Source organism: Lutjanus erythropterus, chromosome 21 (assembly GCF_056507025.1).
Source record: "Lutjanus erythropterus isolate fLutEry1 chromosome 21, fLutEry1.hap2, whole genome shotgun sequence".
In the NCBI taxonomy this organism is placed as follows: domain Eukaryota; kingdom Metazoa; phylum Chordata; class Actinopteri; order Lutjaniformes; family Lutjanidae; genus Lutjanus; species Lutjanus erythropterus.
Genome location: NC_139337.1, coordinates 3349003 through 3421091, shown reverse-complemented (window position 1 = coordinate 3421091; position 72089 = coordinate 3349003). Strand labels below are relative to the sequence as shown.

Below are 72089 nucleotides of genomic sequence, written 5' to 3'. Positions count from 1 at the left end.
AATTTATTTATTGATTGATTGATTTAAAACTAGAAGTGTCAGAATTCCATAACTACTAGAACAGCCATGAATGTCATTTTAACCTTTGACTTTCAAACTCTATTATCTCTCATGATAAATACCAGACTAAGAGATTAATTCATTTATTCTGTTAGTTAATCATTTTAAAAATGAAATAACATCAAAATGTAAATTTTGTTGAATGTATTTATATATTTATCAATATGCAGCCAACCTGTGTAGTAAACCATAATGATTGTATATATTGACAGCAGTATTTTTCTCTAGGATAATAACCATCAGTAAATCAAATCTTAGGTTCATCTAGAATTACTCAGAGTGAGGAACAGTTAAATGTATTTGATAAGATTATAAACAAGTTATTTTAACTTTAATAATAACAAATTTCCTCCTACAATCATCACAAAAATAATCATAGCCTGTGGGAAAGGGTTGGAAATTAGAAGAAAAATAAAACCAAAAAAACTTGGACACAGTGTTATTTGTAATAAGTAAGGGTACTTTGTTTAAAAAAATTGAGAGCTTTATTACAAAAGTTCAGTGAGTTATAGGTGTTGAGACAAAAAGTGTTACAACCGTCCCTGGTCTCCCCTACTTTATTTTTAACTGACTCCAATTAATTAATTATTTGTATGTATTTGTGTGTGCACTGTGCAGTATATTGTTCTTTATTATAAAATTATAATTCTACAAATAATCCCCATTTTTATTAAATGTATCTGTAATCTCATTATGTCTTTTTTTTTTTTAATTTGTAACTGTAATAGAATACAGTTACCTCTTTTGTATCCAGATTACATAATTCTATTCATTCTATTCAATCCATTACTCCCCAAGCCTGCACACACTGATACAGTTAAGACGGGTTAGAAGAGGAGAAGCTAAGACTCTCGGAGGACTCGGTGCAGGAGAGTTTAGCGTGATCAAATTGAATTATGGAGGTATATTGGCTATCTCACCGTATAGCCAAGTCTCCCTTTTATCACTGTTACAAGTAATCAAATAATGAAGAAAGTGTGAAGGTAAAAGTGCGCTGACACACAGGCAGGCTGCTCGAGATGAAAACCCTCTCAAAGCAGATCATAAGCTAAAACACACAGAAAATGTCATTATCAGGCCTTTCCTGAAGCAGTCTGTCAACCCACAACTCAAACACAAGACTTACTTTCTGCGAGCGTGTGAGAGAATTAGATTAAATATTGGATTGTCAATAAGCCCACCTGATAATAAAAATCATATATGAGAGTTAGTGACATTCACCTCTAATATGCACTGAGAAAAATATTCCGCTTGATATACTTAAAGAAATTAAGGCAACTTTTGCATCAAATTATTATGTAGATCAAGTAAGACTTGTCTTTGCATGAACTACTTAATCTTTTGTATGTGAGAAATACATTTTGCAAGTAAACTCAACTTCAATTTATTTGCAAAATTAAGTTAACTTTACTTACAAAATTAGACTGATTTTACTTGAAAAATTAAGCTGACTTTTATGTTGTAGTCCTCTGACATTTTCTTCTTTGTTGAAAGTTTGCAAAGTCAACTGTGCGCGTAAGAAGTCACTATTTCTGTTGTCTAAGTTGTTTCCAGGTAGCATGTAAACACAGATGTGAAGGTATCGTGAGACCTTGTATATCTTATGTTGTGCCACTTGGGTGAGAGCTTCAGGTGTGTGCACGAGGATCAGGTCTGTGAGGCTACAGTTGACATTTAGACTAAAAACATGGTGTAAATGACGTCTTTTTGGGTCAAATTTTAATGTCGTGGCTTATGGACACTTGGATTACACCACACGAACAGTATGGAGACATTTTGTGATTTTTTTTGTGTTCTTTTTTTACATTTTAAAACTGGTCACCATTCATTTAAATTGTACTGGATTTGGCTGCAACACTGTTTTCCACTGAAGCTCCAGGAGTGTTTTGTGAACTGGAGATCTTAACTCATCCTCACATCAACACAGGGGTGAGGAGATATTGAGTGACATTTCATTTTTGGGTGAACTATCACTTTAAGAAGACTTGCTCAGATTACATAAATACATATTGTTATGGAAAAAATCACAGTATGCAGATTAAGTCCAGGACTGCAGAAATAAAAACATACATTTTTCTTGCTAACGTCATAGATTTATTAGTGTTACATTTACATCCTCCCATAATCAATTCTATCAGTGTGATGAATATGATGACATTTGCTTCATAATATTGTATAATTTATCAATTTGACCATGCTGTTATCTGCTGGAAGTGAGCTGAGAATGAGCTGATTTTTTTTTTTCTTTCTCTATTTTTTATGTATTATTGTAGCAACTCTATCTGCTGTCAGTATATATGCAAGCAAACCTGTTTTGAAATATTTGTGAAGGAGAATTCATTCTTGGAAGGTCCATTTAAAAGCTGTCCTGGAGTTTTTCATCACATCATATGAGCTTCATCAGCAGATTGAGAATCTGAGTAAAGATGTATATGATGGCTATGAAAGGGACAGTTCACCCCAAAAATCAAAAATACATATTTTTTTCCCCTGGCCTGAAGTGCTTTTTATCCATCTAGATTTTTGTTGGTGTGCGTTGCAGAGTTTTGGAGATATCAGCTGTATAGATGCCTTCTCTTTAATATATTGGAACTAAATGTCTCTTAAGTGCCAAGAAATATCTTTTTTAAAACTTCACAACCAGTGTCTCTTTCCAAAAATCACGACCTGGTTACTCAAAACAATCCACAGACCTTGTGAGCAGTTTCATGTAGGAACTACTTTCTTTCTATTAGAAACAAAGTTGATCTGGTAGATTCTACAGCAGAAAAAAAACCTGGTCAGTTCACACACACAGGTTAATATTCATGTCTTGATACCTCTTGTTACATCTTTTACATTGTTTTTTGTCATATGACTTTTTTGTTGATATATCTTTTATGTTGTTGTCCTGTTACATTTTTTAAATGATTGTTCGTCTTATGTCTTTTACATCATTTTCATCTTGGTCTTGTTAGGTCTTCTACTTTATTTTTTTTCCTTGTTATGTTGTTTTTCATCTTGTTGCATCTTGTTCATCTTGCTATGTCTGTCATGCTTGATATATACTCAAGAATATGCAGAAAAATCACCTTTTTCTATGTGATATTGTTCCATTAATCCATGCTGATCGATCTTGATGTTGGGAATGTGGAGCGCAATGATACAAAATAAAAATAATCAATAATTCCCCTAAAATGCATTGAAACCAAAGTATTGTAGAGATTGTAGGGAGTAGAAAATACAAATTTTTGTGTTGAAATGTAGGGTGTAAAAGTAAAAAGTATAGGGATGCACTGATACCCAGATCCCAGTATTGGTCCAATACTGTCCTCACGTACTCGTACTCATAAAACTACTCGGATACCCCACACCCGATACCACGTCACTAAAAGTAGCCACTCGACACAAGCAAAGATCTAAAGAACCACCATGATGCAGAGTTCAAGGCGTTTGCTGATGCTTACCCTCTTTTTTTGGTCGCGTTGTCATCATCACTGAGAGACTCGCTGCCTTAACATCTTCCATGAATGACTGCAGCGACTTTGGAAACTCTCCAGAAATGTCCATGTAAGTCCATGTAAAACTGAAATAAACACACACAGAGCAGCTGTAGGCCGCAGCCAGCCGCTGTCCAATAAGTCCCGCCGGGCGTAAACTAGTTGAATGCCCAGAGTAACTAATCCAAAGACAAAGAAAAAACACCGCTGCCACCAGTCTGTGACCATCTTTTCTTGGTAATAAGCTGCTACAACTTCTCTTTGTGTACTTATTCTTCACCAGAACGTCCTGACAGCACAGGACACACAACTTCACACACCTCACAGCAGGGTGAACAAAACTGATGCACACATGGCACCACACTCATACCTGTCCCCCCTAAACAATGACAGGTAGGAACTAATTATCTCTTAGACAAGAGGGACATAAAGAAGAAACTTAAATACTACACATGTAAATGTCTCATTAAAATACTAGTTAAAGTGCTGTAAATGATAATGAAACAATTATCATATATAACACCATTTATAACAGTAAACTTCATTCTGCAAGTCCATAATAAGGTTGTTAAATTATTATACTGAAATATATCATGTACACAGTAAACTACAGCTTAATAAGAACACAAAATCAGTGAAGTAACTTACTACAAATAACCCAAAAATATAATGTGTATAGTAACTGTGGTTACACTTGTAGCAGGAAATACCAACAATAATTTGTTACATTTAGAAAGTGAGCATCTAATAAAAATAAAACATGTTTTTAAAGTTATTGTAAGAACTTTAACGGCATTATTTAGTACTTGTATCAGTACTCTGTATCAGAAAGTAACCAAATGTAAGTACTTGTACCTGGTCTGAAAAAAGGTGGTATTGTTGTATCCCTATTAAATAGTTGTCAGAAGAATTAGCAAAGTACAGATACCTGAAAGTACATTGAAGTACATGTACTTTACTTCCCAGCTCTGGACACATGGAGGTGCCAGTACTGCATGTCCTCACTTTGATCATTTATTCAAACAGCTTATTTGTTAAAATATGGGTTGCACATGAAGTTGTAGTGGGGGATTTGTGTTGTATTCCACTGGCTCTCAGACATGAATACTGATCATTTCCATGTAAAAGAGACAGTTTTGGTGGTGTGGAATGAGCCTGGGGTCACACTGAGGACTGGTTATTTTAGTGCGGGCCTTGCTGTGATTGCAGTGTTGAGTGAAGCTTATGAAGGTCAGTGGCCCCATCTAGCCTCCGTCACTGCCTAATGGCTCCTGTGCAGGCCCCGCCGCTCTGCCTCTGGCTTGTACAGCGGCTTCACACTGCTGCGCTCTGCTTTCACTGAGCCCGACAAGCATGGTTACTGGCTGTTCAGGCCACACGGGGTCAGAGGTGGTAACACGGAGGGAAATTCAGCAGATTGCAGGAACACAATCGATACTGCTGCTGGAAACATGATGCAGGAAAACTGTGATGATGCATGTAAATTGAAAAATATCTTTCACCTTGTTTCATTTATTTATTTTGTCTGTTGTGTTTCTATTAGAGCTGCAACTGGAACATTCATGTGTCTGAGAAAGGAGATATGATACTGTAAATTTCTGTTCATATAGCCACAATAGCTCAGATAGCTCTACTTGTAAAAGTCAATGCACCTGCCTTATAGCCCTACACATAATGAAATACCCACAAACTGCCTCAGTGAACACGGGGCGTTTGAAGTCACTGATGGTCCTTAACTGGCTGACGATTTAATTGTCAATCGTAATTCTTTTAAATCAATTAAAACTGTTGAGTACACAACGATTTTATGTATATAACTCCTATAGGGCTGCACTCAACAATTATCAATTGATGGTTTGGTTAGTAAAATGTCAGAAAATGGGAAAAAATGTTGATCAACCTAAGCTGATGTCCTCAAATGTCATGTTTTGTCCAAAACAACATGATGTTCAGTTTACTGTCAGAGAGAACCAGAGACCAGAAAATATTTATTTGAATTTGGACACTTTTCATTTAAAAAAAAAAGACTCAAATAATTAATCGATTATCAAAATAGTCGCTGATTAATATTAATAATCTATTAAACATTGTAATTCTAAATTCCTACATGGAACTCCATGAGTGTGTAGTAATGTGACATATCTTTGGAAAACTATGATTCTTGTGATTCAATTGATGCAAAACATTTCAAGATACAAATACAACTGGAGGTACAATCAGAGGTGGCAAAAGTACACACACAGTACACACATACATTCTTTACTCCAGCAGAAGTGTAAAAAGTAAAAAGTGTTAAAGACTTTTCAGCCAACAAATTGAAATTTGCCTTTTTCCCGTGGCAAAGTTCCTCTGTCTGCTTTTTCTTGTTACCTATTTTACAGTATTTTAATTTAAAACAAATATTTTTTTTGTTTTAAGTCCTAGGATTTAATGTCGTTTTCATCTTATGACCGCTTTTATGTTGTTTTTATCTTTTTACATCCCATTTGTCTCTCTACATCTTTTTCGCCTTGTTACATCGTTGTTATCTTGTTGTGTATTTTACATCGTTTTTGTCTAGTTGTCTTTTTGTCTCATTTAACCTCTTTTGTCTTGTTACATTGTTTCTGTATTGTTACATCTTTTACATAATTTTTGTCTTTTCAATTTGTCTTTAGTCACGTTATTTTAATCTCATGTCTTGTTACATCTTTTTTTTTTTTTTTTCGTCCATTTAGGTTAAAATCAGTCTTGATGTTGGGAAGGCATTGTACAATGTGCAAAAATAAAAATAATCAATAATTAAACTATAGTAATGAGCCTGTAATGCCTGAAAATGTAAGGAGTAAAAAGTACAGATATATATTTTCAAATGTAGGGAGTAAAAGTAAAATGTCTGAAAAATAAATAGTAAAGTACAGATACCTGAAAACTCTTCTTCAGTACAGTAACAAAGTATTTGTACTTTGTTACTTCCAGAGTCTGGGTAAATTCAGGCAACTCACACATGAAGCCTCGTATTACACTAAACAGTAAAACCCGACCACATTACATTAGAATCTTACACTGGTGAACTCCAGTAGATGGGGGCAAAACACAGCTTCCTAACTGGAAGTAATGCAAACAAGCGAGTAAGTGAACAGCTGATTGCTTCATTTTATTCACTGAGTACGTCTGTGCATCAGTGAACAGGCCTTGGCGAATTCTGAGCCCTTCCTTCGCCTCCAACAAATTTTATCTGCTCAAAATTGATGCTGACATCCTTGAAGTTTCTGTTTCCTCTCATCGATCCAGTCAAGAGGGATGATAAGTGACTAATCAACAAGGTTGAGAAGCAGCACCTGTTATATGATCCACAGCAGCCGTTTTATGGGAATATTCCCAAAAAGGACGAGATTTGGAGGGAAAACATTACAAGTGAGTAAACTCTCCTCCAACTAAATAGACACCTACTCACAAATTAATCAAAATATTCAGGCAGAAATAAAAAGCCTTCAGTGTGTTGAAAGTTCGCACTGCCAGTAGCAGTTATGATGAAAGAGACTGTAATCTTTTAAAAGAGACCAAAACTGTACATGTACTCAAATGATTCAGAAACAACTTTCAATTTATTTTTATAAACACTGGGATATGTTTTAGGCTAATTTTACATGAAATTACAGGAAAGGAAAATCACCTTCAAAAAGCACCTGATCATCTGATTGTTTGATAAGAAAATAAAACCCAGGTTGTAATGAAGTGAAAGTGGAATTATCCCTTAAAAACGGAACAGTAGTGAAACAAACTACAAGCAACTACAAACAAGAGCTAAACCCTGCAATACCATAATAATGGAAAACTTTCCCGTGTTTCTCACAGACTGACAGCGTTGGTGCAGAATGGTCGGTCACACTCCGTCCCTGTCCCTGGATGTAATTACCTTACATAAGATCATCATTTGTAGTCAAAGTCTGTCAAACCCCAGGAAGCCGAGGACAGTTACATCACATCCTGTGCCTCGCTAAGACACGTTCAGTTGCCTCTGGCTGCTGTGGAACGGCTCCTGCAAAAGCCTGTCTGCACTCCGTCAGCGGGCTTCACCCGCTCGCTGGGGCCCGCTCGGCCCCAGAGGCTCCGCTATCACAGCAGACCCAGGGAGCCTCAGCAGGAGCCTGCAGCCTTAACGATCTGCACATCTGGAGTTCACCTGTCACATGGATCTCTGTGTGTGTGTGTGTGTGTCGCATGTGTTGCTTTAGAGATTCACTTTACTTAAGAGGCAGGATTTTACTGAATAAAACAAATGAAATATGCTTTACATAATGTCAAGATTACATAACTAACCTGTCAGATACGTTCAGTATGAACACTTTGTGAACATTTGGTAAAAGCTGGTAATATTGGTGCCTATAAAATGTATCTGCTATAGCAAACAAGATGTATATATATATGAGATGCATATGTAATGTGAGGGGTTAATTAATGATGTCCCAAGCCAATTTTAATGATCAGTATTGGGGTTGATCAGGGCATATTTTAATGAATCAGTATTGGTTAAAATAAAATCAATCCCAATCCGATCTTTCCTCTACAGTATGTCAATGACAGCCAGGCTCCACACTGCAGCATCGTGCTGATACACTTTACAATCAATGAGGAGATAACAGAGCTTTATAATCGCACAAAATGTAACATTTCCACATCAAAATGTCTAAAAACAGCTAAACCTATGACATATTAAGTTGCAATTAGAAATATTCAATCCCCCCCAAAGAAGAAAATAAAAGAAGTAAGGATTCATAACTTTAAACTTTTTTGCTGAGCTAGATTTTGCTTTTCAGTTAAATGATTAGCGGGATATTGTGTTAATACTGCCCTGTAGGGTTGGGTGATGTATTAAAATTTTCCAGTCAACCATTGTCAGCTCATTCAGCAATGACTGGCGATATCTTTGTTCACCCTCCCACCTCCTGCTGTCCACTCGAGTCTCAGCTGGGAGATGTGCACGAGCAGTGAACTCACCATGTTATGTTCACTGTGCCAATTAAACAAAATAAACTCATAAAGTGTCAAGAAACTGGATATTTTCACACCTATGTTCATTTTTAAACAGAGAAATACACCCATTCACCTTCTGAATTCAAGATTACCATACTAAGACGAGCTTAATCAGCTTGTTAACTCCTCATAAAACGCCCTTCATTCAAATGCAACAGAAAAACACGTAAAACTCACCTGAACCATCTTTGTTAGTCTGTCCACTCTTCCAACAATCACCAACTCTGGTTTGGTTGAATTAAATCTTAAATTCATTTTATGAAAAGAGTGTAAAGTGTCTGACTCTGCAGGCTCTTTTCCTCACTCCTCACACAGCTCAGAGCACACGGTCTGGCTGAGTGGGTGTGTACTGCGCCGCTGGATGAGAGCGTGTTGGGGAACAGACCATTACATTAGCAAAGTAAAATGAGAAATATCGCCCTAAAAATCAGCCCAAAAAAACTGATGATGAGTGGTGATGGATTCAGCTCATCATTGATGGGTGATATCTTCATCCAGCTGTCCAAGCCTACTGCCATGTCGCAATTATTCAACCCCTATATAATATTACTGATTTAAAAAAATTACTGCGAGTGTATGGCCAAAGGTTGGACTATCCAGCAAGACAATGATCTTAAGCACACTCTGAATTCAACCAAAGTCTGGCTAAGGAATCAGTCCTGGAATGAGCAGCCCTCTCAGGTGGGATTTAAAAACAGCAGCTGTAGCTGTCAAACCTCATCAAACTTGAAGCTTTTGCGCAAGAAAAATGGGAAAAATTCGGACTTGGTTATTGGAGATTATCAAGGCAAAAGGATACTCTACCGACTACTGACATTGGGAGTTGTATAATAATGAACATGGGTATTTGTCTAGAGAACTAGATGTTTCCAACCATGCTCAATCATAGAGAAATCCAGAATTTCTTCAAGGTAACAAACAGGGTGTTTTATTTGGTCACCTGTTGCTATCGCTTTTGGGAAAACATGACTTCCTTCCTCAGAGAGTGAGGAAGGACAGTGACTGAATGTCACGTGAATATAACTTTACCTTGTCTGTGAACATTTCTGCCTTTGTCCCATCATCATTTATTGGTGGTTGTTTAACAATAAAGACAACAAATCCCATGATCCCACGCTACTTCAATGCACAATTCAATGAAAAAAGTCAAATAAAACAAGATGTTGGACCAAAAAGTGCAGACAGGAGCAGAGCCAAAGCAGGATACAGAATGTTCCACAGACTTACGCGCAACACTGACAAGATGAATCCAAAAAAGCAAACAAATCCAAAGAGAGCAAAAGTGGAACACAAGAATCCATAAAACAAATGCTGAAAAATGCATAAATCCAAAGTGCAGGGGAATGACACAAAAGGGGGACGTTGAACTGGTGGAGAGACAGAGGTGAAACAAAAGATAACTGAAAAGGTGGGGAAAAAACCAAAGACAGGAAGTAAACTTACAGAAACAATTGAAGGAAAGAATCACAAAACAAAACAGGAATATACCAACAAAAACCTCAAACCATCCAAAGTGTACCCATGGTAGCAGAAATTATCAGTGTTCGGGTCAGTGCACAACAAAGTAAGAGTTAGAGTACTCAGATTACTTCTTGTAATGACTGATAGTGTAACTACTAGTCTTGCATTTCAAGTACTGAGTTATTTATTTATGTTTTCAAATAAGCGATCCTTTACCACTTTTTGTCATTTGAGACAGAGGACAGACACGGTCTATAGTCTCTGAAATCATGAATGAATGAATATTTGAGTATCTCAAGTCAGGAACCAAGATTGTACCGAACAAATCCCCCATGATCAAATCCTTCTTTGAGTTAATATTCCAACACCGTCCAGTGGTTCATTAGTTGCATGTTGAAACTGATGGAATATAGGCTGTACGAGGCACGTCCACTGTGAAAACCCACCTGCTTGATGCTGCCTATAGGCAGACCATTTACTGTGAGCATGGCCGAAATGAGTGAGACTGATCTGCTGACTTGTGTGGACTGCTATCAAGAGTGCCTCCGCACAGTCCACTGTGAAATATTAAGGACAATATAACCAATGTGTGCAAGGAATAGCAAAGGCGTTTTCAGAGTGAAGAGAACATTGTTTGCAGCAATCACATTGATGAAAAGGTCTCAGGTGGAAATGTCACTCTTGGATTCACAAGCCAAAAGTTTGAAAACCAGTGATGTAACAAGTGGGATTTGTTTGAATTTGCTGAAGATTCTTAAATTAATTTCATAAACCAAAGATGAACAGAAAAAGATTTGCTCTAGGAACCCAATGTGTATGAATGTTACAGACATACGTTTCAAATGAATGCTGTATTGCAATCTTTTTTAAACAAATAACATAAACATAAATATAACCACTAAAGTAAAGTGTTCAGAGTCCAAAGATCATGAATCTTCCAGGTAGGAAGTTCCAGGTTTATGTTGTGCAACAAATTCTCAACCAAATCTCATTTGAAAAAATCTGCATTTTAGCTTTGGGCAAATGCATAGATTGTTACAACTTAACAACATATGAAATAAATAATTATAACTTCTTCACACAAAACACATAAACCAAAATGCAGACAGGGCCAAAATAAAAAGCTCTTAATGATTAAATTCACAAAACACAACTACTTAGTCCAAAAGAAGGCTTAGTCTGCAGCTACCTTAAATCAGCAGTTTCTCTATCAGAGTTTTGTATTGTGAAGGTAGTGGGAATAGCGTCAGCAGTTTTAGACAACAAAAAAACAACAGAAAAGCTGCAGGAGCTGTTTGATGATAAAGTGGCTGAAAAATAAACAATACTAACTCATTGCTGCATGTAGTGGTCTGACCCGGCTATACAGTATATGTTTGGGAGCGGTCTGGAATTGGATAATAGACATAATAAAAAGTAAATATTAGAATCAATATTTAACTTTAACATTACATGTTCTACTCTTACTTGTTCTGTGCATCAAGTTTCTCTGTGATAGACAAGTTGGGTTGACTCAGACTGAAAATGACCGTCCATGCTGTCTGAACCTCTGGCCATATGGACTGGCCCTCGCATCTCTATACTGAGGGCCAGTGAAAACAACAGGGAGGTGAACTAAAAATACACCAACTGTTAGAAAAAAACCCTTGTGGTGCATCAGGTGAAACAGTTGAGAGAAACAGAGAGAGGGAGGTGATGATGGGCCCCAGGAGACAGCAGACAGCTTGCAGCTCTCTGTTTCCCCTCATCTTCATAATCATAAGGCACCCTGGGTGCTGCAGCTGTGCCAATATTGTGCGAATAGGCCCCGCATCAGTGTGTGAGGGTAACGGTCGGGCGGGGCAGGCGGGAGGTGGGCGGGCGGGTGATTATATTAGTCTATAAGCCTCGGCGCCTGTCACAGACTGGAAAGGAGAGTGGAGGGACCTTTGAAAACAGGAGGCTTGAGAATTACGGAAATTGGATCAAATTTTGAAAAATGGCTCTAAATTCGAACGGCCCAAACCCCCGGCTCCTCCCACCCCCCCACCCCCCACCCCCCCGTCTGCTCGGTATTCAGCTGCACTGGTAAACAACCTAATAAAGAATAGACAGGAGGAATATGAAATGCAGTGGCCTCTGCACAGACACTTGCAAGCACATGTTCACACACTGACGCACATACATCACCAAATACTGTACGCTCTGAAGATCAGTGATAGAACCAGAGGCTGCTGGGTAGTCTGGGTTTTCAAGTGAATTTCTGCAGGTTTCATGACGAGATAAAAGAAATCCAAGCTTCTTTTAATGACATCCATCAGTTCATGGACGAGGTAATGTATTAAAGTTTTATTCATGTTGTGTTTTGTCATGTTTGTCAACTCCCTTCTCCACTCTCTAAGGTATCCAAAGTATTCTGTGTTTTCACAGAACTAGTGGCTGATAGGAAATGCACCGTTACCTTGAGAAAAACACATATTTCTCTTGATTTGACCATTGTTGGAAATAGAGTCTTGTTAGACATTTTAATGTGGCAATGTCACAGTTTTAAAGGGACATTTCATCCCAAAATCAAAACTACATACTTCTCCCCTGGCCTGTAATGCTGTTTAAACATATTTTTGTAGTAAGCTGCATAGTTCTGGATATTGGCTGTCAGTGTAATGGGACTAAATGGCACTCAGTTTGTGGTGCTCAAAGCGCCAAAAGACAAATTTGAACAACAACAACATCAGTGTGTTTTCCAAAAATCATGACCTGTTTGTTGAAGATAATCCACAGACAGCAGTTTCAAGCAGGAACTATTTTCTTTCTGTTGAAAGAAAGTAGATCTGGTGGATTCAAAAAAGAAGGTCTGTGGATAATCTTGAGGTACAAAGTGTATTAGCAAGTCATGTAACATCACGTCATGTCTTTGTTTGGCTAAAAATGTATTTTGCTCTGAGCTACTGTGCAGTCAGCATGAGCCTAATTACCTTGAGTGCACCATGACCCCCTGTTCTAATACATAGAACATGGGGTTGTGGTGGACTCAGCCTCTAAAGGCCTGAATATACTCCCAAACAGATGTATACATGGACAACTGCAAATACCTTGGACACACGATTCTGTTTGTGCACTGCTCATGTGGAAGATGCATTTCACACATGCATGGATGGTATTCTGCAGCTTGCTGAAGTTTAGTGGCAAACAACTGGAGGTATGTAGATGTCTGCAGAGTCTATGCATAACCCTCTGATGATGAAATTCACTTTCAGAGACTTGCCAAAAGTATAATTAAAGCTTGTACTCTTGTCCACAGTGAGGCCATAACCTGTGATGTCTCAAGTAGATATTCCAGCTTTGACATGAACTAAAATCTATTTAGTAGCAAAAAAAAAAAAATTCATTTAATTCAGGTTTTAAAGGTAACAAGGTTGTCATACTCTGTACAGATTGTAAAGCCTTCTGAAGCAAATGATTTGTGAATATGGACTATAGGCCTATAATGAAAATAGCCTTGACTTTACCTGAACCACTGTACTTTCCTTGCAGCAGGACAGTGTATGTGGGATTGAGACAAAATGGTTTGGGTCTTGTTATGCAATGAGTTGACAATAAGAAAAGTAAAGAATGTCATCACTCTTGTCCTTTGTGGTATCATGTGCTAATGGACTTGCTGTTACCTAGGAACCACTGCTGGATACGCTGTTGTCCAATCACAGCCAAGAACCAACAGAATAAAAGTAGCCATTTTTTCATTATCATTCAAATTCAGATTTTTATGGCCTGACCAGCTTCTAAGAAATACAGTTTCACAATATCATGGCATACAGTATTAAAAAATTATTATAGTAACATGTAGACATTGCATGTCCAAAAATGAGTACAGCAGTCCAAATAGTGAGTTGGGGCTGCAGACTGTATATTAAGTACGTTGTAATCCTGTGTCCTCCCAAGAGACTGCAGAGACAGGTCTGGGGAGAGACAGAGACAGGGCTGCAGGAACTCTGCAGGAGTGCAGGATGCATGCAATCTTGTAAACTGACAATAACAGGAAAAAACGAGTCCTCCACTGTAAGTTGATCAGCTGTTTATAACTGTCTAAAGTTAATACTGTTATCCTGAAAAGAAAAGCCCACTGCTCTGAAATAAGACTCTGGACAAAGAGTGAAGTGGCTACCTGTCTCACTGCTGCCAAACTCCATTAACATTTTACACAATTTAACAGCTACAAACATCTACGACATCTAAAATATTGTTCATGATTTCTTACGACCCATAAACAGACACTCACTCATTCAGCAGAAATTTGGCATTAATTTGAACTCTGATTAATGTGAAATGGACACAAAACCAGTATTCTTGTCTGAAATGGGACACTGGCTGTAGTGTTTGCGCTAAGAAAAGCAAGTTATTCAGCTTAACATGTTTGATTCCTGATGACACATCATGGACAATTATCATTAATTGTCATTAATATATTACAGATTTCACCTTAAAAGGAATAAAAACAAGTTTTTGGGGGGTTGAATTTACACTAATATAGTAGAATTTAATATCGTAGATAAGCTAATGTACACAACCTGTAGTAATGTAGTGTTTTTTGAATTGAACAAAATAAAAAGTGGTTGTGAGACAAATTCGAATCAGTAACTGTTAGATGTTCTTCTGCGCAGTCAACGCTCTCTCCGGAGACGCTGCTGATGTGATACATACTAACTGACTGTCAGGTAAACACTTTTATATTCCAGTTCCATCCACTGCCTTAACAGCAACAACCATTTACAATATACGAGGCTGCGGGACAACGAGCGAGGGTTTCCTGCTCAGAGATGCTTTTATTTTATTTTTTTTGTAAAGTGGCCCGAGAAGCCGCAGTAACATTTTATTTGAAGTGCACTGTGATGTCTTAGCAGCAGATTATAAAAGCATTAGAAGCAAAGATCAACTTTCATCACACATCAGGGAGAACATCATCAGCAACATCACACAATCACATTCACTTTAATATCGTGTCATTAACTCAACAGCTTCCCCATAAAGCATTCAGCCTCTTACAGTTTCTGCACATTCTGTTTATTATATCTTATTGTACTAATTATCATTATGTGCTTATTATGCCATGTAATGCCTTATGAGCACCACTTTAAGTACAGTATTAGCAACATTTGTGTTTGATGGCTGGTCTCCAACCTAGAGGTTGTCAATTTGGTTCCACAACCAGTTGCAGTCTCAAAATACCACTTATAATAAATTCTTACTGTAGGCCTCTTTTGTTTTTTTTAAGACACTTTTGTTCAGCAAAACAAGCTGAAAACTTCTTTTTTACAAAACCAATCACATTCAGTATTCCCCCTGATGCCGTGGTATGGTGGTGATTTGGAATGCCACAGTAAAAATGCTAAATGCTCCTTTATGCTCACCAGCAAGTCTCTATCTGTGTCTGTCTGCTGTTTGGAGGTGAGCAGGTAGTGTGCAGTGGGTTTATCAGAGCTTCTTTCTGAAAACAGCTGCCTCCTGCTGCCAAGGCTGATGAGAGCACTGACTGCTGGATTCCACCAGGCACGGCTCTATGATGTCACATCTGTGATGTCGTTTTGCTCTATCCTCCACACGGCCTCCTGCCAGCCTCAGTTGGTTGACTTGCTTGGATTTTGTCTTTTGTCCTTGATGTTTGTGCTTCTATATAGATAAATAGATAGATAGATGGAGAGATAGATATATAGATGGGGGGGTCAGTTTGGTTCCACCTCTGATTGGCCAAAGGAGGCAGTGACAGAGCTGGACTGACATCCAAGTGTAAGAGCCAGCATGGCGCATCAGGATGCTGCAGAGTTACATGTTCATTTCTGTTTGTGGCTGTGTTCTTTAAATTATGAACTTATTCCACATGTTTGTCAGTTGTTTTAAAGGGATAGTTCACAGGAAAATAGTGTTGAAGAATCTCAAATGGAAAAAACAACCAAAAAAAAAAAAAAAAAAGACATAAAATGCGTTTTTAGCCTGAATCTTCACTGCAGATCCTTAACTTGGAGCCACGTTCACCTGCACATGCGTACTGTCTGAACTGTGTGTGTGTGTGTGTGCTGTGACTGGGTGTGTAAGGCATGCGAGGGCTTTAGGAGACTTGGATTAGGCCAGATGAGCAGTATGGAGGCATTTTATGGGGGGGTTTGGGGTTGTTTTTTAGATACAGAATTTGCTGTGTTCAGGGATATGCTGTTAAGTCCCACTTTGAAGGAGCGCAGTAACAAATACAACTCAAAGAAACATTTCTAAATGTAAAATATCTTATCAAAGCAAGCAAAGAAAAAAAAGCATTTTAGAAGCTATTGTGATATTTAGATGTTGATCTAGGCTATTGTCCAGTTTGTTATGTCTTTCCTCTGTGCTGCTGATGTGAGTTTTAATTTCCTACAGTACTGGAAAGCAGCAATTGTGTAACTTGGGATATAGCATGTACGGGTTGCCCTATACTAATACTAAGTGTCACAAAGTTATCAAATACTGTTGTACATTCTGGAACTTTTTGTGTTACTGATTTTATGTAGTACAAAGGACAAAATTATTGTACAAATACAATAAGTATCGTACATCTGACAACACTGAAGTCAGTTTAAAGGTGAACCCTCTTTGCAGTGATATTGTCGGATCTCTGTGTAAAAAGAGCAATGGTTTGATGACGCTGTGAAGTAGCATGGGATCATGGGAGTTGTTGACTTCATTGTTAAACAGCCACCACAGCTGATGAAAATCTGACATGACTCTGTATTAGGGTTTTATTCACATTATGTTTAGTCATTTGCTGGCATCTTTCTCCACTCTAACTCAGTGTTTCACAAACTTCTTTTTTCTGTGGATCAACTTTTTAAAAATAACAAATTGTCACAACCCAAGACACAATAGGTGTTATCAGTAAATACTGAGCAGAGTTCATTTGTGCATACACAAACATTCCTGACCATTTTTACTGCCATCTGTGTATCACCCTATATTATCTTGACGCTTTATTGAAAACATGTACACTTTAGAAATAAGAAAGAAACTAATTAAGACTGAGTTAACAGGCCATCTCATTGATTTTTATTTCCTCTTATAAGGAAAACAACATTTAGCCCACTTCAATAAGACAAAATAAGTGCATTTAGACAGAATTAACAGTCTTGTTTTTTCCTCTCATCAGTAAAAAATAGACCCATTCTAAATACTTATAAAAGGTGTTCTGCTGATATAAATCTTAAACCTGACCCACTTGTGGATCCTGAACCAGAGAATGACTGCTGATTAGTCTACATAATATGTTTTATTTTGAAATTTGTCTGGATTCACTATACTGTTCCTGTGTCTGACTTCCTGCCTGGCTCAATCTTCTCTGTGCAGCTTGACGCGGCTTTCATTAAAAATAGTTTTGGCGCGTATTCTCACTTCTGCAACATGACAGAATCACAAGCATTGTCTAGACTGGCCTCAGTTGGCTCAGTTCCAGTGGAATCAGCCAGTGAGACTTTCTTTACGAGTCTGAACAAAATAATGTTCTGATGTAATTTCGTACAGGTGTGTATTTGAACGAATCTCAGAGGAGGAAATCAATTGTCATGTGATGACAGAAGAAACTGTGAGTACAACAACACCAGAGCATGCACTACTCCTCAGTACCCGGAGGCCCTGCATGCACTCACAACACAAACGCAGTGCTGTCTCCGCAGTCCAGTGGCCAGTGGATAGACTAACGTCCCCACTGACAGCCACTCCCTGTGAAGACAACTGAAGAATGATGTCTCCAATCGAGCACCAAATTGGAAACAGAGCGGGGGAGAATATTGAAGCTATTGCCTGGATCGCGACACATTGATTCAGTACAGTGCAGAGGCAAAAGAGACAGCTCTCTCTGAGTCTCTGTCTCCATGGAGAGACATGGGGACTTCTATGCAGTCTTATTGGAAATCAATATGTGTTTATAATCACATGTGGAATGTGAGGTTGTTTTAATATCTGAGACTGGATGTGGGCTGGAGGGACACAATGTATGTAAGTGTGTTGTGATGTATGATGTTGGTAGAGTACATGATTATACTGTAATAACTGTGATGACTGTGTGAACTGATCACATGCTTCCTCATTGACCTGATCTCTCTCTGAATGAGATGAATATATCACTCATTCTTGATCATTTTAAGGGTGTTTTGATTTTTACTCTCAATTATGCTGGAAAATATATTTTAAAAGATCAAACTCTTGGCTATTAAACCTTTTAATGGGCCAACCTCCTCGTGATTACATTTTTTATTAAATGTAGATGTCAAGTGGAGTCGAGCTGACATCTTACAAAGTTGACAAAATGTTCAGTTTTGTCATTTCACAGCATAATCATAGTGAGCAGCCATTTTAAGACTCAGAGTTCTCTTAATGTTAATCAAAATACACATTCTTATTTAGCTTTGATTTAGAAGGACTACAGAGCTGGCATGTTGTGGTTGAGACACATATTTTGATTAATTTTTTGTTAAAAGTTATAAAGTTTACCTGTGCTTGAGCAGTATTCCCATCTTTTTTAAACCAGGAAGTGAGACAGGGGTCCTGAAGTTATAGCTAACCCTTTTTATACCTGATTAAATCATGTTTTTATAAAACTTTGACAGGGTACGGAAATCTAGGAAGCAACTTTAAAGGGCCAACATTTTCATAAAAAATATATTTTAAAAGAAAGATGATTGTAATAGCACATTTTTACACCTATGCTATTGTTAGTTTTAGATTTTGAAGGCTTTTAACACATTTTTAAATTGTTTGAAGTTGTGAATTCTTGTCTGGGCCAAGACGTAATAAAACATGCAATAAGTTATACACACACTTAAACACTGAATGTGTATTTTGATTAACATTAAGATGTACCTGGTAGGATATTCATCACATTTGTTGTTAATATTCGTTTGTTTCATCATTTGTTTCATTGTTTAATGGCCTAAAGCTGTTTGAGAGACTGTAAAGCTGCAACATGAATAAGACTTTGTAGGGAAAAGGTAATTTGGGAGACTTTTCAGTAGATTACCAAGAAAACCACCTATAATTCTAAAGACTAGCTTAAGTGTTACTTTTAGAATTCATTACAGATCTCTGCTTTCTATGAAGAAAATATCTTGGTAAGTAAAATATTGTAGAAAGTTTGGACGTTCAAGAGTTTTCAAGAGTTGTGAATCACAGAGGTCCTTCAGCGTACAAGTCATGACTGTGCACATTAAAAATTAGGCTGATCGGTCCAGTTGTATTCGAGATTAGCTGCGGACAAGCTGTAGGTCTAGGCATCATGCACACACACACAGAAGCAATTACATGATCCCCTCCTGGCTTGTGCCTAGGACCATTAATTAGCATGTATAGGCCTTTTTCTCAAACACAGGTAAACCTGCTGAATATAAATAACTGACTCCTTTCCCTTTGCCAGTAGGATAGGAGTGGTGTTAAGTTACTGCTGGTAAAAACATTTTCTGATTTTGCTGCTTCATAATAAAAGCATTTAAATAATGATCAGGAGAATTTTCTTGTGAAGACTTTATCATCAATGAAACCAGTTTACAGCTACTTGACTCAAGCACATCATCAGTCAGAATGGTGGTGAAAATGAGTATGTGGGTTTCCATCACGTTCGATCAGAATTGGAGCCAATAAATCAGTCCTTTGACCCTAAAATGAATGTTGACTGTACCCTGTCCCACTGTAGACAAAAAGCCTGATGTTAGTCAGTGTTAGTGGGGGTTTTGTCCAGTGTAAAAGGGGTTTAAGTTGATCTCACTCCTGACAACTATTTTCCTTTGTGATAAAACCATTGAAATGTTTAACTATGGCATGCCAAAATGTTAAGGCAGCAAAACCCCTGAGTATACTGAATTAAAGGGTGCATTTTATCCCTTACCTCAATCCTGACCACAGACCCCAAAGGTATTCTTTTTGTTACATCTCACAGGTACTTTTTTCCATAATTACAATTTTTTCCTGACTTTGTCAATCAGTTTGTTCCTAATGACTACATATCAGGGGTTTCTGCTTCTGTTTTAATTAGTGCTTTTTAAAAACATCAATGTGTTGGGGTCCCCAGGGACTCCAGTCAGCAGTGCTTGTATGTTAAATATGTTGGCAGGATAAGGGTTTTAAAGGATAGATCTGTAATTTATCTGCTGTAATAAATCATAAAAATGACCACAATGTGTCATCACATGAGGAAACATGTTAAGTTGAAATACTCGCTTCACTTGACATGAACGCTGCAGCCGTGGAGTCTTCCTTTGAAACTTTGATTCCAGACCAAAATAAGTGTTTTATATGTTTGTTTCACATTAATCAGAGTTGACATTGATGCAGAGTTTTTGCCAAATGAGCAAGTGTCTGTCTATGAGTCGTAAGAAATCATTAATAATCTTGTAGAAGGAGCAGATGTCTATAACTGTTAAATTAAGCAAAATGTGAATAGAGTTTGGCAGCAGTGAGACAGGCAGCCACTTAACTCGTGGTCTAGAGTGTGTTATTTCAGAGGTGTGGGGGTCTTGTTTTCAGGATAACAGACATTACTTTACATTGACAGACAACTGACAGTTATAAGCAGCTGATCAACTTACAGTGGAGGACTCATTGTTGCTTGTTATCGTCAGTTTACGAGGTTGTGTGCGTCCTGCACTTCTGCAGAGCTCCTGCAGCCTGCCTGTCTCTACCTGTCTATGCCTCCAACTATCTATTTGGACTGCTGTACTGATTTTGCATGCGCCACATATTTCTTCTTTAATTCAACTTTTCAACTGTAAGAGGAAGAAACTATACTTGTTTCCAAAGTTACATAGTCTTGCTTTGAATATTTGTTTGAAGGCTAATTAATAATCTGATTTTAAGACAGTCACATCAGCACAAATTATCCAGCATCAGCAGCTTTAGCCTTTAAAAAATAGCCGTGTGTGTCAGCCCTCCACACAGCGCGAATCAGTCAGAGCTGGTCTGAAAGGGTCCTCGCCTTCCCTGTCAGAATGAATGAGTCTGCTGTGACAGTAACTTACGGATTTGATCAAATAAAGTGGGGAAGTCTGCCGCCGCTCCCTCCTCTCACTCTGCAGCTTAGAGTGCAGTTTTTAGTGGCAGGCATTCAAGCAAACAGGTCAGTCCCACATCATTAGTTATTCAGCACAGTGTCAAAGCACATAAAATTCACATTCTGCAACGCACCGCAATTCATGAATGTTTGTGATATTCCACTGAATACATTTGCATAATATCACAATGACATTCTTCCTACAGCTGTTGTCAGCAAATGATGGATCGCTCAAATGCATGTAGACACGGAGAAACACGCTTTGAAAAGAGCATTTTGGAGTCGATATTTTCCCCATCTTCAAGAAGTCTCAGCCTTAAAATCTCCGCCAAGAAGCAGCGAGAGGAGAGATCAAACATCATGAGAGTGAAGTCTCCAGCAGCAGTGGGGACATGTTCTTCCAAGGATGTCTGGTGCATCTGCCAATCCCCGATGTCACCGCCGGCCATGTCTCCGTCCTGACATATCTGACATTCACTTCGTGTTGCCTTTTAGGACAGGCGGCTTTTACTACACTTAAACACACGCACACACACACACACACACACGCACAGGCATGTCACTCTGAGAGGAAACTGGAAAGGACAAAATGAGAGAAATCAAAATGTCAAGCTGGAGGGTCACTGTGAAACATGACAGGGAATACTGTCTCTTTAGCACAGAGGGGCTCCTGCGCCGTGATTTTAATAAATGGGTTCTCCGACCCTGCAGAAATATTCATTCTCAGACAAGATGACATTTTATCTCCCTGCCGGTTGCCATGACACAAATGACATTTGATGACATTACTGTTCTCTGTTTAAATGTTTCAATTTCAAATGTGCACAGCTAAATTACCAACCTGAATACCGACTGTGCATCAGCAATGACGGCTTACTCAGGAAGCTCCACTGTAGCCCACTTTCCCTCTGTGTGTGTGTGTGTGTGTGTGTTTCTGTGTCTGTGTCAGCCCGCATATCAACTCACACTCAAAACTAATGTGGCTGATTAAAGGTGAAGGAGATATTGGAGGCGACACCCGCTGACACGCACCTCGCACCTACAGCAACACATCCAGTCCCTCAGCCCCACGCCGCCACGGACAGTCCCCGCCGCATTGGACTGCCCTCGTCGTCTCGGGTCGCATCGTGATGACATCACCTCTGACTGAGCCTGTCACAGTCCTCCTCCTAGTGATGCCTTCGCTGTGACACCTCTGTCAACGAGAGATGAAACTGCGTTTGTGTGTTAGACACACAAGGAGTCTGCATTCATAGATTTCAAATAACACCCTGTTTTTAGACAGTGAGACCGTGTAAGAGAGTTTATAGTTTATGACCAAAGATTGTCCAAATATGGTTATAACATGATATTACATCATCATAACATGATAACTAATATTGGTATGATGTGAAATTATATATTTATAATGTGACATTAAATTGTTATACATGATAATTTACTGATAAAATGTTAATGTTGTCATGATAACTTATCTGTTATAATGTGACATTATATAGCTATAACACAGTTATAACATGACATGACATTGTTAGTGAAGGTTCTCAATCATCCAGGTCATGGTATTCATAGAAAAGGTTGTCATAGGCAACTGGACTTGGTAGAGTTCTTGAAGACGTTCTGCATCTCATCACGTCTTCAAGAACTTCAAGAACCAAGTCCAGCTGCCTATGACACCGTTTTCTATGGTGATGTTACATTGTTTTAATGTGTTTACTTTTACTTTATATAATTATAAAGTGATATTATGTTGTTATAACGGGATAACTAATATTGTTCTAACATTATGTTATTTAGTTAAAACGTACATTGTTATAATGTGATAACTTCAGTTGTAATACTGTGACATTATATAGTTATATCGTGATGTTGCAGTTATTATGTGATAATTTACATTGTTACAATGTGACATTACAAAGTTACAACATGGTGTTACATTGTTTTAAGGTGACAACTTTTATTGTTACAATGTCATGTTACTTTGTTACAACATGAACTTATGAACTTATTTTGTTATAACGTGATGTCACAAAGTTATAACGTGATAACTTATGTTGTCATGAAATGATGCTGTAACAATATAAGTTGATTAAAAGTGAAGGAGATATTGGAGGCGACACCTGCTGACACGCACCTCACACCTCCAGCAACACATCCAGTCCCTTGGTCCCGCACTGTCCAGACAGTCCCGCCACGTCGGACTGCCCTTGTCCTCTCAGGTCGCACCGTGATGACATCAGCTCTGACTGAGCCTGTCATGGTCGTCCTCCTAGTGATGCATTCACTGTGACACCTCTGTCAATGAGGGATGAAACTGTGCGTTTATGTGTGTTAGACACACAAGGAGTCTGTATACATTGTCTCAGGAAATAAGTCTTAACTGCCTAAAAAGAGAGTCTAAATTTTAGGAATAGGAGTAAAAGTATTTTCTTAACTTTCTTCACTCTGGAAATTACAGCAGTGAACTGCTGTCACGCCAGAAAAAGACATACAGTTCAGTATCACGTTATAATGTGAAAAGTTGATTGTTTTTTAACTAGATCTTTTTCACATTATTACAACATACAAATTCATCATGTTCTAACAAGATTTTTTAATTGTTAAACCAGTATACTCTTGTTATAATGAAATGTTTCATGTTATAACACGATACTTATATTGTTATAATGTGACATTATATAGTTAAAACATGACCGTATATTGTTATAATGTCATAACTTATGTTATTATAACCTGAAATTATATAGTTCTAACATTAGGTTACATTGTTATAGTGTGACATTATATAGTTATAACATAAAGTTACATTGTTAAAATGTGATAACAAATATTGTTATAATGTGATATTATATAGTTATAACATGAAGTTACATTGCTATCATTAATAACATTTATTTTATATGTGTCATTATACTGTTATAACGTCATAACTTACATTGTTATAACATGACATTATATGATGCTACATGGACATAACATAATAACTTATGTTGTTATAACATGATATAAGAATATAAATTATCACGTTATAACGACATTAGTTATCACATTATAAGATGAAAAATCTCTTGTTATAATGTGAAAAACATGTTATAGTGATGAACTTTTCATGTTATAACATGGTGTGTTTTTCTTTTTCTGGCGTGACATGTAAGCTTGAATGACTTCTATCTGCTTATATTTACAGAGCTCCAGTGGAGTCCTGACCTGGTAGAGACATGAAGCACAGTCAGCAGGAGAAAAGATACGAGAAAATGCAGCCTTGCAACAGTGATGATGGAGTAACTTTGTACACTTCAATCCGCAACAGCAAATATGTTTGTAGAGAAATATGAAGCTCCCTGAATCAGGTTTTAACTCAGTGTAATCAGGAAATATTTTTGAGGCACATATCGTCCAAGTTTCTGCAAAATGTTCACACACATTCTATTCATTTTTTTATCCACAACCTGTGCTCCTAGCAACTCTTGTTTGTACTCCGAGCTTGGAGTGTTTTCGGTCCTAGTTGAAAATTTTGTGTAACTTCTAGGAGTAATTCTGACACATCTGATAAACATGGGCCCTGGGTGCAGAGTCCCATGTGTTTTCAGTTGAGTAGCATTTCATTTTCCTTCACTATTTTGTTTAATTCTGTTGAGGACTCACTATTTGAGTGGCACTCATTACAAAATACAGAAATTTCAAGTCATAAAGTATGCCTTTGTCAGTGGCAAAATATGCCTGTGGTGACTTAAGAGCTCATTTCAGCAACCTATTCCCCTACTTAGCCCGACCACATTGTTTGTCTCCATATCACATTTGACAGGCTTGTTTTTTTGACCCCCCTCCTTCTTGTTAATAACAATATGACTTGTATCCGTGGTGTAGCGGGCGCCATGCAGGATGTCAGTCCACTGTTATTTCCTGAGCAGCGAGCAGGACTGATAAACGGCAGTGGTTTGCTGAGCGTTTGACAGTTTGCTTATTTCCCTTTTGCTCAGAGGGCCCCTCATCAGCTAATTTCAACATGGCAGCCTCAGAAGCGCAAGTCTTTGGGGAAATGTCATTTTTAATTAAATCCCAGGTCCTTTAAGATAAGCAGTTAGGCGTTAATTTCACCTAGGGCGTGACGTTGTCAGGAGCCCAGGAGCATGACGTATGTCTGTCAAGATTAATCATTATGCAAAAACTGCCCTGTTTTTTTTTTCCTCGTCTCCTTTCCCCTCGCATGCAGAGGGAGTCCCTAACTGCCCAGCTAACAAAAAACATCATCTGAAAGGACCAAATTAACAGTCCCTCTGTGTTATCGTGTATGGTTCCCTCGACATCCTGGAAATGTTTTTCAAAATGTCAATCAGACATTTTCAGGAAGTTCTAAATGTCTAAGAGACATCTTGCGAATTGATTGCAATGTTTCAGGTCATACACTATAAAAACAACACTTTTCAAAAATTACAGAGTAACCTTCTTGGAGTGAATGTCAGTAATTAGTTAGTATTAGTTAGTATTTTAATATTTTCAATCGAAACAATTTAATTTTCAAGCACCCGAATAATGACAAATAAGGTTCATAGCTCACTGTGACCAACATTTTAAAATACATTCCTTTGAGTTTCGAAAACTTAGAAATTCAAATTTATTTGAAATTAAGGAAAGTAATTTATCACAACTAAAGATTTTAGGTCAGCAAAACTTTTTTGTTTATTTTAAAACTTATAGAGCATATAAAGACATAAAGAGTAAATATATGATGTAGGACATCGTAGTAGTGCTGTATGGGCGCAATTACTAGCTTAGGCCTACTTATAATGACTAGCTGGTGAAGGTAGTGGAGCATTTGGCAGTTAAAGAGATAGGTATTTTGGTGGAGACCAAAACAGAGCTAAAACAGAGTGAATGTAAGACTCACATTCATCAGGTGGACACAAACTCAACTGTCTTTAGAATTTTTTTCTGACACATTCCCTTTGTAACTTTATAAATTGCTATTTGTAAGTTTTTGCATTCATTGTTTGTTCCAAAGTCAACAGCTGACCAAAGAAATCATAGAAAAAAAAATATTCTAAAGTAGTTCTGTTATTGCAAGAAAGTAACTCCTGTATGGAACTGCTCACGACAAAGTCTGTGGATTACTCTGAGTAACAGTGTCATGATTTTTGGAAAGAGACACTGGTTTTGAATTTTAAAATTTTTGAGCACTACAGGCTGAGTGCCATTTAGTCCCATTATACTGAAGAGAAGACAGATATCTCTACAGCTGATATCAACAAAACTCTGCAGCTCACACCAAAACTATTTCAATAGATAAATAGTATTACAGGCCAGGATAAAAGTATGTATTTTTGATTTTGGGTGAACTTCAATCTCCAAGACCAGTTCTAATGTCATTTTCAAGATGTTCTTAATACACCTATGAAACAACTATAAAATAACATCCAAGGAGCATGATCTGAATGTATTGCTATCAATGTGTAAAACATGTATGAAACAAATCAAATACTTTATGTCTTTCTAATGTCCTCAGCAAACAAGCTGCACACATTTGGGGCACTTGTAGCCATTCTTGCATGCAGCAGTAAATACTGTATGTATGCTGCATCGTACTTGCAAGTTTTGCTTGGCCAGGAGTTCTTCAGGTTTTTTTTTCTTGTTGTTGTTGTGCTTTTGTTAGCTGAGCAGTTGATCTGCATGTCAGTTCTTTTCCTTTTCAAAACTTTATCAAATATATTATCATACATTATAATTATAGTTATTCACATAATAATGATTTTATTTATTATTATTATTATTATTATTATTATTATTATTATTATTATTATTATTGTTGTTGTTATTATTATTGTTGTTGTTGTTATTATCAATTTTTAACATTTTGCAGAGGCCCCCAGGCACCCGGATATCTGAAAATTAATCTGAATATCTCAAAATAATTAGTTACATGTCAAAATAACAACTTAATGTCTCAAAATAATGACTTACATGTCAAAGTAATAACTTAGTATCACAAAATAAGAATTATATGTAAATAAGCCATTATATTCGTATCTCAAAATAATGAATTAGAGGCCTATCACTTTGTATTTATCATTTTTCAGGCGTTTCTCATTAAAATGACTACGAGATATTTTTCATTACAATGGCGGCCCCGTTTTTACAGTAAACTTTATTACTAATCAACACATTAGCCAAATATTTGCTGAACGACACTTACTGGTGTGTTTTTGGTTACTGGAGCGAGGCAGCGCACTCAACAGCTTCGGCACTTTCCGGCCATTTCCGCCATCATATCGCCTCGCAAGTTCACACTGCCTCCATTTTGCTCTCGTGTGTACGTGTGCGTGCACAGTCAGTGTCGGTGTAAACGGGGGAGACAACAGGACCGAAAGCGGAGGGACTGAGATATTTCTACAGAAATGGACGGGTAATATTTTAACAGCGATGCTAAGTTGCCTGCATGCAATTATCTCACACTGAGGGGGCACAAAACGCGGAGTGTATGAATGCGTCACGTTATAGAGCAGCTGAGCAGCCGTCTGCTTGTGTAAACGGGTTTCCATAGCCACGCGCTCTCTTCCATTAAGGAAGTCCCTGATGTTAGCATGCTAGCATAAGTTAGCTAACGCTTGCTGTTTTATTACATTTGCTGCGTTGTTTTTATCTTTGATAAAAAACATACTCGGCGTGCATGACCGCATCATATAGAGATGTGTTCACAGTGTTCTATAATGTACTTTTTCTTAGTCTTCAGTATTTTGCAGCAGGGTGCTAACGTAGCGGCTAGTGAAGTTTAGCAAACCGTTATGCTAACAAATGTACAGTAACGGTGGTCCTTTGTGTTGTAGCTAACTGGCTAGCGGGTCCAGTGTATCTGTTGGGTCCTCTGATAAGCATGAGACGTGTCCTGGTTTTGAATCAGTTTGTGCTTCAACACACATTTCTACTATCGAGCAAAGTTGTACGGTGTAAAATGACAACTGCCTTTGATATTAGTCTTGTAGTTTTACACTGAGTTGGTTATAAAGTGTCTAACATCGACTGTTAGATTTAGTGGACTTGGGTGTGTCATTCAAAGATGTAGGTTGACCATGTATTGTAAAGCATGACCTCAACGTTACTGGAAGATGTGAATCATAAATGAGCCCCTCGGGAAAAGGCTGGTTGGAACACAATAATATCATGAAACCAGATCATGTTTATGTGGTTAACATGGATAGAACTGTATATATATATTATATATATATATACACTATACATACATAACACATTGTAACCAGAGTGTGTAAAGGGGATGTGAATTAACAAGTACCAGAAGGTATTGTCCATTCTGAATGAATGACTGGATGTAAATGTATTAATAAGCATTCAATATGTGAACAATTTAGAACTATAGCTTTGGTTCTCAGAGGGACTAATGGTGTTGTTACACTTATGAGTGAACTTAATCAGTAACTGACAGTTGATAATGAGTCTGTGTTCTTTCACTTGCTCTAATGAGACACATTACAGGTATAGTTCTCATTTTTTGAAGTGTGGGTGTATGAAGTATTTAACCATAATCATTGTATTACCTACAGTTGGTGGCTGGTGACACGCCCCCCCAGTTTGGAGAAGCAGTAGGGGTACCAGTGTATGAAGCTAAGCAATGTGCTGCTGTGGACCGGGTCAACACCTAAATGTGTTTTAGCTGCCTAACAAAACTGTATTAGCGTAAGTGTATGCTATATTTAGAATATTGTCAGACTGCTGCTCTATAAGCCAAAAATTGCTCTCTTCAAAGCCATCAGACTCCTTAGGCAAAATCAGTCCTTTTATCTCACAGTACACAGAGGTTGCTTAAGTGTTTTAAGAGGTTAGTTCATATTCACGAAAGGCGCAGAATAATAGCGGTATAAATGACAATTTTCTTCCCAATACAATGATATCAGATGTTATCATATAGAGATCTTAAAAATGATGATTATAGATCAGCATTCTCACTTTGCATCAGTCATATTGAATTGCTGAACAAGTTGATGTATAGTAACATCCCCGCAAAATAACAAACAAACTAACCAATCGTGGCAGTGCAGACCAGTTAAAATTGTTGTTTTTGTCATAGGAGTCTGGTTGCTTTGGGGAGAATGATATTTGGCTTGAATAATGGCAACAGAAAAGACTGTCTGACACCAAGTTAAAGCAGTGAAATATTCTAAATATAGCGTACCCTTAAACTGAAACTGTTTTTTAAGTGACTAAAAATGTTTTGCTGCTGTCCCTGTTCACAGCAGTATATTGCATAGCCTACTACACCAGTACTCCTGCTGCTTCTCTAAGTATGTCATGCAACCCTGTTCAGATAATCCAAACTATCCCTTTAACATTTAGGCTATATGAAACAAGTTACTGTTGTCTTCAGAGAAAAGATGACTCTCATCTGATTATTGTGTAACTGACAGCATCTGGTTTTGTTTTCCATTTTGAATCCCTTTATTTTGACCAAATGAAACTTGTCTCTCTTTCAGCATCAGTGATGTTGCAGTTGGAGTGAAGGTGAGTTTTCTGCTTTGGTTTTTCCTTAGTCTTCACCACACAAATCACACTAGCCTGCCCTGGACACTGTAGGTGTTTCTTGTTGTGTTATGAAACAACATGCACATTATTACTGCTTGTATACTACCGCGGTTGCAAAACAAACAGCTAAAGATTAGAGAAATTGATACTGGAAAATAGATATTTCTGCATTAACCCTTCAATGCAGGGGTGTTTTGTCAAGTAAGTAGTCACTTACATAATACAGCTTAAGCCCTTTTTCATTTACAGATATCAGAAAAGCTTTTTTCACCCCCTACATTCATTAATTCAGTGTAACCTATTATATTTCATGCAGCTTACACTTAGCTGACTGTAACTACTCATGGATTGGCACCCACCAAACCCAAAGTAATTAGCACTTCAATCACAAATCACAGTCATGTTTGACTGACAACATGGTTGTGTGCACTGCTTGCACTGTCCCACTGTTGTGCAGTCAAGCATGGATTAGGGTTGGGCGATTGGATAATTATTATCAGCAATTGGCTACCTCTGAAGAACAACTGAAAGCCGCTGCTTAGTGACACTCTTGTTCAGCCAGCTAACAGTGGCACAAACAGACCAGCAACAGCAGGGAGAGGCAGCAGGGAAAAGCACGTGGAGCCAGAATATTTTCACATCTAACTCTGTGAATTAAGTGGTTATTTCTCACAGGCCAGAGTTGGTTGTTGTTGGAACTAGTTGCTGCAGTATATGTTTTTTTTTTTTTTAAGGCTATATTGCAAGTATTTTCACTACGATATGATAAGTGGGAATGATAATTTTTTTATTAAAATTTTTTACTGAAAATAAGATTAAAATCATGAAGATGTCTTATTTGTTAGGGTCTGTGCCAAACAAAGTTTTTTTTTTTTATCTGGAGAACACAATTTTTTAGGACAGGGTTTTTATGCAGGACTACAGTACTTCATTATTATGCTGCTTTCTCACACATTTTCAAATGATTGTGATTTGGTTCTGCTTCCGTGATTAAATATTGCACTTAGCCATATTGTGATTTTAATAATATTGTGATTTATTGTGCAACACTAGTTTGAACAGTGGTTTCATTATCAACGTTTGTTTTCTTGATTATTGGTTAATTGTTTGCTCTATAAAATGTCAAAAACAGTGAAAAATTCCATCTTTTAATTGCATATTTTGTCTAATTTACAAAACTAAAAAGGATTTAAAGATTTTTTTTTATTATGATACAAGAAAATCAGCAAATATTCATATTCGAGACCTCTGTAGCATCACTTTAAAGAGGCACTTCTGAATAGACAACTTTTATTCTGAACTTTTTCAGTAAAAAACAGTTAGGGCTGCAACTAACAATTATTTTCATCATAGATTAATCTGTTGATTATTGTCTTGATTGATCAGATTAGTTGTTTGTTCCATAAAATGTCACAAAATGGTGAAAAATGTCCATCAGTGGTTCCCAGAGCCGACAACCTCAAATGTCTTGTTTTGCTCATAACAAAAAAAAAATTCCATTTACTTTGAGCAAGGAGTAAAGAAACCAGAAAATATTGATATTATTAGTAATATTAAGAAGCCAAAATCAGAGAATTTTGACTTTTTTCGTGCAAAATCACACCAATTAATTGATTAGTCAAGAATGTTGCATACTGTGGTTTTTAGGTTCATATTTTAGCCAGGAGCTCTGGGCTACTGCTTCTTTCAGAAGCCACCTCTTGCAAAAATGCAGAGATCTGTAATTTTTCTCTTTGCTTTCATGTTTTGTTTTGTTTTGGGGTTTTTTTGGTGGCTTAACTGCAGTATTTTTGTCACCACATATCTAATTACATTTAACACAGATGTTTCTTACAGCAAAAACATAGATAAACATTGTGTAGAAAGTGCCAAATGGTAGTAAGCAGCTTGATTCAACAGTGAGCGTCACGTTAGTCTCAGCAGGTGTACATAAAAAACAGCAATGTAAACATGGCCCTGTGCTGTTTTTCCAAATGATTTATTGATCACCTGGACAGTGACCCCAATTTATCTTCCCATATTACCCAAAATTGAACTGCGTATGGTGCTTGGTGGATGTTAATTTTGGACCCTGGTTATAATGGATTTTTTATTTATTAGATTAGATTCTACTAAACAAAAATAAGAAAAAACTAACATGGAGAGCTGTCTTATCCTGAGGTTAATGCTCTATTTTAACTCTTATGTAACACAACCAACATCCAGGAAATAAATATAAAAACGCGTGCCATAAAGATTAGGCAATATTTCATTTTAAAATCCTTTGTTTGACATTGTGCTGTTGTGTAACACCAGAACAATCAGATTTCTTTAAAATATTTGTTTTGAGTTTTTATAGCATGAGAATAGCTTTAATGAAATGGGAAGGGCTTGTGTCCCCACTGATCACCAAACAAACCTGTTTCCTTGTGTAAGCGCATTGTTGTTCTGGCTACCTAACCTGATTTGTTGAGTGCCAGCTGCATTTCTGTCTGCACAAAACAAAGTTAAAGTCCTCTCTCGAAGGGAAACAGAACAGTCATAAAATACTGATTCCTCTGATATGGTGGGTCTTTGCCATCCTGTTTATTTCATCAATATTTCAGTGTCATGGACAGAACAGAGAGGGTTGCCAGCTGTTGGGAGAGAAATCTTTTCTCCGATTCTTGCAGCCCATGCTCTGTGTGCTCACATTTTGGCCCAAGTCAGACAACTTTATTACCCTTTCAATTTATTTGTGTCATGTCGCTGTAGCAGGGCTCGCAACGTCTAGTTTATCGTAACCATAAAGAATGTTAGTGACAAAAGAACAATTGGTTCAAATTCAGTCAGACAGAAACAAGGAGGGGTGTATGAAGCTATTATAAAGTTGTGTGCGTAATGGGTCCCTAGCCAGGTTCCTCTTCATCCCATCAGTCAGGTTTAAGAGCACAGGGCGCCCGTCAGCCCCAGCAAGCCTTCTGGGACCTCGTATAGCTCAGGATGAAATGACACATCTTGACATCTTAAATTCAGCAAGATTAAACCTACACCAGAAAGGGAGGAGCCAGAGCACTCTCCTGCTGCTTTATGTCTCTTTCCACCTACTCCTCGACCCTCCTTTTGTTACTTTAAACTGTCTTCAGAGACCGCTTTTTTATTGTTGTTTGAGGGCCTGTCTGGAAAATGGAAATAGTTTCCCCCATTATTTCACAACTGAGCCTGACCGTCTGCCTGTCTTTCTTTTTTTTTCTGCAGAGAGGATCAGACGAGCTGAGTATGTACAACAGTCCCAACTCTGGCATGAGCAGTATCAGTGGTGAGTTCGTTCCGACCACCCCTGAATAGGGAGGGGCTTGACGGATTTGCATGATCGCTAGTGACAGACGGCATTAAAAGGAAGGATTAATAAATAGGTGTTTGAAAAGTGAAACGGGCTGCGCGAGTTGAACCATTCCCTCATGGGAGCTATTTAGTGTCTGAATAACATCACGCTCCTCAGTAGGTGGGCACCCACACACCACAGCATGTGACTGGAACAGACATAGTGGGTACCACTGCATTTTAATGCCTCCTCACTGTTCAGACGATATCAGAAGCATCTCAGAGAAAACTGCAGCATTATGGGTGACTGAAAGAGCTGCTGCCACAGAGAGAAGATGGACAAAGTTAGGCTATTAAGCACTCTGCCAACAAAATGAGAACGATGTTAAAGGCATACACAAGGGTTTTGTGAGATCTTTAATCAAAGTCCCAGTCTACCATTGCTACACAACGCCCCCATCCAGGCTAATGTCACCCCAGGGACCTGTCTAATAAGTGAGATAAAGATTCTCAGACTGCCTTTATTCAAGATCACACAAGGTTGATGTTGTGTAGCTACCTGAATAAACAGTCTTGCAGAGGTGGATGGAGTGTTCTTTAAATTCAGGATTTCCCAGTCCTGTTGTAAGCTTTCAAAAAAGAATGAAAAATTTGTAATAGATAAATTGATAAAGATAAATAAGACTTAACATGAATGGTCGGGTGTTGTGCTACAAAGCAGTTTATTAATCACCTTGAGATATTTTTACTGGCAAAGATGATTACATGTATTCTAAACACACTGTAAATCTCTTATCAAAATTATTCCTTTTGTATTTCTATTCTCCAGGAAAACAGCTTTACATTAATGTATTTGAGCAGTGCAAAATGTCACAGTGGTTACTTAAATATTATTAATTAATATTGTAAATAAATTGTCATTAGGACTCTGTCATTAACCCACAGTGGTCATGTGTTCCATCATTGTGTCAGCATGTTGCATATATACATATTTCTGCACATTTTCTGGGCTGCAGTCGTACAAAATGTAATCCAACATTAATTATTTGTTATATTCTTTAAGCTGTAAGATGATTGCTAAATGAGAAAATAATTTCTCATGAATCATTTTTTCTCAGACCTTTTCACATTACTGACCAAAACCATAACAAAGCAGAAGCAGTCATTGCTATCTTATGTATGTTATCTTACGATGGGGATTCCATTGTATTTGTTTGGAATCTCACATTGAGTTTTCTTAAATTTAGAAAAAAGACTTTGATGTGTAGTCAAACAGAGTTCTTCTATCAGTTTCACATCAGTTTGCAAGTACTTGGACTTGCTTGGAGTTTGATGCCATGGACAGAGGAATGTGAGCAGGGCGATGATTAATTGGTTCACAATTCCTGAATGAAATGATTGCTGAACAAGAGATCGGTATCCTGAGCCAGCTATTTAAACTGCAATTAGCAACCTGTTGGTTTTTGTCACTAAGAGAAATGTCTGTTTCTCAGAATTGAGGTAAAAAAGAAAAGAAAAAAAAAAGAAACTGAAATGACAGTATTGATCAATGGTATACAAATGGTACACACATGTCACTATACACATAAGCTGCCATGGTTAATCCCACCTATGTCAGCAGTCAACATGTGCTATTACATCCAAACAAGCTAAAATAACAAAGGGCGGTTGAAGTTCTTAAATAGATTAAGAAGAATTCAGACTCTAAGCCTCCAATTAGCCAGCAGCAGTCTTCTACTGAAAGCTAAAGAGAACACAAGCAACATGAAGCAACTGGAACTGTATGATATTATTTCTTCAGGTCTGTTTGATTTGTCAGAGCAGTCCTGCTTTTAAAAGAGGACCAGGTGTTTCCATCCCTTCGTACTTAGTGCCTTTCTGATCAACTAGTTACAACAAGATTTCAAGCTCAGATCTTTCAGAACAAAAGCTTCATCTTTATGAATGTAAAGGGACAAAATACTGTAACAGTACTCTGTTAGAAATAAATTAAAATTAAATATAGTACATCCATTGACATTGTTACATATATCTGATATTGCACCTAACAACGACACACGAACAGTTGGGTTTGAAACTCTTATCCTTTAACCAACAGTTCCCCTAAACCTCAATGTCCTTCAAGATATCTGATGCTTGGTATGTCTGTTTCCTCTGTGCCATAGTGTAGGGCTGAACAATTCATGACAGTTTTACCAAAATCATAACATGGCTTAGTGCACTTTTCCAATGCCGGAGGCACAATTTTATTTGAAGGCAAAATGTGTCAAAACATAATTTTAAGTTAGCCTAGGTATTGTCGTATTGCAGAGATGTCCTGGCCCACACATCATATTCTACAGTCTTAAGAAAACATCTTTGTTTGGTGCAGATCCCTGCAAAAATCAGCATAATCATTTTAATATGCTTTTCAGAAGAGAAAGAGTAAAGATGTAGAAATTCCCTTTAATATCACAAATCATTGCAGTTGCAGTTAGGCCCAGATATTCTTTCAAATCAGTGAGTCACACTGTTGCACTGGGTGACACGTTCCTTCATTACCATGAACACACACATGCTGTACTTTATTTTGACTTAATCCCACGTACACCATCCTGCTGTCCCAAATACTCAGGACCAAATGTGGATTACAATTTACTTAGTATTTGTTGCCATCTGAAAATAGTCACCCAACAAATACACTATTCCCTCCTGTTTGAATCATGTTTGCTGAAAACTTCAGTGACCAGCTGTTTTTGGAAATTACTGAGCCTTTTTTCATAAATGGAATAGTCATGACTGGGTTTCAAAGAATTGTCAGTAAGTATGAACCAGTGGGTTTGGGGCTGAGTTTCACTTAAGGTTTAGAGAAGTCAAAGAGAGGCAGACTAACACTTTGCTGGTTTTGGTTTCTTGAACAAATTTAGAGCAACTCCAACCTTGTTCTTTAGGGCCTTTTCACACCTGAAAGTCCAAAACATTGTTCATGTTTTTGTTTTACCCATTTAATCTGGTGAGTTTTGGTTTCACATTGACATGTGTGACGTGTGTCTCCACTTACTTACAATTGATTGGTTTATAGACGGGCATGCATTTAACATTAGCATGTTGTCAGTTCAGTTCCTCTCTCTCTCTCTCTCTCTCTCTCTCTCTCTCTCTCTCTCTCTCTCTCTCTCTCTCTCTCTCATCCTCTTGGAAAATAAAAGTCTCTTAACTTTTATGTGTTTTCAATGATACCACCTCTTACTTATTTTTGGTCAAACCAAGTTTGGGCTGTTTGGTCTAGACTGGGGTTCAGGGGCGGTTTCACACCTGTAACTTGGATTCAGATCAAACTGAAAAGTCTGAAAATCCAGTCCAAACAAAGATGGTGTGAAAAGGCCCTTTAAGCCAGAGAGATTTAGAGATGGGATGAAAACACATAGGTTTTAACTTTTTCATGAGGTGTGTTGACAGTAATAAAAATACAGAACATAACTGGCAAGGGGACAGCATTGCATTGATAAGCACACTTATTAAGTGTTTATGCTAAAATTTTAGATGGAGCTTCGAATGGCAGTGACAGTAAAAAGCTGAGGGTGGAGGAGGCCCCACCATCTCGGGTGCTTCATATCAGGAAACTGCCTAACGAAGCATCAGAGACTGAAGTCATCGCCCTCGGCTTACCTTTTGGCAAAGTCACCAATATCCTCACACTGAAGGGAAAGAACCAGGTGAGTGGAACAGATGGACCAAGTGTTGGCATATTTGTACGGACCACAAATAATTCTTAGCCTTCAGATTTACACAACAGATTAATTCATAGGCATAATGGGTGGGTTTTTTCCAGGAGGACATTGGTCAAATCCTGTTTCCTTTTCTGTCTTGACCTGCCAGTGACCAAGGGTCACATGAGTACTTTGGCTTGTTCTGTTCCTCTATCTTGAACTGCATCTGAATGATGCCCACATGTCCATACAAAAGCCTTTTGTCTGCCTGCTGAGGAGGCTGTAGGAAGTACTTGGCTTTTGTCCCCTAGATTCCTGTCAAGTACAGCGGCTTTGTTCTCTTCACAGTACCGATGCCGGTGTGTCTGCTCGTCTTGATCGATTGGCAGCTGCCTCATCTCAATGTGCAGACAACTTCATCTGTGCTGGTCTGATAAAGTTGTTTCCACAGTGGTGAATTGCAAGTCACTGTGGTGAACATTTTGCAGCAGTGACCTCCAGCATAAAGTTCATGTACTTCTCTCTTACTTGCAGGGTATCTAAAATTATTTCAATAAAAATGGGTAGATTTGTCCATTTTGTGGAAACTAAATAGCCATAGCCATGTAATGATTTCTTTAATTGCAACAGTGTTTAGAATTTATCAGTTTTTTCTTTTCTGTTCCTCCAGGCATTCTTGGAAATGGGGACAGAAGAGGCGGCCATCACTATGGTTAACTACTACACCACTGTGACTCCTCACGTTCGCAATGTCCCTGTCTTTATTCAGTACTCCAATCACAAAGAACTCAAAACCGATGCTGGAAATCAGGTGAGTAGAGTCGGACTAATGCATCGCTGTGTTTGGGAACAGTATTGACATTATTCTGAGGACGTGATCTCAATGCTTGTACTGTTTTTTTTGCATTTACAGTAAAATAGGTCACCATCTTGTCTGTTTAGCTCTATTGTTAAAGATAGTGACTAACAGCTTGTGTTTGGCCATAGCGGACCCAGGCGGTGCTTCAGGCAGTGTCGGCAGTCCAGTCTGGTGGGTCACCAAGTTCAGATGTGCAGGAGGCTCTCGCCGCAGCCTCCAGTCCTGTGCTGCGGATCATCATTGACAACATGTTCTACCCTGTAACGCTGGACGTACTGCAACAGGCAGGCAACAGTTATAGTGACCCCACACAGTAACAAATGTTCAGTTGTCATGTGACATACTACCCACTGTTTGTACCTGAGTATTAAAGTTATTTCTTCTTTTTTTTGATAGATTTTCTCTAAGTTTGGCACTGTCATGAAGATAATCACATTCACCAAGAACAATCAATTCCAGGCTCTTCTGCAGTTCAGTGATCCTGCTAATGCACAGCAGGCCAAACTGGTACGAAGCTGTTTATATAGAACTCCCACTATTTATCTACTACAGCACAACTAATCACTTCCTGTCTACTTCAGTGTACCATAATACCAGATGTAATAGTGAACATAGAGTTATATTTTTTTCCCCCTGCCAGGCACTAGATGGCCAGAACATCTACAATTCATGTTGCACACTGCGTATCGACTTCTCTAAGCTGGTCAACCTAAATGTCAAGTACAACAATGATAAGAGTCGCGACTACACGCGACCCGAGCTGCCTGCTGGTGATGGCCAGCCCAGCCTCGACCCCACGGTGGCCGCTGCCTTCAGCAAAGACTCCAACTCCCTCCTCGGTAAGATCCCAGGTAGATCACACTTTTATTTCTCTTCCTTTTATTGTTTGTGCCCACTGGCTATTTAATTTGTGGTTATGCCCAGATAGTTTTGAATTCTAAGGCCATGTGATTAGATTTCACATGGTGCGGGTTCATTCAAATGATACATTTTAATCAGATTCTGAAAAAATTAGAATCAGCCATTTTGGCTGGTGCAAAAGTCTCATCTTTTCTCAGTGTTGTACTGCTGTGGTGTAGTTTCTGTGCTGCTCTCCATTCCATGATTGTCTTGTCTCCTTCCTGTCAGGAGCCCTGAACCCTTTGAGCGCGGCAGCGGCGGCTGCTGCTGCTGCAGGCAGGGTGGCCCTAGCTGGACAGTCGGGGTCCAGCGGGGTCCTGCTGGTCAGCAATCTCAACGAGGAGGTCAGTAACACATCTATACACAAACACACCAGTCAGATGGACCATCTAAGGCTTAAAGTCCACCACTCCTACCCACCACCTTCATCCCTCTGTTCTTTTTTGATTCGCTGGTTGTGGCCAGTTGTCCTCCTTGTGCCACCATTTTCATTTTCATTGTCTTGTGTCTGTCATAGAGGATCCATGTAGAATGTCCATGATGGGATTTTCTGTACATGTTTGACCTTTGAACTCAACATGATTGACTTACTCTAAAACACTTCATTTGGCTTATCTAACTGTAACACTGACAATTCAGTTTATATATATATTTAAGTATTTGAAACTCTTTAAAAAAGTAGAAAGCAGAGAGCAGTAACTCTTCTGTGAGATTCAGTGAGACTGAGAGGGTGGTTTTGAGCAGCCATAGAAGTATTTGAGCTTTTTATTTGACAAAATGTCTCTCTGTAGTCAGGCTGATCATATCTGAGCCAGAAAACTAGTCCACATCCCTAGAAAATCTGTCTCTTTTGAAGTATTTACAGAACAGAGGAGCTGTGTGCAATTTTAGTTTATTTATATTTAGTCACTAATCCCTGAACTGTCCCAAGGAAAAAATTGGTGCCTCACCATGGGAAACCAAAGCTTTTTAGACAAGAGATGGACTGGACCTTTTGTTATTCCACCTAGTTTTGATATGAAGCAAACAATTATGTCTAACCCTTTCCTTTGCTGTATTTTCTAGTGTCCTTTACATGCCAAGGGCCTTGCTGTTGTTTTTATTTTTTACCCCTTTTGGTCAAGACTCATTATGTCCCCGTATGAGAGAGGGGATTTGCTGTTTCTGTCACCGCACCAAAAACCCTCCCCTCTTTCCTCCTCCGATGTTCTGCCCTCCCCTCTCTTGTCAAACTGTATCTAACTCGGCTAACTGTCTCTCTTCTGTTTTTCCTCTCTAAGCTCTCCTCACCTCTCCTCAGCTCATATGAAAGCTCATATGAAATCATTCTGTGGTCTCCTAACCCGTGTCTCACTTCTGGGAACAAATACCTGCCTCTCTGAAACGCTTTGCTCGCTGTCTTCTCTCCCTCTTCCTGAGTTTTTTTTTCTTACTGTGACTCAAATAGCATCTAATTTGTCTCACCTAATGTCTCTGTCTCTCTCCTCATCAGTCTGTTCTCTCTGGCTGTGAATGAATGTGTCATAGCGGAGCCTTTGACAGTATCTCAATCATTCAAACCTGAACCCCTGATGTTAAAGGGATAGTTCAGATTATTTGAAGTGTGGTTGTATGAGATACTTATCCATAGTTAGTGTATTACCTACAGTAAATGGCAGTCATTGCACCTCCTGTTTGGAGAAGCAGCAGTATAGGGAACCTAAACAGTGTACTGCTGTGGGCAGGGTCAGTAGAAAAAATCAATTTGAGTTGAAGTGTACACTATATTCAGAATATTCTCACCACTTACCCTGCCATCAGACAGCCTTGATAGGGCGGGGTATCAGATGCCACAGATGTGTAGTGTAGCAAGCTGAACTGCCAACTCTGTGAAATACATCACACTCAACTTTACCACACCCCAGGCTAGGTGGTAGGTGCTGCGGTAGTGGACATCACATATCACATGGAAGTGAAGTAGAACCCCTGTGATTAAGCTAGATGATTATTAAATTAATCCCCAACTATTTTGATAATCGATTAATCTGTCCAAATTCTCAAAATTTCACCTTCTTAAATGTGAATATTTTCTGGTGTCTTTACTCCATTCTGACAGTAAACTGAATGTCACTGAGTTGTGGACAAAACAAAACATTTGAAGATGTTGTCATGGGATCCTGGAAACACTGATCAACATTTTTCATATTTTTTTTAAATTTTATTTTAGACAAACGACTATTAATTGATTCATTGTGAAAATAATCAGCAGATTAATGGACAATGCAGTTGACTAATACAATTCCTTTTTTCCTTGACCTGAGCACAAAAAGAATGCATATTGTTTGATTGGAGAAGTTTCAATATAAGCCTGAGCCTTAGCCAACCCTTTAAAACATTGTAGTAACACAGAGAGATATTCTGTTTGTATAACAGTGGTTTCCCATGAGGAAGGGCTTTCTGACAGCGAGGTAAAGCAGTGAAAATATTCTCAGTGTACTGTACACTTACTTATGTTGTGCTGATGACCCTGTCCACAATAGTACATTGCTTAGCTTCATACACTGGGAGTAGAGCCCAACAGATACAGATATCAGGAAGTGAAAAATTCCTTGATATTTTGTATTTATATATGTATGTACAAAATCCAAAATGGTATCAGGGTGCTGAAACTGTAAACTTTCACTGTTTTTTTTTAAATAATTGTGAATAAACATACAGGGGTCAACAATAAGGCTTGCAAGGGGCAAGTTAAATGCCATGTTGGGCAAGTAAATCTGGCACTCTCTTGACAGACCATTATTTATTTTTCTGACATATTATGAATGTCGCAGTTTTGATTCAGCATGACAGTTAACTGAAGTTTTTGTTGTTATTTCATAATCGATAATAAATAAACTGCAGGGGCAAGTAAAAACTGACTTAATGAAAAAAAAGTGCAAAAAAAAACCCATTAATATTACCTGCTGCCATAAATGATAAAAGCACAAATATAACGACTTAAAATAAGAAATGCCATCAAATATTCATAAAATACTGTCTATAAAACCACCCCAAAAAATGGTCTGTTATGTTTTAGTATTAAAAATAAAAAAGGCAGACAACATAGAGGACAATACTGATAGAGTGACAGGCCAATATTGGTCGACTGATAACCCTAAGCAGTGCTCCTGCTGCTTCTCCACACTGGGGGTGTGCTGACGGCCATCTGCTGTAGGTAATACCCTGACTATAGATAAGTACCTCATACAACCCCTATTCAAAAAATCCAAACTATCCCTTTAAGATACTGTGCTTAAGCTTTCTTTTAGCCTCTTGGACTTGTGTGAACACCACGTTTTACTCAAGTGGCCTTCAACTCTTGCATGCCAAATTGTACTGCTTAAACAATAATTTAACTGCATGGTCTCTTAACTAATTTTCCCCCCTCAGCTTCTCACACTCCTGTAGTATCATCCTCCCTCGCTGAAAGATTGTAGATCTTCAGATTTCCGACCTGCTGCATGTTGTTTTTATCCCATGGTTATGACTTTATATTGCTGATTTTATTATGATTTTGACATGAATGTACCTTTACCCCATGCTTGTCCAGGGTGAAAGACATTTTGGCGCAAGTTATTTGCTGTATTTTGACTAAAGAAAACATTGATCCAAGCCATTATCTCTGACCAAACTACCTGCATTATTCCAGTGTACTGACCTATATTTTATTTTTTGTCCCTCCCCCCCCTCACTTTTTATTTTTTTATTTTCCCCCCAATTTGCATTTGCCTCCCTCTTCATCTCCTCCCCCTTTCATCTCTCTCTCTCTACTCCCACCCCTCCTTTCTCCCCCTCCATTCATCCTGCCTCCCCCATCCGCTCCATGTGCTGATGGGGGGACTGTTAACCCCTTGAATCATCCCCTTCTTCCACCACCTCCTCCTCCCACATTAACCAACCCCCCCTCCCCTCCATGACTCCTCTTCCACCGCCTGCTCCCCTCCATGACCCACCACCTCCATCACTCTCCGGGGGGAAAACAAAAACCACCATTCCTCCTACCTACCTCCGTTCTGGATCGATCTGTCCATCTCTACCTCCGCTCCGCTCCGACTCTTCTACCTCTCTACCTGTCTCACGCTGCTTGTTGCTCTTCTCTCCCTCTAAAGATGGTTACGCCCCAAAGTCTGTTTACCCTCTTCGGTATGTTATCGTTAGCTCTCTCTCTCTCTCTCTCTCTCTCTCTCTCTCTCTCTCTCTCTCTCTCTCTCTCTCTCTCTCTCTCTCTTCCTCTCCCTCTCTCTCCCTCTCTCTCTCTCTCTCTCTTTCACTTTTCTCTCTCCTTCTTTCTTCTACCTTCTTTCTTTTTGTTCTATATTCATTCTATCTTTGAGACATTTGTCATTATTATTATTATTATTATTATTATTATTATTATTATTATTACAAGCTTACATATATTTGTTTGCGCACACTAGCCTGTATGGTAATTTGTAACACATTTTATACATTTTGGCCCCCTCTTTATTGGTTTGGGTTAATGTTCATTGCTTTGCCCTAAAATTCACTACACAGTAATCTGTTAATGCACGGTGAAGTCATTATTTTTGCATGCAGATTTATTTTATAGCCATCTGACACAGCTTGATAACTTATCTGTTTAGAGGGTGTCTCTTCTCTCTTTACCTGTTCCTTCTACACACCTCACTCTACTGTAAATTTCTTGTGTGTACTCTGCTATTCTCTCTTCTTTGTTTTCTTGTCCTGAAATATCCTTGTCTCCAGTGTTAACTTATTTTTTGTTTTTCTAACTGTCTGCTTTCTCTCCACCTCACCTTTTTCTCCTCCTGCCTGCCTGTGATGCCAATGCAGGAGTGTACGGTGATGTCCAGAGGGTGAAAATTCTCTACAACAAGAAGGACAGCGCCCTCATTCAGATGTCAGACGCTAACCAGGCCCAGCTAGGTGAGCAGACGTCAATTGTCTTGTGAGGCTAGTGGCAGTGTTTGTCTAGAAGGGAGGCTAAGGGGGGCATAAACCATACTGTACATCTGTACACCTGTTCAGTCCTATTGTTACAGATGTTAGACACCTAACACCATTTTAAAATAATTCAATGGACGAAGTTTAAGACCAAACACACCCCTTTGTAGGGGCTTTGATCTCGTTCTGTCTGTAGTCATCACCATAGTAATGTAATGGTACATATAATGATAACAATTACACTATAATTCTATACAGTATACTGAATACTATAGTCTATAATACACTACTGCATTCTGTATTCTGGCTCAATGTCCAGCACACAGCACCATCCGACTGGTTAGAAGTCAGAGTAGCCAATCAACACTGAAGCCTGTGTCATAGATCTGCACCTGTGAGCAGAGCAAAGCTGTGTGTAGAAGTTAAAACAGTGGATATTGCCAAAGTTCCAGTTACCATCACAAACTTTCTATTCTACTTCTAAGTTTCCGTTTTACACCAGTGGAAATACACAAAGTCATGGCGGGGATATATATATATATATATATCTCTTTTAAGACTCCGCAGCCACACAGATATGAGCTGCAAAATAAAACACAGTACGCTTAAGTCTCGTTTTTTCACCGCTGCTCTGAGATTCAGGGAATTATGAAAAAGCAACAGCGAAAGTAAAATGTGTTTCACACGAAGATGGTTTTATTTAGTCAGATCTCATTCATTAGATCACATGCAGGCTAAACCATGGGGGGTGATCCATACGATGATCCATCCCAGCTTTACCTCTTTGTTTCACCTGCACTTTACTGTGCCACTGATAAATAATTTAATCAGTATTTTACTGGGAATTCCACTTTCCACAAAACAGTTGGGCCAATGTAAATATGTTCACACTAGTTTGATATTAATCCAAATATCTTCAATTTCAAAACAAATATCAGGTAATACTGAATTTTACCAGTCAGTGTCACACACGACACTTTCTGACCTATAGTGTTGTGTTTCAGAGGAAAACACAGCACGTCTTTCTAGTCTTTTCACTGTAACTCTGCACTGAGATTAAGGGAATTACTACCTTAAAAAGTGACAGTGGCAATAAACCTATATTTCACACTATGTTGGGAACATTTAGTCCACAATCACAAATCAACTATTTTTTTGCACCACCACGTTGTAAATATGGATTAAACAAAGCTTTGATGCTAAGACTTTGCATTGGTGGTTTTTGGTAATCAAATTACTCAAGTTTCATAAGGAATTATTTTAGCTCAAGCTAAAATCATGACTAAGCTTCCCAAACTGACAAGCTGCTGCAATGTTCTGCAACTGATTTAAAAGGGATGCACTGATTTATTGGCCAAATATCAACACTTAAATTTCAAACTATCGTTTCCGAATAGAAGGACAGGTCTTTTTTCATACTCTACTGCCCTTCATTATGTTAAAAACACTTGTAGTTACCAGAGTTCACTGCTCCCATTTGTTGTTGTGTGATAAGTTAAATGGATGTGTCATCACCTAGTGAGTCAGATGACATAAATATAAGCACTGCCTCTCATTTTATAGGTATGGAGTTCACATTTTTATGCCTCCACACTGGCAACAGCTGTGTCTAGAGATAGAGTCCATCTGTCCCATTCCTGAGAACATGATATCTCAACGCTTTGCTCTAATTTCTTCAAACTTTATTCAAATTTCCACTAGGAATGATTAGATTTGGGACGTCAAAGGTCAAATCCACTGTGGCCTCACATCTGTCCCATTCTTGTGAACACAATATGTCCGGAACACCTGGACGGAATCTCTTCAAAGGAATTAGAATTAGGGATGTACAATAAATCAGCTGATGTTAGCCGACAGATATTGTCTGTTATAGTATCTGATTTGAGAGATTGTCAAAGAATTTCATTTGAAATCTGAGGCAAACACTCTAAAAAATCGAGTATATTTATGAAATTTTTTTGATAAACTTTACTATAAAAAATAATTGAATGTTTGAAGAGTCAGATTTGTTCTTTGTTTTTGTTGTCATGGTGATGTCAGTTACATTTAGTTTGGTCAGATCATCCATCTTTACTCGTTACAACTGAGCCTTTCCTACCCTAAGGCGGGTTTAAACTACACACAAAAATGTGAAATTGTTGCTTAAGCTATTGGTGTCGGCCATGAGAAGCAGGCAATCATCTATTATTTGGTTATAGGCTGAAAAAAATTCATATTGGGCATCCCTGACTGGAGTGATTTATTTCAATATAGTGATGCTTTCCAGTTTGTCAAAAAATACACTTAATACCTTTGATTAAATTCCTTCAAAGTCTTCATATAAGGCTGGCCAGACTGGCAGGCAGAATCATCTGACCTCAAGGTGATAATTCTAGTTTTCTGATCATTGGGTTCTGTAAGTGACGCCAGTGATTACCACATGACAGACTGCAGCATCCTCACCACTGACACTTCTTTTCTTCCCCATGGCCAAAGCAATGAGCCACTTGAATGGACAAAAGATGTACGGGAAGATCATCCGTGTGACGCTGTCCAAGCACCAGACGGTCGCGCTGCCTCGTGACGGTCTGGATGACCAGGGCTTGACCAAGGATTACGCCAACTCCCCACTTCATCGCTTCAAGAAACCTGGCTCCAAGAACTTCCAGAACATCTTCCCGCCATCTGCCACCCTCCACCTCTCCAACATCCCGTAAGTACCGGGACAGTCAGTCCTGATTTTAGATGCTGGAGGGAGGGCTGTTTCTCCAATATCCCTTCAGCACTGGACATTTCTGAGTACTTAAAACATTTTACTTCAACCACCGTTCCTTTAAAAATCTGCAGGTACAAACCATTTCGTGTTTTGTGCTTTGACTCATCAGACATACAACATACGGACCACCAGCGAAGTCCAGGCCTCATTTTGATTTATGTGCAAAAACCATAACATGTATTAACAGTCGTCACTTTTTCATATGACTAGTTTCCCTAATCTTTGTGGATCATAAGACCATAGTAGAAACACAGACAACAGCAGAATGAATAACCTTTTAGTTCCTTGAAAAGTAAAGTGTCAGGTACTAAACTGAGAAATGGTCAACTGCTTTGACCCGTTAGCTTCCTGTTACTGTATATGATCAAGGTTCTGGTACAGTTGTATATGAATGCAATATTCTGTTCTGTTTTTGTTTAGAGTACATTTGAGCAGGCTTTGGTTGTGTTCAGGTAAATAGTCCATATGGAGTGCAAAAGAGGCTGAACACATTGGCTGATCTGGGGGCTGTCATCTTGGAACAATTCAGCTTTTTATTTGATTTTGTAATATATCTAGATTCATATGCAGATATCTGCTTATAAAGATCAGACTCCATCTCGATGCTTGCGCCTCAAGTTGCTAATTGGACTGTAAATGAGGAAGTCTTGACCTATTTTCTCACTTCCCTCTAGTGGTATCTGTCCATGCAGATACTTTAGGTTTTATTTATCCAAGTTTTGAGATATTTATGTCAATTTTTGACCCAAGACGATGGAGGTGAATGGATTTTTGTGATGCTGAGAGCATGGAAAATTACACTTATCAGAAATATTGTCATTATGCTGGATAATCTACAGACTGTCAACAGTTTTCGTTAGACCTATTGAGACTACAAGAATAAGAATAAGTCCCTCTGAAAGCTCCCTGACATTCCTTCCTGACTGTAACCTCTGACCTTTATTTTCATAGACAAGATGTGACGGAGGAAGACCTGCGGCTACTCTTCTCCAATGCTGGAGGCACTGTGAAAGCATTCAAGTTTTTCCAGTACGTACCCTGTCCTACAGTAAGATTAGTCAACTACAGCTTCTTACTGTTAAAGATGGGACCCATTAAGGAACAGTCTGTGATTCTTACTTTGGTTAAAAGATATGTTTGCTGGACAACAGCAGAGTTTGTATTGTGTGGTTCTTACTGCTGCATCCTATTTTTCAGGGATCGTAAAATGGCTCTGATCCAGATGTCAACAGTGGAGGAGGCAATCCAGGCCTTGATTGACCTTCACAACTACAACATGGGAGGCAACCAGCACCTGAGAGTCTCCTTCTCCAAGTCCACCATTTAAGAATGTGACCTACAAACTCCTGACAGCACCCGAACAGGGTTTACTGTCAGAACCCTTTGAGACTGTCTGGACACTGGGGGGGACCACATTGATTGAATCAGTTTTGTTGTTGGGGTTTTGTTGATCCTGTCATTCCTTGAGAGACTGAAACCTTTGACTTGCATCCTTTTTTAAAGAGAACAATTGCAGATACTGGATCCTCCCAGTTATTAACTGTACCTCTGTATTTTTATGTCAAGCGAACTATTGACATGATTGATTGTCCCCTTGTATAATAGTTTGATGTAGATCAGTGTTTAATTCTTGATTTAGTTGAAAAGATACAGTAAATGTGCCTTACTTGACAATATCAACTGTTTCTACAGCTGGACATGTTCATTAATTACCCTGCTATGCTTTTGGGGCACATTGGTATTGGATATTTTTGGAGGTTAGTGAGAATGCAAGCCGTTTTGTCATCCTCTAGACATTATCACAGTTTTTGAAGCTCTGCCATCAGCCAGGCATAGCTTTTTTTTGTTTTGTTCCAGAGTTTTAGATTCATAACATATTTTTCCTTTTTAGTTTAGCAACAGGAGAGAATCCTCCTGAGGCAATGTGTAAGAGTTTTTACAGCAGCCTGTGACAGGCGGTTTAACTTGAATTCCATTATTCCACAAGTTCAGTTGTTCGGTGCAAGGTTGTTCTCCCTCAGTTTTGATTTCACATATCATAATGTGGCTTGTGGCTAAGTATTTCTTTATGCGTGTTTTTGAAGCCTTCCATGCTTTTTTTCCATAGCAGTGAGGTGTAATTGTCAGTGACAATGGTTTTCTAAGCATGTATAGTTATGATAGGATCTCACATCAGAATGTGTTGCATGCTGTGGAAGCAGTTAGAAGATGAGTCCACTGTGATTTCATTGTCATGTGACAGTTTACTCGAGAGGGCTACTCAGTTGGACCAAAGTTTCTGTGCCTTTAGTGTTCCTTTAATTCATTTTAAAGTGGCCATATTATGATCATTTTCAAGCTCATTCTTTTACTTTGGGTTTCTACTGGTAGAGGTTAACATGTTTTTCTGTTCAAAAACTTTATTTTTTTCCAAACCATTCACTCTGTCTGAAAGGCCCCAGGCCATTAATGTATGAAGAAAACCTAGATAGAGCATTCTGGCTCAGCCTTTCTTCCAATTTTGTCCAGTGGCCACTGGCAGTATTACAGTGAGAAATTCCTCTTAAGCCCAAAAAGCATTTTCCCTACAAGTAACCATTATAAAAGAGACATCTGCAAAACCATAGACAGGACACCATAAACTGCAGTAAGTTCAATAATGACTTTCTTTTATATTTGTAAAACTTTCCACAAGCCAAGAAAAGCTATTTAAAAATCTGTGACATCATCAAAAGTCTGGGCCAGGTGGGAACTTGCGGGCAGGGCCAGCGGGAGGACATGACCGCAAGTATTCAGTGTGCTTTATTCTCCGAAATGAAACTTATTAAGCTACAGTAACAGTTTGGCAACCTTGGTATGAGGTGATTCCTTGGTCAGCTTTATTCCATATCCTGTACATATATGTGCCAGGCTCATCTTCATTGAAAAGAAAATTGCAAGCTGATATTGTTTAGTGAAGTAGTTAGCAAGTGCTTTGTTGACATTAGGTATCAGATGTAACTAGCTAGGTTATAATCAGATCATCCATGTGAGCATATTCTTCCAGATCATCGATGGGTTACTCCTGGTCTGCAATTATTCTGTCCCTTTCCTTTAGTGCTGACTGAGCTCCTGGACCTCCTCCATTAGTCCAAGAAGTTCTTTAGCTTGTTCATTAGCCACCTTACTTATTTCCTCTGACATGAAGTTCAGAGATTTTATGATATTCTGAATCTCCTCCTTTGTGGATTGTTGGTCTGGGGACCTTGTGAGTTGCAGTCTTCAGCTGAGTTAGCTACAGCAAACCCTGACTAAGTGCATTCAGCGTTCAAGCTCCACTTCATCAAAAGTCCACGATCATAGGATAACAATCCCAGCTCTGAATCCCAAAATATTGTGGAATTTGCAAGAAAAAGATGTAGGGATATGGAAATGCAATCATTGCAGATTAGCTAGCTGTTTTTTTTTTCCTTCAATATAGCATAGAGCGTAGCTAAGTACAGCAGTCAGAAAAGGAGAAAGTTGGCTGAGGGACTAAACTTGCTGAACTGTTACTGGAGCATAGAGTGAAAAGGGATGGGCCTTGGAAAGGGTGAATTGTGTCTGGTGTCCTGTCTTTATAATACATCCATGCCCCAAGCCCCTTCCAAATCTCATTTCAAACTAGCCACATGTGATGCTAATGTGTGACAGTATGATGTCACCATGTACTAGAATAGAAGCTGGATTAAAAAAGAGGTGTTTCAGGCAGGTCAGGAGCAGTGTTTTCTGTAGGAGTAACTCCCTTTAGCATGGACTTCGATTGTTGTGACTTTGTAGACTTGTTACATGAACAGAAGGCTACATAACACATTGGAAAGGGAGAAACCCAAAAAGCATAATATGGCCACTTTAAGAAAAAAACAACCAAGCATTTGAAGACACTGAAATGTTGAATTTCAGGGAAAAATGCTCAGAATTTTAAGTGTTGAGTTTATTCCCGTTTTTTTTAATATCCAACAGAACCTCAGGCTCGAGGTGTTTGCTCAGAAATAATAGTTCTGTATATTTTTTCTTCCAAGTCCAATTTTATACAGCTCAAAATGTAAGGATTTGGTATAGCTTTGAAGAGGCACAATTAAAGGATGAATTATTTTCTAACAAGGAGAGGTGCGACTTGGTTTCCTGCTTTTTGAGTTTCCCCTCTCATGGTCTCTCTCGTGTATTCTGCATTACGTCTGTAGCATGCCTAATAAAACGATTCTGTAGCTCTGCATTCACCTCCTCTGTCTCTCTCCTCTGTTCTGTCTGCTCCGCTCACTTCTGAAACCATCTTCAGTCCCAGGGTGGGAAGGAAGCCAAAATTCATTCTGGAGCCACTTGAAAACAAGCTCTAATAAGCCAGATTGAGCCCTCTGATGGTACTAATTCACAAGACAAGAAGTACATTTTGTTGATGCGTTTCCCACCCTGCCAACTGACACAATCTATTCCTTTGATGTCTTGCTCTTCTCTCTTCTGGTAGTTGCCTATTTTCTAATCAGTCTCTGAGGGCCTCTGCCCTCCTAACAGTCCATCTGATCTATCTACTTGCTCTCACACCTTTATCAATTACATAAATGGCCTCGGTTGTCATTTTTCCAAGCTCTCTGCATTTTACGCGACTGCCAGCTTTGGAGCATCTTTGAGTAAAATTGCTACAGGCACAAGCATAGATGATGGGATGAGTTAAGCCAATTAAAGCCACATTGTGTTACTGCAAAATGCTTCTGAGCACCAGAATTGGATAGTGTTCAGAATCTCAGGTGTTTTGGACACAGCTTTGGTCGGTAAGAATATAAATGACTGACCTTAACCAGTATTCAGTCTGACAGTAAAAAACCATCCTAAACTTGCCGTGAAAAGGCAAGCAGAGTGTGTATTGCTTAGATATTTCCTGCAAAACAGGCAGCTAGGGAGGAATTTGTCATAGATAGTGATTAGCATTTACAATAACCAGTAGTGCTGAATATGCAATGAAGAACAGTTTGACGATGGAATACAGTAGCATAGTGCAGAGTTCTGCATGAGTCCATTTTTTGTTCCCACACACATATACAGTCACTCAACTGCTACTTACTAACTCATGTTCTGCACTCGGCACCTGTGCTCCTGCAGTTGTCAGTGTCCTAATGTAGCGACAGCGAGCCTAATTTTCGGCTATCAAAAGCTAATGCTTCTTGAAACTTTTTACAGGCAGAAAGGTCACTAATTAACGTTATTTTCTCAGTCTTTGAGTGCACCAAAATCTTCCCAAACATCTGACTCGGACTTCAACAATGTATTGTCCAAAATTCGGTGTCCTCCGCTGGCTATTTTCACTTTTATGTCATCAGTTTTAGAAAGCACACGTCGCTGTCAGATCAAGTATGTGGGGTCGGAGGTTGTGTTGTAGGCTTTCACAATACTGATTGGGCTTGATATTACCAGTATTAGCCATAGTATTACCATAGTGATTTTCTTGCGGGGTTTGTGCCCTGACACCCTGGGGCTGAGTCAGCTAGCTGCATGGCTAACTGAGCTAACAGCAGTCAGCTACTTTAGCAGCAAGAAAAGCTGTCTTTCCATCATGAAACTTCAGAAATTACTTCAGTACTCTTTTTCCTGGGCTGTCCTGATCCTGCTACCTAATTCTGTTGCCCACTAACAGCACATAACAGTTACAGTTTAGTGGTTAGCTAGCAACAAGGAAATCTCTCTGTTTATTAAGAAAAATAATTTGCAGAGAGCTGAAGCTGTGCAGTCGGGTGAGTCAACATTTCTTTTTAAATTGCTTTCCAGGAAATGACAAACTTGACTACTGTGTAGAATTTAGTGGCATCTAGTGGTGAGCTTGCAGGACAACAAGAAATGCCCTCTTTAGAGCCAGTGTTTGTCCATTCTGGGCCAATGTAGAAACATGATGGTGCAAAACGGCGGCCTCCGTGGAAGAGGTCTCATGCCCAAACAGCTTCATCTAAGGTAACAAAAACACAATGCTTCTTATTTTTAGGTGATTATCCAATATGAAAACATGCTTATGAATGTTATACAGTATGACTAAGGGCTACAGTATATCTTTATCTCTTTTTACCATTGCTTCTGATAATAAATGTGAGGCCTTTAATGTACAGCCAGAATTCTCTACCATGGCACAGCAGAGGCCCAACAGAACTCCCTGTACTCAAACGCTCCCTTGGTTTCCAAAGCTCCATTTAAAAACGGTCACAGAGATATAATGCTTCCAGTTTTTTTTTTTTTTTTGAAACACATACTGCACCCAGGGCTCATAGTTGATATTGAGAATACTGAGGTCATGTCCCTGGTATTATTTCTGGGATTTGGGGAGTTTCAGCATCCTGGAGGAGTGAACATTTTACAAAGAGAGTCTCCCCTCAGCTCTACAGGGCGTTTTAGTGGCTTTCAGATAATACTTGTAGTTTTACGGCCTGCAGCTTCACTGTTTTGGTTCAGGCTCTCATTGAGCTGGTTTCAGTAATGTACACTACTCATTCAGTACCAAACAGCAGATGAACACAAGCTGGTGAACATAGTGGGGCATTTACCAGCTAAAGGGCCAAACTTTTCTTGTGAATAGTTGATGGAGACTCACAGGAAAAATACATGCATGTTGGGCAAAAGTGCAAGCAGCTTATTCCTATTTGTATGTCCATTTATTGTCAGGTGGCACCCCCTAGTGGGCGTAGCAAGTATAACAGAAGAAGTCGAGTGAGAAAGTCCACATTTGGAGGAGAGGGTGTGGTGGAGTGATGGCTCAAACACAGGACTCCCACCCAGGACACCAGGGTCCAAGTCCTGTGTGGAACAAAAAGTAAGTGAAGCGTTATTTAAAAATGTGAGCAACCTAAAATTTAATCATGTCTGTCATGTGGTATAGATAATGTAGTTATCTTAACCCAACTCAAGTAATTTTGTGCCTTAACGTAACCAAAACAAACCTACCATTTTACATTTGTAAACTACGTGTGTCATGTGACTTATGTTGTTGCATGAGTTATGTCACATGATGCAGACCACAAACTTAACCCAACTATAACCAAGTAGTTTTACTGCTTAAACCTAACCAAGCTGTGACCATTTTACAACATGAACCATGTGAGTAATGTCTGGTGACCTACATCATTGGTTCCCAACCTGGAGTCTGGGTCCCCCGTAGGGGAGCGCCAGAAATCACAAGTGGTTCCCAAGACTTTGTCTTCAAAATTAGATTTGCACCTGTAAACTAAAAGTTTAATTTACAATTTATGTAAAAATCTGTATGCAAATTTACTTCAAAAGATTATATATTTAGATTACAGTTTGTCATTGCATTTCATTTCTTTGTCCTCAATTAAGAATAGTAGGCTACTTAGTAAGTCACTACTCTGTGACCTCTGAAGCTTTGTGATCATGAATCATTATTGTTCTGGTAAGGAGGAGTGTGTATACGCCTACTCTGTTAGGTGGTGAAAGGAAAACATGTTAAGCTTATACTAGAAAAGATACATTTGCCAAATGTAAAGGTTCAAAGAATGGAAACAATTTAATTAATGTTTATTTTGACCAGTGTATATGTGCATGTGTTGGGGCTCAACTTTCTTTAGATACAAGTAGGGGAGGCTCCAAGGAAAAAAGGTCCAGTAAGACTGTCACTGCCAGTACTCTCAATGGTAATATATGTCTTTTTGGATGTAACTGACAATCGGCCTATTCAGCCACAACATTAAAACCACTGACAGGTGAAATGAATTACCGGTTACAATGATATCTGTTCAGGAGTGGGATATATGCAATACAACATTTATTTGCAATGTTTCTGTACTAGACCTCCATCGCTGCCTGATGAAGATCTAGTACCAAAACATTGCAAATGTTAGTTCTTACCCATCAGAATTTTTTTCTTCCAAGTGTACAAGGCTGCATTACATCATGTCGGGAAAACAAGAAGCATGTACAATGTGACTGAATAGTAAACTGAATAATAATTCTTTGAAATCCTACAGTTTTAGATACCTAATTTTTGTTGTCTGGTCAAAAATTCCTTGCAGCAGGAACTCATGACCTATTTCTTCAATTCTGGTTACGGCCTTGACTTCACCCCCCTTTTTTTTGTTTTTTTTTCTTTTTTTTAACTTTATAACAGAGTTGTATGAAAAGTCATCTCATTATGCAGAAATCAAATATAAATGAAATCTTTGCATGTTTCCGGCTAGATGTTGGCTTCCTCTGTGATTTAAATTATGCACATCCCACACATTTTAGCCAGTTCTCTGCCTACTACAATATTTTACAAGGTTTGAAAAGTGTGCTGCGTGGACTGCATCTAACAATAAATCCACCTCTACTTCAGGATGGTCACTTTGCAGCTGCTAAATGCAGAAGATCTCCCTTTACGTGCCTGACATGTGGCCTGAAGTGAAAGAAAAACTCAGCTATCACTGCGGACTGCAACGCTGATTTTCTTTTTATGTAGAAATATTCACTAAAGACACAGCAATGTTTACTGCTCCAAACAGTTTTGGGGAGGCTCAGTGAATGGAAGTGAAAAAATATTACATTAGTTCTCAAAAGGAGATCACATAGGATAGTCTGAATGTGTGTGATTTGGTTTAAGAGGTAGTTCAGAGGCACAGTTTCAGGGAGTTTTATCATTTTTCTCTAAGAATCAGAAACTAATAAATGCCTTTGGACAGACCTTTTTGTATTTGGTGTAGTCTGAAGTTGACAGCCAGCAGTATTAGGATATGTTTGAGTGTCTGTGGGATCAAATAACATAAACATGTTTGATACTTACAATTTAAAATCTGGATAATTACGCCGGTACAGAAGTGAAAGAGAGGCGTTGCCAAGCAACAGTAAACTGCAGCCCTTGTGGCTAACGTTAGCTTGCATACTACTGTTGACTGATGTTAAAATGATTGAAATCTCACCTCCAGGTCTCGTTGAAGAATAGAGAGCCTGTGTTGACCGCGTCTCCACAAACATTTTCTCATCCAGACTGGTTTAACTTCTGCTTTTATTATTTCTCACTGCAAAGCATTAATGTTACTGCAGCGAGTTGTTCCACTACGTCTGGCTCCAATGTTTACATCTGCTTCCACATGAAATTGTTTAAGATCACATTAATCTTCATTAAAGAACTTCATTAAAGATGGTTCTCCCTCTGGCAGGATTACCTCGATAATATCCTGTGGTGTGTGGTGTGTCGTTATTTTCAGATCTTGAAGTTTCTTCTGATGTGTGTGATGCACAGAGATGGCAAAAGTACCCACATTCCTTACTCAAGAAGAAGGACTTCTGTGAAAAAAAAAAGTGTTGATTTAACTTATTTACTGCAGTAAAAAGTGAAACAGTACAGGGTCTGAAATGTACACAAAGTATAAAAGTAAAACGTCGCCCATTTCTACAGACTGTTTCTGTGAAAAACTAACTAAACCTCACCATTTCTCACTCTGTTTTGTCTTCTTATGCTTTTTAAGTTGTTTTTGTCTGGTTACACCTTTTAGACCGTCCTCATCTTGTTACATCTTTTACATGTTTTACGTTTTTTGTCATGTTACATCTTTTCGTCATTTTTTTTGTCTTGTAATGTCTTCAACGTAATATTTTTTGCCTTGTTACTTTTTTGTTGTTTTTGTCTTTTTATGTCTTTTTCATCTTTTTTGTCTACGTCTTCATTTTGTTACACCTTTTACGTGGCTGTCATGTGTCTTTTACTTAGTTTTCATCCTGTTATTTATTATTATTTCATTTTTGTCTCGATACATTATTTTTGTTTTAAGTAACATATCGTTTTTGTCTTTTTATGTCTTTTTCATTGTTTTCATCTCCTTACATCTTACTACATCTTGTTGTGTCTTTTACTTGACTACATTTTTCCGTGTTAATGCTCCATTCATTTAGGTCTTGATGTTGGGCAAGAAGCGCACCGTGATGCATAATAAAAATAATCAATAATTCCCCTCCAGTGCATTAAAACTAAAATTACAAGCCTGTTTAAAAAGTGTAAGGAGTATAAAGTACAGACATTTGTGTTCATATGTAGGGAGTAAAAGTAAAAAGTTGTCAAAAAAAATAAATACTGAAGTAAAGCACAGATACCTGAAAAGTCTACTTCAGTACTGTAACTAAGTCTTTGTACTTAGTTACTCGATGTAAATAAAAGGACAGTGGCCACACTGAGAACCTCCTTCCTTCATCAGTCTGAAGTGTGGGAGTTACGTTAGCTTGAGTTTAAACAGAGCGCAGTGTTAGTGCAGAGTAAGTTCAGTCTCAGAAAAAATGACATTATGCATCAGTTCAGATGAGTGAAAATAATGTCAATCATTAATTGCACAAGACGTTAACCAATCAAAGTGTTTCAGTGAAATGAAACTAATCATTGAACCGTGTGATGTTGACAGCTTTATTCATTGTATGTGGCACGCCTCGCAGCGCTGAAATAAATTAATCAATAAATAATTAATACAAATGTAATCACAGTGTAATGAAAAATGACCTCTTCACCTTGGTAGCTTCAGTATAATTTTATAAAGCTCTTCCACAAAGTAGGTCAAAAAAAATTAAACGTGCTAGTTCATTAATATGCCATATGCATTGGTTTCCTGTGTCAGAAAAGCAGGAGTCTGCAGTCAGTGTCTTGTGTTTTGCATGTCGGCACTCCACAAAGTAGGCCTACAAGGTGAAGTCTTCTTGTAGATTCATTTACTTTTTTTGTGAGGTCTAGTAAACCTGTTGAATGCATTTCTTTCCCCATAAAATATTTACAGAGAAGATTTTTTTCATATGTCCTTGTGCATAACATGGGGATCCACTTTTAAAAGCAATATTCCATAGTGCTCCTACTGGCCAAAAACAATGTTGAGGTATATCACTCTTAGAAAATTTAAACTGTCAAAAAACAGATGACATAATACTACAGAATACAGACCAGTCATACAAATATAGTGACCATAAAGCATGGGACGGGGCATGTCAAAAGCATATTTTGCCATCATTGTACAGTACTGAGCTCTGACTGGTCATATAGAGAAAAAAAATATATGTGGATCAGCCACAACAATAAAACCACCTGTCTGATACTGTAATATTATGTAGGTCCCCCTCATGCCGTCAGAATAGACCTGTTGAGACACAAATTCCACAAGACCTCTGAAGCTGTGGTATCTGACTTCAGAAGGTTAGCAGCAGATCTGGCAACACTTTATATTAAGGTGTTTGCATTAGTAAATAAGTAATAAGGGCCTTATAGGATATTTATCAACATTAATGTATTAATTAAAATATATTAGCATGAATAATAACATAATAAGTGTGTTTATTGTGAAATTATAATGTATATATGTATGTATATAAGCAAGTAACAGTTCACAGACCGCTTATGAATGTTAATAAAAGCCTTATGGAATTGTTAATAATAGCATTACAAATATATTTATTGAGTTATCTAACTTACCCATTATATCACTGTTAAACCTTTACTAAGCTTTTGTTGTTGCTTTATTAAGATTTCTACATGTTAATTAAACAGTTTACTATTCACTTATTAACAGTTAATTATGCATTTTGGTGGTACAAGATCTAAATAATGAACAATGCTTATTAAGGTTAAGTTATCCTTTATTATGTACTTATTAACAGTTAATTATGCATTTTGGGGTTACAGGATCTAAGGTGAGAATTATTGTGGTTAATTAATCCTTTATTATGCACTTATTAACAGTTAACTATGCATTTTAGTGGTATTGGATCTAAAGTGTGAACAATGCTTATTAAAGTTAATTAAACCTTTATTATTCACTGAGTAACACTTAACCATGACTTTTTAAAAAATTATTAATTTGAGGCTTTTTGCCTTTATTGAACAGCGACTGTGCAGAGAAGTAGACGAAGGTGAGAGTGAGCATTGATGTCCTGGGTTGGATATGAACCCAAGATACTCTGAACATGAGGCATGTATTCTGATGGGTGAGCTACTGAGGGATATTAATGTTAATAAGCATATTATGAGGGTCTTAGTACCTACTAGCTAGTGCTTATTACAAGCACCTTAATATGAAGTGTTACCACAGATCCTGTATCCTGTATGTTGTGAGGTGGGGCTTCCATGGATCAGACTTGTTGTTCCAGCACATTTCACCAGATTGAGATCTGGAGCTCAACACCAGGCCCCTCCCATTGGTCCATGGTCCCGATCTGATGCTTGCATGCCAATTGTAGGAGCTTTCGGTGGTGGACAGGGACAGGCAGCCTCCGTACACAGCAAGTTGTGACGCTCTGTGTGTTCTTACACCTTTCTGTCATAGCCAGAACATGAACTTTTTCAGCAGTTTGTGTTACAGTAGCTCTTCTATGGGACTGGACCAGGCTAGCCTTCGGTCCCCATCCGTGACCCTGCATGTGGCTGGTTGAATGGTGGTCCTTCCTTTGACCACTTTTGGTAGGTACTAACCACTGCATACTGTAATACCCCACAAGACCAGATGTTTTGGAGATGCTTTGACTCAGTCATCTAATCAAGTTGTTCATTCCCACGTTTTGATTAATTTGAGCAATTTGTCCTTGTAGTACAGCCTCCATGTCCAGTCTTTATAAGATTTGATTACAGTCTTCATTCCTTAAAGTGTCATAGTGCGTGACTGTCAGCATGGTGTATCTGGCAGTATAAACAGTACAATAATAAACTCGTATATAAACACCAGTCTGGACCCTGTAGGCCTGAACCCCCTGATGATTACGGTCAACCACAGAGGTTCAATTTGTGTCCAGCTCTAAATGACTGGGAATGATAAAGTTGCTGCCGATGTGTTGATGTAAGCAGGTGTTGCTCCATCAGGGACCGGGCCCATCGGCATGACTTTGCGATGATGGACGTCCTGTCAGGCGTTGTCTGATGAAGATGACGCTCCACGGTCAGGCCCTGGGACCAGACAAGATGACCTGATCCATCATCACGCAGACACGCCGCTGCTTACAACCAGTGGAAGGGGCTTTTATTTTGCAAGCTTTCAGTGGAAGTGCTTGCGTCCTGGATCCCGCTCTCTAAACAAAGATGACATGATGTATCAAGGCAGAAGGGCAGAGCCAATCAATAGCTAGTCTGGCCAATGCATCACCAGGGCAGGACACTGTGATCCTGCTCTCCATCACTCTGCTCATAGACGATGGAACTCCTGTGTTTAACTCCCTCGTGGCTTTCAATGGCCTCCTCACTATTAAACCTTTGACTATCACTGGCTTTTCTCTTGTGTTTGTATGTGGACCTAAATAGTCTATTGGAAGATAAGAAACCCTCCACTTCCTCTACAAGCTGATTTTCTGCATGATAATACAGTTTATCTGATTACATTTAATTATATGGCATCCAGTGGTGGAAAGTAAGTAAGTGCCTTTACTCAGTTTCTGTATTTCCATTAATAAGCTTAAATTTTCAAATAAAAAGCAAAACATTTCTTTATTTTTAGATAAAGAATTTACACATAAACAGTTAAAGATTAAAGCAGTGCTTTTCAACCTTTTTGACAGTGTCCACTCAGGGCTGCTTGTCTTGTTTCAGATATCTATGATAGATTGATATGAACTGGTAGCAGTTCCATTAAAGAAATTGTTTTCTAACCTTTAGAAGTATTTCAGACTCAGTGAGGACAAATATTATCCAATATTTCACATTAGAGAAAAGCCTAAAGTTGGTGACTCTTTGAAGGGGCCCAACCTCTAGTGCATTTATATATCTAAAGCCACGTTTCCACCCCAGTGACTCAGAACCTTTGGAGGAACTCTGTGTGTTTCCACTGAAGGGGCCAGGGCCTAACCAAATTAAGTTCCAGAGGCATTACCCCCAAACGTTCCCTACTCAGTGCTCTCCAAAATTCAAACTTTAGGTGTGAAGACAGTTTTTGATTGGCTGAATATTTATTTACTTATTTTCTGTTCATTGTGCTTCAATACATCAACATGGAGTCATGGACAAAAGCATAAGACAGATGGACTGACAGCATTGTTGCTGTATAATCATGCACAATCAGTGGACTAATGTGCCTAATCTTTGTTGGTCTTTAGACTGTGGTCTTTTAGACACTTTTAGCTCACTGAAAAATAGTTCCTGGAACTAAAAGTTCTGGATACTTTGGGTGGGAACATAGCTTCACTAGAAATCCTTCAAACTATTCCCATCTTGAGCAGCTACAAAGCTGTGGTTGTTCAGTGCTGCTAATGGATTGGTATGAACAATTTAACAACATCAGATGTAATATATAAGTTACAGCTGGATTACTTGCAGAACAAGTACACTGTACATGTACACTCATGATGAGATCATGAAAATGGGAGCAAAAACAAAAGCTGTGATTGTTTCAGGGTGGCCTTGGCCACCACTTGGAGGCATCCCAAAGAGGAAGCAGTCATCTCGGAGACAATTAACAGATGTATGGAAAGAGTGGAAAGACCTCCCAAGAAAGGCAAAGAATAATGAGAAAAATCCATCAAACCAGTGGTATTTTGTTACATTTTGACTTTATTTCTGCTCCTTAGCGAGAAGGACGCTTAAGTCTAGATGTCACAACCAGTGTAGGTCAGACTTTGAATGGCAAGTAATGACTTAGATTAAGACCAGTCATAAACCCTGTTTGTGTAACCGTGGTGGTATATTCGTATTAAGCTTACAAACATGAGAGTGGTAAGGAAGTGAATAACCAGATTTCCCAAACTATTCTTTCCAAAAGGCCAATTTAGTTGGCCTTTTGCAAGAATCGAACTGCCAGAGCAATAAACCAACTTCTGGACAAATCAACCAGTAAAAACAAAGGCCAACCTTTAACTAGAAGATGTCACTCAGTAGAATGCAGATCCCCATTAAGCAACAGATGTTTAAACACCTACTGCAATGACACCACAATGGCCAGATGCAACCAACGGAGATTTGCAAGTTCCTCCAACATTAACATGACCTCCACATACGTTGTCCTGAGCTGAAACAAGATTTCAGACTGAAAAAGCTAGAAATCACTTGCAGCCCCTAGTGGCTGGTTAAGAAGAGTGAGAAGTCAGTTCTGTTTTATACATGGTCATACAAAACAGAGTCAAAATGAAGAATTATTGTCTCCACTGAGGTCACTGTGACTTTGATCTTTGACCACCAAAATGTAATCAGTTCATCTTTGAGTCCAAGTGAACATTTGTGTCAAATTTGAAGAAGGTTCCTAAAGATGTTCTTGAGATATCGTGTTCACAAGAATGGGATGACCTGAAAACATAATGGCTCTGGCCAAAAGAAACATAAAGGAATAAATGGTTTTTCAAGGTTTTTCATCACAGAGGTTCTTCAACATACATACATGAATGTGCACCGCAAAAATTAGGCTGATCCATCCAGTAGTATTTGAGATTAGCTGTGGACAAGATGTAGGTGCAGTGATCATGCACACATGTAAGCGATAACATGATCGCTTCATGATTAAATTCATCCAGAAACATAATGCCACTTTGATCATGTTGCTCTATGGTGTGTGCGTCTGTACTTTCCTTTTTGTTATTGCTATAACATCCTTTTCACACACAAAGGACACACCCAGGTCGGTCACCACACCGCCTCAGTCTCAACAAAAATATGATATTTACTGCAGCAGACAACTAACAGAGTAGTTCCACTGCAAAATGAAATTACATTTTCCAGAAGCAAATGACGAGTAGGCTCACTGTCAGCATCACAACAAGGCAGGCAGGTGTGAAATTATAGGATGCATTCCTACAAATGAATCTGCATCCTGAATAGGAGTAGGACACTTAACAAAGGTTGGTGCGTCGGATCCATTTTAAAAAGCTTAGCAGGAGCAGGAACAGTGGAGTGAATAGTAAACAGTAAAAGCAAACAGGAGTGGAAGTGATGAGAGCAGATAATAAACACTGTGTCATCTCATCTGTGTTCCTCAGAGTGCACCATGTGTCTGTGCTCCCTCAAGGCTTTCCTCAAAGTAGATGCAGAGTTCTCTCACATTCCAAATGTTAACACGTCTGAATGCAGTCAGTACATTTGGCCTCATGGGCTTCATGCTACAGTATGTCGAGGGGATGTTACTTTCCTTTCACTATCTCTTTATTTCTGCTCTCATAAAAGGGGAACGTCTGCTGCTTCCCTCGGAGAAGGAATCAAACCAGCCAACAGTTTGCTGTCAGTGTGTCTGACATGCTGAAATATTAAACGCAACATTGAAAATGCAGCAAATGTTTCTCTTTTTGGAAGATGCTCCGTGTTAACGTGTAGGGATGTCACTGTCTCTGTTTCCCAATCACACAACCAGCGAGAAGCTCCTCAGGGCAAAGCTAGGTGTAGAAGGCACTGATAACTGATGTTTTTCTTTTTCCTGATATTCAGCATATTTTGAAGGGAAATACTTAAACTCCCCATTACATATCTTATACTGATACAATTCTTTTAAAATACATTTGAACATAAATCATTATATAGTACCATGTGAAGCCTGCACACAGTACAACACTTCTCACACACCTCTCCGGCCTCAGTGAAACCAATTAATCTTATAGTCAATTCATTATCATGGCCTCTAGAGGAAAAAAGTGCTTCCCTTTGTGGAAATTTCAACATTATTTTGTCTTTAAATCAGACAAGAGGAACAACGTCACAGTATAGGGACAGTTCTGCCTTAAACTTTGAAAATACAGTCATCATCCAAGGAATCAGCATGTAATTTAAAGAAACATTTAGCAGTTAGAACAGCCACAAATGTTAGCTACACAGGCCAAACCCTAATGTTAGCTATACAGACTAACCGCTAAAATTAGCTACACAGCACAACCTCTAATGTTAGCTACACAGATTAATTGCTAATGTTAACTGCACAGTCCTACTGCTAACATTACCTACATAGAACAATCACAAATGTTAGCTATACAGAGTAACCAGTGACATCATCTAGTAAGACCAACCACTAAAGTTATCCACATACAACAACCCCTAACATTACTTACACAGACTAACCGCTAAGTTAGCTACACAGATTTATCCCAAATGTTAGTTGCACAGACCAACAGCTAACATTAGCTACACAGACCGACAGCTAATCTTAGCTACAAAGCTTAGAGATCCAGTTATAGCAAGCTAACCTGTTAAGACTACAACTACTACTTCTTACCACTATGGCAGTTTGCTTGAAGTTTGAGTGTGAAGTGTGAATAGCATACTTAAGAAAATACATTTAAATATCCATAATTACCTCTATCTAAACATGCATTTGTGCATAACAAATGAAGAAATAGCCAGACACCTATCAGCAAACATAAAACATCATATTAGGCTAAACAATTTCATGAACTGGTACTGAGGTTCAATCCAAAAGTAACTGATCCAATCCAACTGGTAAACTGTAATGATTGCATATATCAGTATTTTTATGTAGAGTAATAACCATCAGTGATCTGATTCAAATTTTAGATTCATCTAGAATTACATAGAATGAGAAACAGTTGTAATGTATTTTATAAGATTATAAACCTGTTATTTTAACTTTAATAATAACAAATTTTAATCACAGCCTGTGGGAAATGAGTACAAAAATAAAACCAAAATAGGTTGGAAACACTGTGGTTTGTAATAAGTAAGGTTACTTTGTTTCAACATTTGAGAGCTTTAACACAAAAAATCAGTGAGTTATAAGTACTGAGACAAAAAGTGTTATAACCGTCCCTGGTCTCCCCTACTTTATTTTTCATTGAGTCTAATTAATTGAGTAATTGTAAATCAAGACCACTGGTGAAGTTTTATTGACAGAGAATGATAGCTGCTAAGCAACCAAGATGCATCTCCAACTGTGCAGAAAATTACGATATAACAGCAGCAATTTCTCTTTCTCTGCTAGACTTACCCAAGTAGTGTTTGTGCCTTTATTTTGAAAGTGTATCCAGACCCCTGATATTTATTATTGCTATTATGGCCAAGGAACCCTGCAAGTGAGAAACTGATGCTAGAGGGGTACCTACAACATCATATGTTGAAGTACTTGGTCACTGACCAAGCTGCTGTATTGGATGAATTGGGAGTTAGCCTCCATAATGAAGCTCAGCATGAATCCAATTAGGAAGACCTTCTGTTACGCTGCCTTCATTCATAACTTTCCTTTACTCCGTCTCCCTATTCCCTCTAATCAGCTGATTGTGGGCGTTCACCTTCCTCTTTACTGTCCAATCAGATTTTGCCATGGACGCGGTAGTCAGTCAATTTGCTGCTGCCAAACTTTAAATCGCCTCTGTCTTTGCTCCATCAGTTGTCATTCAGTCAGTCATGCGACCCTCCTCCACCCCTCTCTCCTCCAGTCATTGGACCCAGGTAGCCACAAGATGTTCACCTCCATCCTCCCTGACGCCCTCTCCTCCAGTCTTCAGGTCCAGGCAGCAGGAGTCTAGAGCCACAAGATGTTCACCTCCATCCTCCCTGACGCCCTCTCCTCCAGTCTTCAGGTCCAGGCAACAGGAGTCTAGAGCCACAAGATGTTCATCTCCATCCTCCCTGGCGCCCTCTCCTCCAGTCTTCAGGTCCAGGCAGCAGGAGTCCAGAGCCACTTCACCTCACCAGTCTCTGCTTTGCACCTCTTCACCACCAGTGTCTAGACCCTGGGGGGTTCTCTTCACTACAGCTTCATCACCCCCATTTATATATGTGCATATTGTTTCACCTCAATGGGGTCTCACTGCCAAATACTTTTCATGTTTCATATCTCATGCACGTGCCAATAAACCATTTTCTTTAACTCTTAGTCTTTCCTGATTGAAATAAAGTGAGAGAAAAATGAAAAAGTAATACCTGCAAACAAACCACAAATAGACAAAATATTGTTTACAAAAGAAAAAATTGTGGCAAACGTAAAATTACTGTAATTTGTTTTTTTGCTGCCTGCAAATGTTTGCTGTCAACATTTGTTCAGTCAAGGATGGACTGTATTACTACTGTCAGAGGCAGAGGGTCGGGTGCAATATGCAGCACAGTTTTCTGCTTCATTTTATTATATAACCAAGACCACCATCTTTTCTAACCTTAAGTGCTGTGTCTGTCTAAACAGAGCCATAAATTATTAATGATGCTGTATTTGCAGATATTGTAAGAAACTAATATATGGAAAGTAAAATATAAAGTCACACAATATTTTGCAGTGTCATTCTGTATAAACATTCTGTGACTTTGCAGATACATTCATTAAAGCAATTGCTCATTATGTTGATAAAAAAGAATATAATTTGCTGTTGCAAATTAGTAGGTTATGAACATAATTGGGTTTGGAATCAGTGTGCAGGTGTGTGTTCCAAAGCCCTGGGGAGACATTCCAGTTTCCAAGTTTCTGGAGCACATGGGAAACTCGTGGAAAACCGGTGCACACCAGAAACTAGAAACTTTCTTTCGATTAAGAGTGAGAAAGTCCCCGTGTGGAGGAGGTGGGCTGGATTGACAGGTCAGATAAACACAGGACTTTCATCAAGGAGCTTGGGTTTGGGGTCCATGTGAAACTAAAATCCAGAATCTGGAGTTTTAAGTTACAAAATGTCGACTTACATCAACATTAACATAACATAACCTACTTATTTCAACCCAAACTGTCATCTTTTCCTAAAGCTAACCAAATTCCAACTGTTAGTTGTTAGTTAAAATCCCTGGAACTGTTCTTGCCCTGCCCATTTTACCCAGGATTGTTTGGGAACTGACTTGTGTATGTTAACTAAGCTGCCAGGAAATGTGGTAGGCTGTGAGGGGATTTTGGTCATCATGTCATGCACATTGGCACACACAAACAACACAAAAGGAACAGCTCATAATAATACTCATAAATGACTCTGTATTATCAGAAGGTACAATATAAGAAGTCCAAACCATGGTTCATGTTTTTGTTACATTGTATGCATTTGATCTGTTTAGTTTTACATTGCAATTATTCAAGTGCACTTAAGACCTATACATGATATACCTACGTCATGTCATAATCATACATACATACATCCATGACATGGATGTGGCGAAATGGCTAAATAGCGGCCTCACAATATTTGAACAAAGTCAAACCATCAGCATGTTTCAAATTCGGAAGACACTTGCATCATTTCCTCACTTACAGCAGGAAGTCTGACTTTTTTTGACCCTGCAATTTTAGTTTTTTTGTTTTGTTTTTTTTCCAGGGGTTGCAGTCGCCCAACAGAATGAATCAGACCAAATCATCAGAATTAATCAGATTCGAATGGGGTCAAAGCAATCTAAAGACCTTTCCTAATGAAAAGTTGAAAAGTTTGAGTTCTTTTTATCTGTGATGTAACATCAAATTTTGATGTTTCGGAATGAAAAAGGAAGTTTTAACTTGAGAACACATGGTCAAATCTGCTTCAAACACCACTTTTACTACAAGTCCCAACCTGAACACATTTACATGCCAATATTCAGTCATAGTCATAGCGGAAACTATTGGCAGGAGGACATGATATGTTTTGTACTTTGATGTGCTCCTCCTAGCTGGAAAACTTTAAGATCTTGATGATACTCTATTGTGACTGTTCATCGGACGTTGCTGGCACAGCTGCGTGGCCAACTTCAGTGTTTCGGCATGAAACAGGAAGTAGTTGTAACTCAAAAATACATTGTCCAGTGGGTCCCAGTTTGAACTTGTTGTGACCAAAGTCCCATAATGAAGATACAGCTGCTGCATGTGATTGGTTTGTAGACAGCCGAGCGTCTGACATGGTTTCAGTCTCATTCAGTTCTTTGAAGTGAATCAAACTGAACCATGCACCTCTTTCAGTCAGATCAAGGTTTAGCTGTTTGGTCCAGTGGAGACTGTAATTTTGGCTGATATCAACCTGAAATGTCTGAAAGTCTGGACGAAACAGGGCAGGTGTAAAATGGTCCAAGGTCTTGAACAGACGTATCAATAAATTATTGTGTATCATTCATGCGCACAGGGTGCCAATAGGAAGTCAGTGGAAGCCTTTCATGCTTGTTTCTTGATAGTAAACCCTAGATTTGCAAAACTCTTGCAATATTTTCACGTTGATTCTTAATTGTGCACATTATATGTGTTATGTTTTATAATGTGGCTATGCTGTGGTTCAGATCTGGGTTGGTCCAGCGACAAAAAACACTTGGTCAGGGTTTTTTAAAGATCATGGTCTGGGTTAAAATGGTCACTCTCATGACATCTTTTGATGCTGTGGGGTTTTTATCTAGACACAGCTGTTTTTTGCTGCTTTCAGCCAGCTCAGAGAGGCACTCTAGTGAGCATGCTCCACCCAGTGAGCAACTGATTCATAGGAATGAAAGAATAACCCACCAGTGACTCATCACATGTGCTGACCACTGTGTTTCAGCAGACTCAGCTTAATGGATGAGTATGTTTAGATCATAGCAAACGCAAGTGTGTCCATATGTGTGTAAACTGCTTGTAGAGAGAAGATGAGCCTATATACATGCACAAACACACACACATACACAGACACACAGCTGTATCCATCACACAGCATTCTTAATGTTCAGATATGTCAAATCCCCTCTTTAACCTCGAGGCTGTATGACATCTAATTCAGTCTTACACAGGCCTCATAATGACAGTATTGATTTGGCTTCTGTTCTCCTCTCTGTTTGTGTCTGTCTGTCTGTGTTGGAGCACAGACAGGACTGTCTGTTTTAAAGCATGGCTTTCTCTGCTGGCCTCGCTTTATTCAGTTAGCCATGACGGAGACAGAGAACTTTTACAAGTTTTAGGCGCTACATATAATGACTGATGAACAACAAAACCAAATGTTTAATTAGTCTTATTACATGTGTGATTTTGGGTTTGCCTAAACTTATAATTGTGTCTTATTTTTCCTCCTTTAACTCATTTTCAGCCACAGAACATAATGAGGAAGAAGGCTCTGGGGGTAAAAGTCATTCCCAGCACGACAGAAAAACCCAATAATGGCCATTACTGAAAAATATGTTGCATTGCCTGTTTTTTCCAGAGTAATCTGATATAATTGAGAAGGGTCTTTTTTTCTGTTCTAAGGAGGTGACGGAGGAGGAGTGTGTAGGAGTTGCCCAACACTGGGAAGTCCTGCACAGATTGCTGTTAATCACTGATCCATCTGACATCAAATCCACATGCAGTTTACACATAGGTGCCCAAACCAAAGTCCTGACCAATCATATCACATGTGTTAGTGGAGTCAGCTGCACTGACCAGAACAATACTGCACATTATCAGGGCTCAAGCTCCCTACTGAAATTATACAGATTGTTATTAATCTTTGTCCAAATCACATTTAAGATAGATAGATAGATAGATAGATAGATAGATAGATAGATAGATAGATAGATAGATAGATAGATAGATAGCAACACCAGAGTGATATGCTAATAATAATAATGATACTAATAATAATATACTTATATATAATAAATAAACTCTATGTAGAGATATAAACAGCATAAGTATATAATTAATGTATAAAATATTACTAAAAACATAGCATAGAAAGCTTATGGAGACTCCACTAAGAAAAAGCGCAGAGTCATAGATACAGACAATGACACACATTTTTTCAAACTTTTTGACTTTTGAAATAAACTTTAAAAAGATTTGCTGACCTATGATCTTTAGTTCAGATGATTTCTAGAAAAAAATGTATTTAAAAACTTGTCATTATTTATGTGCCTGAAAATTAAATGATTTTAATTGAAACCATAAAAATTTCATGTCAACATCATTCATTTTCATTTTAATGCATTTACTAAAAAAAAATTTTCAAGGTGTTGACCTGCGAAATTTGGAAGTCATGTGTAACATTTCCAAACTTACAAAAAAAAAAGCTTATTGGAGCCATAGCATATAGCCATTTTGAATTTACTGTGCAATTTTAGGACATTTCCAGGTGCTGTAGTTGCCCAACAGAATGAATGAGAATGAAATCTAAATCTCTTGTTCAAAGTTTGAGTTTTCTTTGAGCGGCGTGTCTGTGGCGCAGGATTGATTTTTGATGTTGCAACATGAAACAGGAGGTTGTTGTAACTTGAGCGCACATGGTCGAATCTTTGAATTTTGAATTGCTGTTATTGATTGCAGTATTATAAATGCTTCATTAGTTTTTATTTATTTATTTATTTATTTACCAGATGTTGGCAGAGAGGACACTGAACCCTTCATCTGGTTCATTTCTTCTTTCTCTTTCCTCCAAAATGAATGAATCATGCCATGCCATTTACAGAACCAGCTTTTATGAAATGAATCCTGCTCCTATCACTGACATTATTGCTGCTACCAAACATCTCAAATACCACAGAACAGGCTGGATTTTCAGCTCTGAGTTCTGTTGATTGGCAACCGCTCAATGTCCAAAACATCATTTTGATTTTTCTACAGTTCAAGGACCAGTGTGTAGTGGTGGGCTTGTACATGGGGACCAGCTGAACACCACTTATCTCACTCTCCCCATCCTCACTACTTTTACTCTCTACATTTGAACACATATATCTGTGCTGTCTAATCTTTACATTTCCAAAACAGGCTTATTACTTAAATTTTAATACATTTGAGGGGAATTATTTATCATTTTTATTTTGACGTAAGACGTCACCTTCCTAAGATCAAGACTGATTCCAACCGAAATAACACAATAACAACATAGAAAAGACAATTTTATGATGATTCTATCAGTGCATTTCACACATAACAGATGTAACAAAATGAAAATGTGAGAGACGTAATAAGATGTAACAAGACGAAAAGAATGGAGATATAACACAATGAACACGACATAAAAGACATAACAGAAACAATGTAATGATACATGAAGATACATAACACGATATAAATGATGTAAAAGAGGTAACAAGACAAAAAAAATACATGAAAGATGTAATAAGACAAAAAAAAATAAAAAGATGTAACATGACAAAAACATTGTAAAAGAAGTAAAAGGACAAAAAAGTAACAAAATGCAAATTGTGTAAAAATACATAAGATGAACACAATGTAAAAGACATGAGATTTAAATACTGTAAAAGATGTAATACAATGAAAAGACAATGTGACAACATTAAAATGACATAAAAGATACATAAAAACAAACACAACATCACAAGACAAAAAAGATGAAAAAGGTACAAAAGACGACAAAAACATTGTGAAAGAAGTAAAAACACAAAAAAGACGTAACAAGACGAAAAAAGGACGCAATAACACGTGACAACATGAAAATGACGTAAAAGATACCAACAACTACGTTAATGGCATAACAAGATGAAACTGCTGAAAAATTTGTAAAAGATGTAACAAGACAAAAACATGGTAAAAAAAAGTCAAAAGACAAAAAAGACATAACAAGACAAAAACGGCGTAAAAGATGTAACAAGATGAAAACAACATAAAAGACATAATAAGACAAAAAAAGATGCCAAAAAATATGTAAAAGGCGTAACAAGACAAAAACACTGTAAAAGAAGTAGAAGGACAGAAAAAATTTGTTACAAGAGACAAGAAACTCAATGCTGGAGAAAAAGTCAGCAGAAATGTCCTTCAGACGACGACTTTGACTTTTATACTTGTGCTTTCTCACTTCTGCTGCAGTAAGTCTTTTTAGTCTCAGTCTTTATCTGTACCTCTGCTTGAGTGAAAGATGTGTGTAATTTTGTCACCTCTGTTTTAAGGTAATGAAAACATATTATTCACTAATAAAAATGTACTTAGAAGTATTATATTCCATTTCTGCCAATAAATCCCCCTAAATCTGGACACTTCAGTTGACCTTTAAAAGCAGTATTTTATAGACTTATATCACCTGAAACCTGCAGAATAAACACATGATTTTATCACATCAACAGAACAATGAGCGTCAAATGAAAGAGAATTTGCATGTATTAGAGATGCTCGTGTTTCTATCTGCATGACAAATAGAATCAGTGGCAGCACAGAGGCCAGCTCAGTGATTAAGTCAGCCCGGCGTACTCACAGCAAAAGAACGAGCCCAACTTAATGCAGATTGCTCTCTTTTATGTTCCCATCGATCTACATTATCAAATCAACAGAATAAGATGTCCACTAGACATAACATCAGCGCACTTCCATCTTTACATGCCACATTACTAATTGGATTTGTCACAGATGGGAAAATATAATGGTCTTTTTTCCCACAGTCTGGCACCATTAAGCTGCCAATGCTCTTTTTGTGTGAGACACCCCACCTTCTGAGGTAAAAATTTTATTACATGGTAATTTAAGACATGCTTCGTTCATCTCAAGTGTCGCCGCTGGACATACAAATCAAAAAGAGGCCCGCTGATATTTTCATTCCTCATCTTCCAAAGCCCACACATTATCCTTTTTTACAATCTCTATTTTATTTGCATTTTTCGCCCCCGAGGTGAGGAGAGGAATCCGGCTATAGCCATGAAAACCCACAGCCGCCTGCTTTTATGTGTCTTGCTTCACTGAGGACCTGGGAGATTTATCACTTCTTTATGTCACCGTGCCTTTTATGACTTACATTGATCATCAAGGTGTACAACCATTATCGCACAGAGTACATTATCGTCAAGACATTTGTCACCTCCCCCCGCTGCCACAGGACATGGATAGAGAGACATCTGATTCACATCTCCGTCTCTGTCTGCAGCCACTGGATACACACTGAAGAGAAGCTGATAAAGAGGGACAGCAGTCAGAAGTCATGTGGAGAGAAAAAACACTACTATTCAGCTCCCACAACTTGTACATTTTCACAAAATAGTACTCCAGCTAATACAGCACTGTTCTCCCATGACACTGTCAGATGTACAATTGACATTTCACAGATATAGATCAAAGCCATGGACGTGTTACAGACTTTATATCAGACTGAGAGCTTTAATCGGGCCTGAAAAGTTGAGCCCAACAAGGCTCAAGCCCAATAAAATTCTGTCTGAAACTGATCTGAACCTGACCCTCATTAGCATATTTCAGAACCAACCCAATTACAGACCGACATTTTTGTACTTATAGTGGAGAAGCATGATACACAATAATAATAACTACAAAATTTCGTACGAAATTTTGAGCGTGCCTGATGCTTGCTGCCGTATTAATAGCAGTAGATGTGTCATTGAGGTTGTGTGTGTCTGTGTGTGTGGACATGCACG

At 38.4% G+C, this 72089-nt stretch overlaps 1 protein-coding gene and 1 long non-coding RNA gene across 2 annotated transcripts; both read left to right on the top strand.

Moving 5' to 3' along the window:
- Positions 1-27314: 27314 nt before the first annotated feature.
- ptbp2a (polypyrimidine tract binding protein 2a) lies at positions 27315-47676 on the top strand. Its single transcript, XM_084746728.1, has 14 exons — positions 27315-27448; positions 29529-29556; positions 32794-32854; positions 36379-36551; positions 37216-37356; positions 37533-37688; positions 37801-37911; positions 38045-38255; positions 38533-38648; positions 42432-42465; positions 43135-43227; positions 45721-45937; positions 46952-47029; positions 47198-47676. The coding sequence occupies exons 1-14, from the start codon at positions 27441-27443 to the stop codon at positions 47325-47327; spliced, it is 1557 nt and encodes a 518-aa protein (XP_084602854.1). The 5' UTR covers positions 27315-27440; the 3' UTR covers positions 47328-47676.
- Positions 47677-48429: 753 nt separating this feature from the next.
- LOC146307207 (uncharacterized) lies at positions 48430-50213 on the top strand. Its single transcript, XR_014772686.1, has 2 exons — positions 48430-48982; positions 49238-50213. It is a non-coding gene; the product is annotated as an uncharacterized LOC146307207 (long non-coding RNA).
- Positions 50214-72089: the final 21876 nt, after the last annotated feature.

Excerpts from the sequence above, each read along its gene's own strand:
- ptbp2a (XM_084746728.1), top strand. Across the intron at positions 37,689-37,800 it reads CGCTGGACGTACTGCAACAG|ATTTTCTCTAAGTTTGGCAC; the intron begins GCAGGCAACAGT and ends TTTTTTTGATAG. Across the intron at positions 47,030-47,197 it reads AAAGCATTCAAGTTTTTCCA|GGATCGTAAAATGGCTCTGA; the intron begins GTACGTACCCTG and ends CCTATTTTTCAG.